The following is a 60948-nucleotide window of genomic DNA, read 5'->3' as shown; positions in this document are numbered from 1 at the left end:
CTTTTAGGTGTAAATGGCCTGAAGGAAACCAAATTAGATAACACAAATCAGATTGATCATTTCAAAGGTTATTTCCCTGTGAATGTGAAAGCAGAGTGCCCTTTTTTTGTTTTGTTGACTCTACCTGGCCTGTGTGAGAATGTGGCCATTATCTCCTTCCTGATTTCTTGAAGGTTGGATGAATAATTCATTTTCAGCTTGTGGTGTAGAGTTTCGGCATGAGAAACTCCACTTGGCTTTGGTCTGTGGACCCTAGCGATGAAGTTCAGTACATTCCTGAAAACTTGCAGCCTGCAGTCAGTCTCAGGATCCAATCAGGCCTTAATCTTGTTTTTCTCACCCCTGTTCTTCTCTATTTTTGAACCAGAGGTAGCCATACTTCAAAGACGGAGGAAAATAGGAAATTGCAATTCATAGAAACACCCTTTCTCCTGGTATGCATTAAAGCATTTATTGGTCTTTTCATTAAGCTTTATGAAGGAATGAGAGACATTCAAGGAAAAGAAAAGCTTTAGCACTGGAAAAAGGAAATAGAACCCAAAGGAGGCCAGAGGAAATCACTAAGTTGACCATTGTGTGAAAGGGAGGCAGCAGAACCTGGGATGGTTCATTGGTGACTTTCTAGAGGGAACCAGGTAGAGGAGCTCGACCTATAGCTCCTGACAAAACCCAGGCCCCCATCCCTGCCATCTGCCTATCAGGGAGTCTTTTTCTTCAGTGCTCCCTTGTGTTTTTCCACCAGGGAGCCAATCCACTCCACAGTTTTCTCTTTGGCTTCTTCCCAGGTGTTTAAGGGCTTATAACCCAGATCTCGCTGAGCTTTCTTGTAGGAGAAGGTAAACACACTATTTGATGTTGTCAGTAAATAGCGGTTCAAGGGAGGTTGATATTTGTAAACGGGACTCAGAAGGAAGCTCACTGTCTCCAACAGGAAGGCAAGCCAGTACCTCAGAGAGAGAGGAAGTCTCAGCCTGGAGTCAGGGCGGAGGCCCCATTCTTTGGACAAGTTGTAATGGAAATCATCATAGCTTTGGTGGGGTGTGTCATCTGTGATGTAGTAGAACTGTCCTTGGATGCTCATGGCCTTCTTGGGGTCCCTCAGAGCCCTGCAGGCCAGAATGTGTGCCCAGGCCACGTTGCCCACATAGACGGGGTTAGCTACAGAGAACTTTCCATTATTTTCCAGGACTCCATTGTTCCCGAGGGCTATATTCACAATTCCAGAAAGAAAAGGGCTTCCTTCCCCATAGATGTACATGGGCCTTAAGGAACAAGTCCACAAGGTGCCCCCATTTTTCAGAGTGCTCCCATTAGCTGCCAGCACAGCCTTCTCAGCCAGCTTCTTGCTGTAGGGGTATGAAGCCATCCATGTAGTTTCATGATGCTCTTCCTCGTGGCCATTCTGGACAATCTCCTTGTAGGAGTTGGGTCCAGCTACCGATATTGAGCTGGTGTAGATGAAGAATGGCACACTAGCTTGGATGCAGGCATCCAACAGGAGCTGGGTACCTGTCCATGGGGAGTAAATTGTCAGTGTCAGAAAATAAGTCACTATGGCCATTGATTCATATGAACCTCTATCTGTTATCACAATAGAGTGGTTTACTCCTGATCCAACTGTATTTTTCCCTGTCCTAAATTCACAGCTGCAATACTAAGGCCTTGGGGAAAATTGCAGAAAAGATTCTGACATTTGTGATATATAATGAATGATTTCTTGCCTTTCAGGTTTATAGATCTGTCTTTTCCTATATGTGTGTATCTATTCATGTTTTGCATGTGTGTGTGTGTGTGTGTGTGTGTGTATTTTGATTTCAGAAATGAGCATAGGATTTCCAGTTAATATTTTGCCATGTGGCTATTAACATATTGCCATTTGTACTGCGATTATTATTCTGTGGTAGAGTGCTTGTTCAGCATGCTCTGGGCCCTGGGTTTGATTCCAAGAACTTCCAAGAAAATTGGTCAATCAGTCAGCCAATCTTTTTCAAGCATATCATTTCATTAAAGACAAGACCTTGAAATCTAAAAACTCCAGAGCTCATACTGTCAAGGATGGTTGGAATTTCACAGTATATAAGCTCATGCATGGTTGTTTATAGAGGACATGCACTGTTAAATAGATATTTCTGTGCTGCCATTTTTCACAGTTGCTGAGGATTAAAAAAAAAAAAACTTGGTAACCAGGACATTGTTTGGGTCACTGAACAACGATTATTGAGTTGTGGGGAGGTACTAGTGACCCAGCTTCTATTCCTGACAGTGTGTTCCCTCAAAACCCACTCCAAAGTTTTCTATCACTTGCCTAGTTATGAGCAGTAGCGGTGATAATCATTCCCTTCACTTAGCTTTCTTGAGTGTCAGACTGGACTTTACTATTGAGCTTCTTTGAAACCAAAAGGAAAAATGAGCCTTCTGCTGGGAAGACCTATAATGTTGGCATTGTGTGAAATCCCTGTAGCAGAATAGACCTACAGGTCCTGGAGGTGATGCAGAGTTTCTTGCCTAAGAAGAAATAATGTATTTGTGTAGTGTTTCATTTATTCTCCCCTTTAAGGTGTAATTTGATTTTCTGGAGAAAGAGCCAAACTTGTTACAAAAATCAATACATATATTAGAGAAAATGTTAACCAGCAGGAAACATCGACATTATATTTTTTATTTGTGCCTCCAGCACTTCCTTTTTCATCTCACAGCTATTGTTGAAATAGAAGCAGAGAGTAGATAAGAGTACTAATGAAACTCTGGTTAAGTCATGGATTGTCCTACCTTGTGGGTGGTCAGCATATGGCTATGTAGGAAATAGCCAGTGGCATTCTTCTAATGATTTGGGGGCTCAAAAGTACCTTTTGGTAGCTTTGGGAAAGGAGTCTCTGAGTCACTAAATGTGGACTTCAAGGCATGGAAGACAAAGAAGCCAGGGCTTGGTTTTCACTGGTGTGGTAATTACTGTCCTCTGAGGCTCAGCATAGCAGGTTTCCCTAAGCTAATGTGCCTAATTTGAAGAATTAAAAGGCAGAAATTTAGAACGTGTCACCTAGCATTTGGTAATGAGGATCTGTGGAAGAGTTACCTTGTACCTGAGTAGGACCTGCTTCACAACGGTGGGCTCAATAAGCTCAAGAAGTAGTATTATGGACAAAGGAAAATGATAATTGCTTAAATATATCACGGGTTGGGGAGTGCTGGGCCATTCTGTCTAAGCAGACCTTTGTGGGCCAGCTTTGCCAGTATTCTGGAGAAGAATCCTTCCCTGAGGTGGCTAGGAGGGATCAGCATGTTCTCAACAGTCCTGATTGAAGAGCTGAAGCATGAAGGAGGAGGCACTTTCAAGGTCTCTTCTGGCCCAGGCAGGCAGGGGCTGGGTGGATGAATCTCAGGAATTTGGTGTAAGTGACTTCAAGACCATGAAATAGAGAATGATGCTTTCCTGTTTGCTCCATGGTGAGAAACAAAGAAAGCAGATAGGCAGCTTCTCAGCAAGGTGGGTGAACAAAATAAAGGAGTGAGTGCTTTACTGGAACTTAATACTGGCCATTCAAAGCAGATCAGGAACTCAGGAGGTTGGATATAATAAAATAAGGAGGAAATCCCCCGGCACCATCCAGAATGGTCCCTTTGAGAACAAAGTGGAAGGATCAGGGAATGAAGGGAAGCTACATTTTTAGGTGTCCTGAAGCATGTCTGGGAAGAGAGTTTAGAGATCAAAGACACTGCCCAACTAAACTGAAAGGCATGATGAACAATAACCTTGTATGGGAAAAAAGCCACATCTCTCCTGGCTATGTGTGGAAGGCAGAAGAAGGATACATTTTGCAGCCACAGCTCAGAGGCCTGCAGCAGAGGGAACCAATTCCTGGCAAACTGGAGTTTGGCCCAAAACACGGGCTAGAAAATACACATTGTATGAGACAGTGTGTACCTAAGTGACCAGGAGAAAATCAAACATGAAGAGAGGTTTTCCACAATCAGGGGACAACTGGTTGTGGAAACCCACCAGGCTATTCCCCTCTACCTCCAATCTGGTTGCTTGTAGGACCATCTAGGAGAGATGCACCTGGCCAGGAACTCAAAAGGGCAGGGATGAAAGAGATTGAGATTATAGACTGAATCTGAGATTAGGAAACACGTGGCCTGCAGGCGAGGTAGTGGAAACCAGAGGAGATCCCTGGGGTGCAGTCTTCCAGCATGGACCCCCAATTGCTGGGCCCTGGAGGTGTTCTGATTTAAAATCTTCAGACCAATTGGCATTCGGCTAAGAACGTGGAACATACCTAAGCCTAAACCCTGCGTTCAGGAGTTCTGCCTAGGGAATTAACTCTCTTACTCCAGCAACCTCCATCCTGAAGGTAAAGCAGGTATAACATCCAGACGATCTTACATAACACTGCAGAGGCAGAAAGCTGAGAGTCATTTGAACTCCAACAAAAAAAATTCTTTAACTTTTCATTGAGATTTTTTTCTTCTTTTCTCTGTTCAATTGTGATCTTAATAGTTAATGAACACATACTCATATTTGTTCTTTATCTCATTTCTAGAATTTTTGAAATCAGTAATTTTTCATGGATCAGTATTTTGAGGACTAAAATGTTTGGTTAGTATATTTCAGTTTTCTTTTGAATTCTTTATTTTATTTTTAATTTAAAAAATTTTACCTAAAAAAAAATATATATATATCACTTATGTGTTTCTCTTGATTCTCTCTCTCTCCTTTTTCTTCTGCTAATAGCCTATCTCTGTTGTTCTTTCTTTCACTTTTCCTTTAAGTTTTTTACTTCTATCTTCTCTCCTCCACCCTCGCAATCATCACATTCTATATTACCTCGGTTCTCTCCCTATTTACCTTTCAAAATTGTAAACCCTTTTACAAATTACAGTTTTTACTGTAGGCAATAACTAATCATATCATTTCTGTTGATTGTGACAATTGACATTTTGGACATCATAGGAGGAACTATTTGGTTTAATGCTGTATATAGTTTGCATTAGTCGTTGTCATTATTTGTCTCCCCCTAAATGGAGAGATACTTGAAACCTTCAGGGACACACTAAGTCCACAGGGTAGAATCACTACTGCCTCAGATCCACAGTGCTAGATGGGTAGACACACAAACATGGAAAAGCTAGGAACGAATAACCCAAACAAACCAAGATGTTTCAATAACAGAATCCATAAACAACACAGTGGAAGAAATGTCAGAAAGGAGTGCAAAATGTATAATTCAATCCATATATGAGGGAAAGAATGTTGTAAGGAGCTAAATCAAAGAAAAACACAGGAAATGAAAGATCGCTTCAATAAAGAGATAGAGATTCTGAAAAAAAAATCAAGCAGAAACCCTTGAAATGAAGGAATCACTAAACCAAATAATAGATTCATTGGAAAACATTACTAACAGACTAGACCACTTGGAAGACAGAGTTTCAGGCAATGAAGACAAAATACATAATCTTAAAAACAAAGTGTGCCATGGAGAAAAGACATTAAGAGACCGGGAACAGAACCTTCATGAAATATGTAATAACCTGAAAAGATGAAATTTAAGATTTATAGGCTTGGAGATACAAACCAAAGGAATGCACAGTCTTTTCAATGAAATAATATCATAAAATTTCCTAAACCTAAACAATGAAATGGAAAAATCAATTTAGGAGGCTTATGTTATGCCTAACATACAGAATATGGGTAGAATTTTAAAGGCTGCCAGAGACAAATGACAGGTTGCTTTTACAGGAAAATCAATCCAAATCTCAACTGATTTCTCAACTCAAGGCACTCAAAACTAGGAGGTCTTGGAATAGTATGTACCAAGCTCTGAAAGAAAATGGATGCCAGCCAAGAATACTATACCCAGCAAAAAATTAAGCTTCAGAGTTGATGATGAAATAAAAACCTTCCATGATAAATAAAAGTTAAAAGAATTCACAACAAGAAAGTGGGCAATAAAAAAACATACTCAATAAGATATTACATGAAGAAGAATGAAAAATAAATGTGAAAGCCAGCAAAGGGAGGAACTATACTAGAAGAACAGTCAATCAAAGGGGAAAGTAATTCAAAGAAAAATCAGAAATAAATAAAAATCAAAGGGTATAAAAATAATTTCTCAATAATAACATTGAATGTAAATAGCCTGAATTCATCAATCAAAACACAGAGACTGACTGATTGTATTAAAAAATGAGATCCAACAATATGCTGTCTCAAAGAGACTCACCCTTATAGGCAAAGACAGCCAGAGACTGAAGGTAAAAGGATGGAAAAAAAAAAAAAACATATCATTCACATGGATCTCGTAAACAAGCAGGGGCTTCTGTCCTCATATCAAATGAAATGGTCTTCAAGCCAAAGTCAATTAAAAAGGACAAAGAAGGACATTTTATACTGCTTAATAATCATAAATATTTATTCCCCACACAATGGAGCATCTATGTACATCAAACAAACCCTTCTCAATTTCAAGAGTCCAACAGACCACAACACAATAATACTAGGTGACTATAACACGCTTCTCTCACCACTGGATATATCCTCCAAACAAAAATTACATAAATAAAATATAGAATTAAAAAACCCAATTAATTTAGACCTAATGGACATATATAGAATCCATCAATGATTGAATACACTTTCTTCTTAGCAGTATGTGGATCCTTCTCTAAAATAGATCATATGGCTTAGCAAATACCCCCAAAATGGAAATAATGTCTTGAATTTTATCAGATCATAACAGAATGAAATTAGAAATCAATGATAGAATTAAGAATAGAAGCTACTCTAACACCTGGAGACTAAATAATATGCTATTGAATGACCACTGTATAGCAGAAGAAATAAGGGAAGAAATTTAAAAAATGCTTAAAGGTAAATGAGAATAGTGATATACCAAAATCTCTCTGACACTATGAAGGCATTGCATTGAGCTTATTCATTAAAGGAATAGAAAGTCAAGAAATAAATTACCTAACATCATGCCTCAAAGCCCTAGAAAAAGAAGAGCAAACCAACATCAAAAGCAATAGAAGACATGAAATGGAAAGGGAGGGAACCTGTCTAAATCATTCCATGAAGCTAGTATCACCCTGATACCAAAATCAGACAAAGACACATGAAGGAAAAAAAAACTTCAAACTAATATACCTGATGAACATAGATGCAAACATTCTTAATAAAATACTGGAAAATCACATACAAAAACATATTAAAAAGATAGTGCTCCATGATAAAGTGGGGTTCATTTCAGGGATGCAAAGTTGGTTCAAGATATGGAAATCAGTAAACATAATTTATCATATCAATAATTTTAAAGATAAGAATCACATGATTTTATCAATAGATACAGGAAAAGTATTTGACAAAATATAGCATCCATTCATGTTCAAACAGGTTCCCACTAGGGATAATGGGAACATATCTCAACATTGTAAAAGTTATACATGTTAAACCCAAGGCCAACATCATTCTAAATTGAGAAAAATGGAAAGCATTCCCTCTAAAAACTGGAACAAAAAAAGGATGCCCTCTTTCACTACTTGTTAGTCCTTGAAACCAAGCCAGAACAATTAGATGAAAGAAATTAAAGGGAGAGAAATGGGAAAAGAAGAACTCAGACTATCTCTATTTGATTATGACATGATTCAATATTTAGAAGATCCAAAAACTCCACCAAAAAAACTTCTAGAACTCATAATTGAATTCAGAACAGTAGCAGGATATAAAATTAACACCCATAAATAAATTGCATTCCTTTATATCAGTGATGAATCAACTGAAAGAGAAATTAGGAAAAGTATCACATTCACAATAACCTCAAAAACTAAAATATTCAGAAATCAATCTAACAAAAGAGGTGAAAGACCTCTACAATGAAATCTACAGAACACTAAGGAAGGAAAATGAAGAAGACCTTAGAAGATGGAAAGATCTCCCATGTTCTTGAAGAGGTGAATTAATACTGTCAAAATGGTCATATTACCAAAAACATTATACAGACTTTAAGGCAATTCCTATTACAATTCCAATGATGTTCTACATAGAAATAGAAAAGGCAATAATGAAGTTCATTTGGAAAAATAAGAGGCCCAGAATAGCCAGAGCAATCCTTAGCGAGAAAAGTGAAGCAGGATGCATCACAATACCAGTTCTTAAATTATACTACAGACCTATCGTAACCAAAATGGCATGGTATTCGCACCAAAAGAGACATGAAGACCAATGGTACAGAGTAGAAGACACAGAAACAAACCTATATAAATACAGCCATTTCATACTATACAGGCACCATAAACATACATTAGAGAAAAGATCATCTCTCATCAAAAGGTTCTAGGAAAATTGGAGATTCATATGTAGCAAAATGAAATTAAGACCCTATCTCCCACCCGGCACAAAACTCAAGTTAATGTGGATCAAGCAGCTGGGCATTAGACCAGAGACACTGCACCTACTAGAAGAAAAAGTAGGCCCAAATATCTGTCATGTCAGCTTTGGAACCAAATTCCTCAACAAGACTCCTAAAGTACAAGAAGTAAAATCAAGAGTCAATAAATGGCATGGTATCAAACTAAAAAATTCTTTACAACAAAGAAAATGATCAAGAACCTGAAGAGAGAGCTTACAGAATAGGAGAAAGTCTTTGCCACTTGCACCTCAGGTAAAGCAATAATCTCCAAGATATATAAAGAACTCAAAAAATGTAACACACACACACACACACACACACACACACGCACGCACACACACACACCCCAAAAGGAAACCAACAACAAATAACCCAGTCAATAAATGGGCAAAAGAACTGAAAAGGTGCTTCACAGAAGAAGAAATATGATCTGTCAACAAATATATATAAAAAAACAACATCTGTAACAATTCAAGAAATACAAATTAAAAGTACATTGATATTTCATCTCACCCCAGTTAGAGTGGCAATTATCAAGGTCATAAGCTTGGTTCAGTTTGTCTTTGAACCAAACATAAATGAACAGTAGCACCTCACTGTAAGCTGTATGAAGGGGAGGCAAGTCTGATCTCCAGATAACTGATGAAGTTTAATATCAGTAGAGCCAAAATATTGTTTTCAGATCCTAACTCCAGATCTATTATGTGAATCATGTCAAGCTGGAGCTTCAGATTTGATTTACAGCTTGCCCATCAGGTATATTATTTATGTGTTAGTGGTAGCATGCAAATTGGAAGAAACTGTGTGGGAGTTTTTTGGTTTTGAATTCTGTGAGTGCCCTTAGGCCAGCCAGTCATTGAGTTCTCTCCTAACTACAAAGGGTTTTAGCTGCTCTTCCAATCATGTTGTGAGGACCAGCAAACATTTTATGATTTTTGTTAAGATTGCAAAACATTTATAATGGAGACCTTCCTGGTTAAATCTATGATAGTGTCCATTTAAATAGTGCAATTAAGAATATTCTGAAATAAATACAACACAAAATTGAAATGTGCCAGTATGTCAGCTTTCTACTGTACTTTTGGCAAAGGTTATGCTTCTCTAAATAGACGTGCTATTTAATAAGCCATATATGCTTCTCCATATGGCCCTTCAGAAACCCGGAATTTTACATATGATTGATTTTAGAAAGATTTTGAAGCTGGGGTTTGATCATTTAATTAAGATAAAAACATATGTACTATGTTTGAAATATTCAAAATAAAATTTCATGTACATTTATTAAAATAAAGTATTGTATTGCCATGTGGCTTATTAAAAATTGAAAAAAGAAAAGAATACAAATAACAATAAATGTTGGTGAGAACATGGGGAAAAAGATACACTCATCCAGGAATTACTTACCTATAAAGAAGAATGAAATTATGGCATTTGCAGATAAATGGATGTAACCGGAGAATATTATGCTAAGTGAAATAAGCCAATCCCCCCAAACCAAAAGCCGAATGTTCTCTCTGATTTGTGGATGCTAACACACAGTAAGTGGGGAGGGAAAAATATAAGTTTCAATGGATTAGACAAAGGGGAATGAAGGGATGGAAGGGGAGGGGGGACTGAAATAGAAAAGACAGTAGAATGGATTGGGTATAACTTTCCTAGCTTCATATATAAACATAAGACTAGTAAATTTCCACATCATGTCCACATCATAAGAATGGGAAATTTTATTCCATTTATGTGTAATATGTCAAAATACACTCTACTGTTATGCATATCTAAAAAGAACAAATTAAAAAAAAGAATTTGGAGTGAGAATCAAGTGAGTTTGGAATAAAGGAACAGTAGAAAGAGGTTCATGGCAGATGGACCACAAAGGTGTGAGATTACCTGGGGGGCCTTGCTCTACCTCAGCCCTGGATTCCTCACGTAAAACCCTCAGAATAACATCCCTGAGCTTTTGTCAGCTGGGATGGGTGAGCAAAGACAACTGGCCCAGAGAACCGCAGGTTTCCACGACGGGGGCTTCTCTACTCCTCCTGATCCTGCTTTGCTACCCTCAGCTTCAGCTGTTCAATGTCATCCCAGGTCACTCTACCTTTCAGATTGACATTTATGACGGTCTGTCTCTGAATGATACCCGTGGTATCAATAATGGCAGCTGTATGAATGACGGCTGAGATGCCCTGGCAGGCTGTCCTCAGGCACTCGGCATCCAGAATATCTCCTTCCAACAATGTAATCTTGGTCTTTGTCTGCAACCCTGTGGGGACACAAGGCAGGTGATTAGGAAGCTTTTGGGATGGGCCTGGACATTTCCTAATAAAGCAGACTGTTACCTATATCTTGAAGGACCGTCATAGAGGGGAGGGAGAGTATTAGTGAGGGACACCTTCCATGGAAAAAGCAAGTAAAGACATGTACAGAAATCAGAACATGCAGCATTTTCTCAGGAAGAAAAAAAAATGATGTTTTTAATCACTTTCCAGTTTGGAAAGTGAAACTGTGGAGAGAGCTTAGAAGGATGCCTGGAACACAACAATTGTTCAAATAGATTCATGGGAAGTTTATCACGTTCATTGAGAAGAGTGGGGGAGGTTGTGAAGATCTGGATTTGAGGGGAAAGTTAAAATTTAAATTTATAGGAATGAAGAATCACATATGGACTTGAAATTGATGGAGAAGCAGACAACAGTGTGTGGCACAGGAAGCCAACCTTGGCCTCAGCATGTCAAAGGCACAGCTCTGCAGTTTAAGAGAGAGAGAGCAGGGTAAGCAACAGGTTAACAGGTATGTCTCTGCTCCAGACCCCATGAGGAGGATCCAAGTCTCAACAGTGGGAGGAGGGGAGGGAGACCCACAAGGTGTGAGTATCAAGCCTTCCCCTGACAGGTCCTGTTTTTCACTGGGTCTGGGCTGAGCAGAAAAGAGGAGATCACCTCATCCCATGTGTTTCCTGCTTGTGTGATAGAGGACCATGGAGCCATTATCAGTGAGTTTAGGATGGGTTCCTATGATGGATTTAATGGAACGTATCTTATCACATATAATCAAAAGTAGACATCAACCCTGAAAATGAATTAGTCTCCAAGGGACTTCCCTTGTAGCCATTTAGTGTTGGGCACTGGATACAACATCAGTGTCTTCAGACTTGCCTTAAATCTTCAGGAATGACACTGTCACCTCAACTTAGCCCATGAAGCCCGCACTGTGCTGCCTGCTGTCTGTGTCAATATCCTACACACTTGGCTGTGCTTTATAATTTGCACACAAATTCTAGTTTGCTTCCTTCCTTTCCTCACTATCTTGCAGAATGTCCTTGTCTCCTATAGGTGAGGAGAGCGAGGCTCAGAGAAGTAAGGGACAGCTCTAACTAAGCACATACTTTTAGCAAAGATTCCACTCTGATTCTACCTCCAAGCCTTGGTCACTTTTCTATGCAGCCCAAGGACAGAACCAGTTGCTTTTCTGAAGGAGAGTATGGAGAAGTGAACTGAAATTGGCCACAATGTCTTAAAATAGCAGGAGGGACAATCTGAGGAGAAAACTCAGGTTTAATGGTGGCCCTTCCTTGGATACAAGTAGAACTGCTCGTTTCCTTAATCCTCTGCTGCATTTCTGTGTCCTCTGGGACCCTTACTCTTGCAGGCAACTCCAGGAAGGCCCCTGTAGTAGAGGGTGAAGGGGTGGGGAATGGGAAGGAGGAAGGTTTGTCATGAGAGTGGCATTGTGCTGGCTAAGTCCCTGGCACCTGCTCCTTACTCTGAGTCTCCTTTGCGGCTGCCTTCAAAAGGACTGGTGGTGGAACTCAGAGCCCAAAGACAAAGGGACTTTCACCTATCCATGCTCAGAGACCCTGAGAATGAGAAGAGGACACACTGGGTGCCTTAGTTCCTGCCTTGCCCAATACATTAAAAACTTGGCCTGTTTTTGTGTACACAGAATAAGCAGTTGCTTTTCTGGTGGGATCTGCATTGGAGGGAGTCCCAGAGAAAAGTAATTTGACTCAGTATGTTTTAAGAGCTCAGTTGCTATAGCTAGAGCCCCTGGTCTAAAGCACTGATTGCTTATTCTAGCTGTGGAGCCTCAGACAAATTAATTAACCTACCTGTGCATATCTTCTTGTGTGCAGAAATGGAATGTAACAATGTTTCCTATAGCCTAGGGCTATCATGGGGAAATAATGACTTGATGCTGTCAAGGTGTCACAAAGTGCCTGGCAATGGATGGACACTGCCAGGTTTCTGTACTGGTACCATGCTGCTGGCTCCTGCCTATCCTTCACACCTTCTGAACTATGACCATTAAGAGGCTATTCCTTAGGGTAAGTATTGCCCTTTCCTCTCATTAGGTGTTAATTTGAAAATATTGCTGGGACATAATACATAGAGTTACTGTTGGTGACACATTCATATTTGTTCATTACAGACCACAATGAATCAGTTAGGGGAGGACATGGGACATTGTGAGTGGACAAAGAGGAGCAGAGAAGAACAAAGGGATGGCTAGGGTCCCAAAGAACTATTGAAGACCCACTTTTTGCAGGACAGTATCCTCTGGGCAGTTTGTTTCTGCAGGTAGACCTCTAGAATCCCTGGGATGGGGAAGGAGGCAGGTGACTCATTTGGAGCAAGGAGAGCCAGAGAGACTCTGAGGACCCACTGTGTCAAGATCCATACCCAGTGCCAGGCTGGGCCTCAGAGGTGGGGCTTTAGTCTGGCTTCTGCTCCCCAGGGATCAGATAACCTCAGGCCAGTTGCTTCTCCTCGCTGCACCTCGAGGTCCATTCTGCCCAGGTGGATAATTTCTCTTTCCTGCCTTTCCACAGGGTTGTTTGAGGATCTGGGGATGGAGCAGGTGGGAAAATGCACCATTCATGTTGTGGTTATATTTTTACCAGGAGCAGCCAATTTAGAATAGAAACATGGGCTGCTCAATCAAATCTGCAGTCCTTTACTTTGTGGGTTGAAGAACATAAGGAGACGGTGAGAAAGATGTAGTTAAGTCCAGGTGATGCACATTTGCTCATGTTGGCTCCCACTTTGCGTCTGTCCTTCAGTTAACCTTCTGCAAGTGCTCATTACTTAATTTTCTCTGTCTATATCTATGTCTTTCTCTATCTTACTCAGATATTCAAATGCAGCATTACTTTCAACTCATTATCTATCATCTCTACAAAAAATGCTAAGTGATTTGCCACATTTACCTCCCCCCACCATGCCACCCAAATAGAGCAAAACAGAACAAAATGAACAAACAAATAAAGAGATGCAGGACGATGTTGTGAGGCAGGCTCCAACTGCTGAAGGCTGTGGGTGAGTAATCCTCGTTGATGTTACACACCAATTGCCACACCAACACCTTCAGTACAGTGAAGAGTAGTGAGCACAGGAAAGAACTGATGTGACATTCTCTAGATGGAAGGGGCAGAGTCCTAGAGGCTTGGTGGCTATCTACTGCCACCCTGTCCAGTTCTGAATACACAAGGATCCAATCTCCTGACAGCATTGCTATCCCAGATTCCTCCTTATGAGTTTAGGCATGTAGCCTTATGGAGTCACACACTCAAGCCTTGAGCTCACTTATTAGAATATACATGGGTATATATATATATTGCTATATCATGCTGACTTTAATTCTCTGGGATATAGACTGAGGAGTGACAGAGCTCGGTCAATGGTGTTTCCATTTCTAGTCTTTTGTGGAACCTCCATTCTTAATTCCACAGTGTATTAATTTAAAATTCCACCAACACTGAAACATGTTTTCTTTTTCTCCAGATTCTCCCAGCATTTATTGTTGTTTGTATTCTTGATGGCTGACATTCTAATGGGACTGAGATGAAATCTCAGTGTAGTTTTTTTTGTTGTTGTTGGTGATGGAGGTTCTAGGGATTGAACACAGGGGCACTGGACCACTGAGCCATATCCTCAGCCCTATTTCATGTTTTATTTAGACACAGGGTCTCACTGAGTTGCTTACTGCCTCTCTTTTCCTGAGGCTGTCAATCCTCCTGCCTCAGGTTGAGTCACTGGGATTAGAGGCATGTGCCACTGCATGTGGCTCAGTGTAGGTTTGATTTGCGTTTCCCTAATTGCTAAACATGTTGAATATTTTTCATATGTTTGCTGGCCATTTCTATTTCTTCTTTTGAGAAGTGTCTGTTTAGTTGATTTGCCCATTTATTAGTTGCATAATTGATTTCTTGGTGTTATTTTTTAAAATACTATATATATTTTAGATATTAATCCTTGGTCAGAAGAGTAATTAGCAAATATTTTCTCCCATTCTGTAGGTTCCTCTTCACATTCTAAATTGTTTCCGTTGCTCTGCAGAAGCTTTTTAAGTTGATGCCATTACATTTATTAATTCTTGGCATTATTTCCTGAGCTTTAGGGGTACTATTGGGAAAGTCATTATCTGCAATTATTCTGTGTTAGAGTGTTGACCCTATCTTTTCCTTTAGGGTTTGTATAGTTTCTGGTCTAATTCTGAGGTTTTATCCATTTGGATGTGAGTTTTGTGCCAAGTGATGTTTTAGAATCTGGTCTCATTCTTCTGCATATGGATAACCAGTTTTCCCAGAACCATTTGTTTAAAACTCTCTCTTTTCACCAAACTGTATTTTCATCAAGGATCAAATGACTGTATCATCGTGGGCTGAAAATTACATTATTTGCTCTGTACCATTGATCAATGTGTCTGTTTTTTGCCAGTACCATGGGGTTATTATACTCTGTGGTACAGTTTGAAGTCAGGTATTATGATACGTCCAGAATTGCTTATTGCTTAGAGTTGTTTTGGTTATTTTGGGTCTTTTATTTTTCCAATTGAATTTCAGATCTGTTTTTCTTTGTTCTGTGAAGAATGTCATTGATATTCTGATGAGGATTGCATTGAATATGTATATTGCTTTTGGTAGTAAGGCCAGTTTAGCAGTATTAATTCTGCCTCTCCATGATCATGGGAGGTCTTTCCACCTTCTTGTACTTACATTCAATTTCTTTCTTCAGGGTTTCTTAATTATCATTTCATTTTACCCCCTTAGTTAGATTTATTCCTAAGAATTTTTTGAGGCTATTGTGAATGGAATCATTTTCCTGATTTCTTTCTCAGTAGATTCAGTATTGGTGTCTAGGTAAGTTATTTATTTTTTAAGTTGATCCTGTTACTTTTCTGAATTTATTTACTAGCTCTAACAGTCTTCTGATGGAACTTTTAGACTCTTCTAAGTACAGGATCTTATTATCTGCAAACAGTGAATTGGACTTCTTCCTTTCCTATTTTAATCCCTTTGACCTTATTCCCTTGCCTAGTCATCCTGGCTGGATTTCCTAGTATTATATCAAAAAGAAATGGCGAAAGTAGACACCCCTGTCTTGTTCCAGATTTTAAAGGAAAAGGTTTCAGATTTTTCCACATTCACTTGGATATTGAATTTGGATTTGTCATATATATATGACTATATATCTATATATGTATCTATCTCCTAGTTTCTCCGGCCCCTTATGACCTCTATGACTCACTTCATGCTGGCACAGAACTCATTTGTTAAAACTCTTAGGTACCACCTAATATGAACCTTTTCATTCATATCTGCTCTCTGCCTTTGCATAGCATCCTGAAACCTGTGGCCAACTTAACCCTTTGGTACTTTTTGTCTCTCTCCGTGTGTGTGTGTGTGTGTGTGTGTGTGTGTGTGTGTGTGTGTGTGATGTATGATATGCACCTTGAGTGTTGGAAATATTAGAGATTAAAATTAAGATTGAAATGGATAAAAGAACTTGTGATTGCCTTGGTCCTGACACCAAGTTAACCAAGTGAATATTCAGTGAATTACAACTGGTGAAAGTGGTGTAGCTTGTGAACTTAGTGAAAAACAATGAATTATTGTATATAATATTATTCAGTATATTTTGAAATTTTGGGAAGAAACAAATGTGTCCAATCTCTTTTAATGGCACAGCTACGACTTGACATATTAATTTTTTTTGACCAGTCAATGTCCATTTTATTCACTACACTTCTCAGTAACTGGGTCAAGATTTATACTCTACTGGGATGAGACCCTTGACTCTTCTTTTCAATTTTCTACTTTCTCTCCCAACAATGTTTTTGATAAGACCCCAAAATTCTGAGATGTTCTAAATTCAGAGGTAGGCCAAAGAATGGAAGAGAGCAAAAGATTTTTTGAAGTTATTGCAAAAACAGCTTAGGACAAAACAATCAAGGAACTTCTCCATAATCCTAAGTGTATATTGAAACCCTTGACTTGGAAGGGCAGGAGGATGACTATCAAGGGGTCATTGGGAGCCACTTTCACCCAGAACACTCAACAAGTACTTCTTACAGATTATCCTCCTATCTCCAAATGTCTCCTGCTAATCATTGTCCTCATCTATGGCCAGTGGAGATCACAGCACTTTTCTTTCCAAAATTCATCCAATGCTCTTAGCTTTGGTGAGGCAGATATGTCCCACCTATAACTTTTTCTAATGCTGGTCGCTGTAGGACCCACCCGGGACCTGCCTCCTGCTTCTCCTCATTAACATTTGTATAGAATGGCTCAATACGCCCTTTTATTTCAGACTTCCCTTAGCCTCAAGAGTTTTTCTTTAACAATTTCTACATCCAACTTAACTCTCAGAAACCTTTTAAAATAGTTTACCCTCCCTGGGATGAATCCTATAATTCTACTTCCATTTTCACTACTTTTTTTTCTTAATTAGCCTCTTGTTTATGTTACCAATGGTAAGAGCTATAAGGGGAAACCGAGATACCCACATAGAAAAGTTTTCTCAGAAGTACCGTTACACAGGGTGCCCAAGAAGAAGGGTCCCCATTAACCAGAGCATCCACCATGACATGGGAGGTGCACTTGACGAACAGGTGAATATCCCAGTCATATTGAATCTAGCTCCACACACGTGCGTAGGAGGCATTAAAGCTGCTTCACATGGGCTGCTCCAGGCAGCATTTGTGGGGATGTGGCAAGTCCATCTCAGCATGAAAGCCATTGTACAGTGGCTTTGTATAGTTCCCCTGGCCAAATGTTCCCTTGGGATAACCTAGTGTCGGTCTGCATCAGGAAGAGCCGTCTGAGATGGTTCCATCTGGAGCTGTGTATCCTGCATCAACTCAAACATTCTCTTCCATTCTGTAGCCCTTAAAACAAACACACTGCTCCTAAGGCTGTTACTCTCACCATCCATTTGATGAAAGTAGATGAAACTATTTCTTCAAACCAAACCTTCTGATTTCCATAGAATGTTACTGTCCTTCCCCATATGGGTGGCCAGCTGGTGCCCAGAGTCCTAGAGGTGCTCTCTGTTATTCCAGCAGCTTTTCCCAGGAGGTCACTCTAGGCTGGTGGGCTGAGTTCAGGCAGACTGAATTCTGAGCTTGGTCTAGCCTCAGTCAGACTCAGGCTCTCTTCCATTTTCACTTTAGGTATCCTGGCTAACAATGGCCAAGGGACTGGAAAATTTTACTGTTTCCTGATTAAATGCATGTCCATGTGCATCCAAGGGAGAAACTCCCCAGGTGTTATTTCCATCTCCAAATTTCAGTGGTAACTTGTGTCCTCAATAAATGTTTGCAAGCACAGCTGCTCCTCCAGACCATGGGTGACCAAGATGCCAGCCAGGGACAGAAGTATTCACATCTCTCACTGTTTTATCATTGGCCTTCCCGCATAATAAGTTTTTGTGAGCCAGGGCCATTCTAGCAAATTCCACTTCATTCATCAAGAATGTTCCCTCACCCTTTAGAAGCCAGTTGAAAATATCAGGTTGACAGAACTTTGCTTCTGACCAAGTAGCTAGGAAAGAGTTTGATTTATTTGCTTATGTTAACCAAATATCCCAGGTATATTTTCTGGTGAAAGAGGATGGGAAATTCCAATGTGATTTCTGAAGCTTCCCTGGAATAAAGTAGCAAAGATGAAACAGAAACGTATAACATATTATCTTGCTAGGAAAGGGAAATTCACTGCATGGGGGTATATCAGAAGAGTACAATTTCCCACTCCTCCAATATCATTCAGAAGCTGATAAACCCCTTTATCTACAAGGGAGGTGCAAAATGGGGTGTTGGACAATTTGGGGGTAGCTAGCCATTAATTTTCAGGGAAACACACTGTGCTTGAGACAAAGTGTACTTTCCTCTAGAATGAACAATGATTTGTAAATCATTCTGTATGGGACATGAATAGAGGACTATGGAATAGAACAAGTCTGGGCAGATGTGTTGATAGACTTGAGTCTTCCTGTGATATGAGTTTAGTTTTAAAATCTCAGTGAAGGAGGTAATTTCTTCCTCCCTGGGTTCCAGACTTTAAGTAGCATGGAGAAAAGCTTTTGTTCAACTACTCTTCCTGTTGCAGGGGTGGGGTGAGTGGAGGGGAACCTGGGATTTTCAGTGTAATAGACCGGAGAAAACACAAGTGTTGCTATGTAATGATATAGATAGTTGTTTTGGTTTGGGGCCAAAAGGGAAAAGCATGTTCTGGCACTTTGTACTCTTTATGTTACAATTTGTGTATATAACCAGCATTTTGAGAAGCTTGATTTTGAAGTAAGAGCCTGGAAATCCTTTACCAATTTATATGATATTATAACAATGACACATATGTAGAGATGCATAGGGCAGAGCATTTGGGAAGGAAAAATACAGCCACCCTCTCAGAACCCCATTGTGTTCATCCATCAGGAAGCTGTTTGAACCTTGTTCTTTTGCTTTATTAAGGGTACTTCACTGCATAGCTATGGTTGGTACCTTGTTCTTTTGCTTTATTAAGGGTACTTCACTGCATAGCTATGATTGGCACTTGGAAAACATTGTGTCAATATGATGGGAAAAAAGGGGATTGGCACAACACTGTCAGACTGAGGAGAAACTAAGCAAGAACTATCTGTGTAGCTTTTTCAGCATTTCTTCCTTGAGTGTATAGAACAGGATTTTGGTAGAATCAAGAGGATTTTGTGATCCACTATGCTTTGTCTTGGAGAGTGATGAGTCAAAAACTGGCCCCAAACCAAAACAACTATATATATCATTATATAACAGCACTTGTGTTTTCTCTAGTCTATTACATTGAAAAATCCCAGGTTCCCCTCCACTTTCACCCCACCCCCATAACAGGAAGAGTAGTTGAACAAATATGGAAAGTTCTAACCTGTTAGAGTATAAACGGCAGCTGAAAGAGCCACTGTGTGCATCTCCTCATTCTCCAAGGCAGGACTGGGTCTTTATATCCTGTGCCCTCTGCCTGAGTCTAACAACCTTGAACTCTTGCTGCATGCTCATTGCCCACCCTCTCTTTGACAATATAGCCTTGGCTAATTGCAAATGTTTTAATATGAAAACACTGGCATTTACTTACTAAGATCTTTGTCTTCATTCCTTATCAATGTGTAAGTTGTTGGGGGAAAACTTCAGAGACAGGTGAGTATGGAGGAGGGAACCTAAGGTGCTGGGGAAAATATCAGACAGCCGGTGGGAATTGAGGAAGAGACCAAAGGGTACACCTTGAGGAAACAGCCTGAGAGCTGGTGCAGAGGGGAGGCTGAGTGTGCAGGTGGCACCTGAAGAGAAACAAGGGGAGTGCAGAAACTTGATGCCAAATGAGCAGGATTAATTGGGACTCTTTAGGGAGCACAGGTCCAGAGTGACCCTAGCACTAGGTAACCCTATCCTCAGAGGTGCCAGGGAGAGTGTCCAAGCTCTTCTCTCTGTGCTCACGTTTTCCCCTAGCACTTTAGCCAGTGGTGGAGCATCTGCCCCTGTTTTCCTTATTCCTTCCCCACAGGCTGCAGTCCCCAGGAGCAGGAAGGGGAAGGGAGAGTGCAGGCTGGCGCTGCCTGCCATTGCCCTGTTGGCTTTTCCTCCTCTGTGTGGTGCATTTCATGCAGGGCATGCTGGTGTGAGCGCAGGAGCTCTGACTGCCTGTAAGAGGCAGTTCTGTGCCAGTCTGAGGCAGGAATGGAGGACCCTGTTGTCCCAAGCATTTGATGGCCTTATGCTTATTGAGTGGAGGCCACCATCCAATCCAATATCCACTTCTCTTCCTCTGCTCACCCTTGTCTGCCTTTTGGAGACAATGCCTCCATTTGTGACTTTGCCTCAGTGTGTTCAATGACAGAAATCACTGGGCTAGAAGTGAGAGTGAAGGCCTTGTCCAGATGCCACCTCTCTGCTTTGCTTCCTGTGCTACTGACATAAACATGCTGAAGGCCATGCACCCCACAGAGCTGGGCAGTAACTGGCTTTTGTTTTTTTTGCATCTGAGGGTCCTGAGGGCATTCTCCTTACCACTCCCTGAGCTTTCCCCTGCTGGTGACCCTTTACCCTGGTGCCTGCTGCTGAACTAAGGGTGTTGTAGGTGGTTCCCGAGGGATTCTTTTCCACTTCTCCTTCAGTCCACAGTTTACAAGTATAGCTGTAGTGTGAGTGCCACTCCACAGAATTCATGATTTGCATATTCCCACACTTGTAACTTTCCCTGTCTCTGTCTCTCTGTAGCTTTCTGAGACCTAAATCACACCTTTATCTTCAATTCATTTTTATTCACTTCCACTGAAAATGCTAAATGTATCCCCACCTCCCAACAAAACAGAGCAGAACAGAACAGAAGAAACAAAGAAAGAACCCAATTGTGGGCAATTAGGAGAGGCAGGGTTGTACTTATGAATGTCTGGGTGATAATCCTCTGTTGATGTTACACACCAATTGCCACACCATCCCTTCACCATAATAAAGAGTTGTGAGCAAAGGTGAGAAGTGATGTAATATTCTCTAGATGGGAAGGAAGGAGACCCAGAGGCTCAGTGCCTACTACCACCCTGTCCAGTTGTGAATCACAAGGATCCAGTCTCCTGAAAGCAATGCCATCCCACATTCCTCCTGAGTGTAGACACAGGAGGAGCCTTATGGCTCAAAGTTTGCTTGAGGGTGAGAGAATGGAGTCACACTTTCAAGCCTTAAGGTCACTTACTAGAGAATTCCTCCCTGGTTTCCAGTTTGAAGACCTTGTCCAGAGCCCTAATCTCCTGCAGTTCCTCCTCCTTCACCAACAAGTGGATGATCCTCTGGCCTAGAAATCCTCCTGCTCCTGTCACCAGGCAGCTCCAACCAGTCATGGCCAATGCAGGAAGCAGAACTCAGCCAGTAGGAAGTGTGAAGACAGGGTGACCCTGCAGAGGGCTAAAGAGAAGTCCAATGAATACAGTACACAGAAAGCCCTTGTGGATGATGTAAGGGAAAACCCACTCCAACTCATTTCTCTCGCTGTTCTCTCACCACACACATCACTTTCATGATCCCATAATACATGGGAATTTCTCCCCACCATGCAGGGAATCAATTATGTAGAGGTCACCAGCTGAGCAGTCTCTACTCCAAGCCAGTTTTGACACTCTCTACCTGGCGATGGTTACAGACCTCATGGGGTATTGTTCCCATTTCCATGACCGTCCTCTTACAACTTAGACACCAATTGTATGCCCAGAGTTGTTGGACCTGGTTTTTTTTTAATGCAATTGTCTAAAATTCCTGGTTCTGGCAAGTTTCTTCTATTAAGCTTTTATTGAAGTGATTGAGCAGCTCATAGAACTCAGAAAAATATTTGCTTGCATTAGATGGTTATAAAAAATGAGATTACAAAGAATACAGAAGAAGAGATGGACTGGGTGAGGTATGGGAGAAAGTACGTGCAGCTTCCTGGTCTGTGCTAGACACACCACACTCCAGGCATCTCCACGTGTACAGCTCTCTGAACTCTGTCCTTTTGGTGTTTCATGGAGAAATCATTGTGTAAACATGGTTTAACCATGACCAATGTACCAAAACATGATTGGACAGAAAGAGAATGACCGAGAGCAAGCAAACTTGGCAGCCCAGTCTGTTTAGATTACTCAGCATTTCTTCCTGGAGGGTATGGGTTTGGACTCCTCTGGAATGAAGAGGTTTTCATGACCTCTCATGTCCTGCCTTGGCCAGATATAAGAGCCAGGGAATTTAGCAATCACCACAATATGGGTTGTACTATCAAAAATTTTTATGGTGTGTAAAGGAATAAAACCTATTTTGATATAATTATACAAATGTGAAATATATCTTATACTAATTAGGACCCCAGTCTTGTGGATGTACACTGGTGAGATTCACTGTGGTGTTGTCATATATGTACACAGGAAAATTATTTTTGCTATATATATTGAGAAGGAGGATAACTGAGTCAAATGGTGGTTCTATTTTAGTTTCTTGAGGAATCTTCATACTTTCTTTCCAGTGGTGCAACAATTTGAAGTCTCATCAACAATGTATGAGCGTACCCTTTAACCCCATCCCAGCCAACACTTATTGTTACTTGTATTCTTGATAATTGCATTTCTAACTGGAGTAAGATGATATCTCAGTGTTGAAATGAACTCCAATATCATATATATCTAAAAAGACCCAATTTTATATATATATATATATATATATATATATATATATATATATATATATATATATATGACTAGTAAGAAGTATTGTTATGTTTGAATTCTTGACCTGGGTAGTATCTGAATAGTCATGTGACTGATAATGTGACTAATAATACTTCATGGAGATTTACATTCATATTAATGTGTCTTTCTCCATGTGTGTGTATTATATGTTGAAAAAAAGTTTAAATTATATAGTAATAATTTATTTATGATTTTTCATCACTGTTCAGAAGATGTCTGTAGTTTCCTCTTGCTTTTATTCTTTTTTTTTTGAGAATTAACATGTTTATTACATTAAAAGAACATTGAAGAGTGGATCCAAGATGGTGGACCAGAGAGGCAAGCATTCTGGGTTGTTCCATGACCTGGGACTCAAATAGAGACAATACTGCTTGTCTTTGAGCAATATTCCTGCCCCGTGCATGAATCATGGCCACCGGCCATTCGGGGCTCAAGGTCTCAGTATCAGAGTAGTCTCCCAACTACTCGCCCACACAGGACTACCGGGTGCCTGAGCGGGACCATTGGCATCAGCACCCGCTCAGCAGAAATCATGGACACTGCTCCCACACAGGACACTTGGCAGCTTCCCACTGCAGGAACTCTGGCCTGGGCGGCCCCTGTGTGGACCCCCATCTACCAAGGTGGGCCTTCCCTGGTCACCGCCATCTTGGGACTCTGCAGCAGCAGAAATAGTTCCCTACTGGCAGGAGCCTGCCTGCACCAGAGAATCTCAATAAGCTCTGAAGTCAGCATGCCACAGAGCTCATCTCTGAACTCATCCAATGCCATTGTCCGATGGCTCCCCTCACTGGACCTGACACCCCATCAGTGAAAGCAACCACCTCCATCTTGGGTCACCTTCATCACTATCTTTATTGGGGGCAACTTCCCATTCGGAACTCTGGATGGCCAGGTACCCAGTTTCTTTTTTCTTTCTTTCTTCCTTTTTTTTTTTTTTTTTTTACTATTTTTTTAAAAAAATAAATAACAGTGGAATGCATTACAATTCTTATTACACATATACAGCACAATTTTTCATATCTCTGGCTGTATATGAACTATCTTGACACCAATTCGTGTCTTCATACAAGTACTTTGGATAATGATGTCCATCACATTCCACCATCCTTGCTAACCCCCTGCCCCCACCCCTCTGTCCTATGTAGAGTTTTTCTATTCCTCCCATGCTTCCCCTTCCGACTCCACAATAAATCAGCCCCCTTATATCAGAGAAAATATTTGGCATTTGTTTTTCTATACCCAAAGGACTTAAAAACAACATACTACAGGGACACAGCCACATCAATGTTTATAGCAGCACAATTCACAATAGCTAAACTGTGGAACCAAGCTAGATGCCCTTCAGTAGATAACTGGATAAAAAAAAATGTGACATATACACTCAATGGAATTTTACTCAGCAATAAAAGAGAATAAAATCATGGCATTTGTAGGTAAATGGATGGCATTGGAGAAGGTAATGCTAAGTGAAGTTAGCCAATTCCAGGTACCCAGTTTCTAACTACCCCCTCTCCCTAGCAGTTGGTAACCCAACATGGTGAGTGCCTAACACAAAACAGCTCTCAGTGGGGCAGGTGTGCAACATCCAAAGCACCACGCTCAAGAGCCCTGGAGAGAAAGGTCCCTCATTAGAAAGTAGTAAGGGAGAGGGTGAATGTGATACAGTTTAGAGACTGACGCAAAGACCAGGAACTGGGAGGTCTTCAGGTGAAATAAGGAGATAAGACAATGTGCTCACATCACACGAATGGGCCTGAAAAAATATCCTTGAGGTGTAGTGTCTCTTTGGGGATTGGCAGGTCCCATACCCCAATTCCAGGTGCCCTCCAACCAGGACCAACCTTCCTACCCTGGTTACCTTCACCATCCTGAGGGTGGAGATACCAGCTAACAATAGAGGACTCCACCTATTGGATGAGAAGGTAAGCAGGAAAGATAGTGATCTACAAACAAAATAATCCCTGTTTCTTCATTCAAGATTTTTTGTTTCTTCTTCCTCTCTAATCTCCTGCTCTCACATCCCCAACATACATGAAGCCAAGTACTTTGCAGGAATTAGCATTTTGAACACTAAGACATCTGAATAGTATAATACAGTTGTGTTGCATATTCTTGTTTGTTTGTTTTTTCTTTTTTCCACCAATTTTTACTATTTTAACATTTTTAATTTTTCTTAATATATATGTGTGTTTATTTTATGTATTCTACTGTCTTTCCACTCACTTATCTACCCCAAATTACTTCCTCTCTCTTCTCCTGCTACTAGTCTTCCTATTTGGTTTTCTTTTCACACTTCCTAAGATATAATAACTCTGTATCCTCTCTTCTTATTTTCTCAGCATATCATCCTTCTCCTCACCCCCAGTTATTTGTCCACCATCAGAAACTGTGAACCCTTTTACAAACCTACTGAGTATATTGTAAATAATAATTGAATTCATCCTTTCTGTATATTGTGACCAAACTGTAAATGTCTTAATAGCAAATATTCATTTTTAGTTGTATATTGTTTATATTGGGATCTGTTAGCATTGTCCTTCACCTCAAAGGAGAGGTATTGGAACCCTACAGTGGCACTATAAGCCCATTGGGTAAAAATGGTAAGGTCTTGAATCCACAGTGCTAGAAGGGAAGAACATGAAAAGGCAAGGGAAGAAAGTGTGCAAAACAAATCAAGATACCAAGGGGTTCAGGATGTACATAATAAAAATATTCTGTGAATTAAAGGATGATACAAGGGAGCAAATACAGGCAGCAAAAGATCATTTTGAGAAAGATCTATATAAACAAATATAGGAAGAAAAATATTACTTCAAAAGGGAGATAGAGGTTGTAAAAACAAACAAACAAACAAAAAACAGAAATCCTTGAAATGAAAGAAACAATAAACCAAAGTAAAAGTTCAATTGAAAGCATCACCAATAGATTAGACCACTTGGAAGACAGGATCTCAGACAATGAAGACAAAATATATAATCTTGAAAAGAATGTAGATGACACAGTGAAAATGGTAAGAAACCATGAGCAGAAAATTCAAGACATATGGGATAAGCATGAAAAGAGAAAATTTAAGAGTTATTGGGATGAGTTATTGAAAGAGTTCCAAACCAAAGGAATGAAAAATCTATTCAATGAAATATCAGAAAAATGTATGAACATAAAGAATGAATTAGAGAACCAAATTCAAGAGGATTACAGATGCCAAAGGTACAGTATCACAACAGATCCACACCAAGGCACATTATAATGAAAATGCCTAATATACAGAATGATATTAAAAGCCACCAGAGAAAGGAATCAGATTACATATAGGGGGAAACCAATTAGGATATCTGCAGATTTTTCAACCCAGACCCTGAAAGCTAGAAGATCCTAAAGCAACATATATCGAGCTCTGAAAGAAAATGGGTGCCAACCATGAATCTTATATTCAGCAAAATTAAGCTTTAGATTTAATGGTTAAGTAAAAACCTTCCATGATAAACAAAAGTTAATATAATTTACAACTAGAAAGCCTGCACAACAGAACATTCTCGGCAAAATATTCCATAAAGAAGAATTAAAAAACAACAATGAAAATCCACAAATGGAAGTATTTACACTAAAGGAAAAACTAATCGAAGGAGAAACCAAGTCAAGGTAAATACCAAAAATAAACAAAAATGGCTGGGAATACAAATCATGACTCAAAAAACCCCTGAATGTTAATAGTCTAAAACTCACCAATAAAAAGACATAGACTGGCAGATTGGATTAAAAAAGACTCAACAATATGCTGCCTCCAAGTGACTCATCTCATAGGAAAAGACATCCACAGACTGAACATGAAAGGTTGGGAAAAATTATGCCACTCACATCGTCTGCAGAAGCAAGCATGTGTTTCCATCCTCATATCAAATAAAGTAGACTTTGAGCAAAAGTTAATCAAAAGGGATAAAAAAGGATATTTCATATGGCTTAAGAGGGTTATTCATCAACAAGACATAATAATAATAAATTAATATGCCCCAAACAATGGAGAGTCTACATTCATCAAACAAACTCTTCTCAAGTTCAAAAGTCAAATAGACCACAACACAATAATTCTGGGTGATTTTAACACATCTCTCTCACCATTGGATAGATCTTTCAAACAAAAGCTGAACAAAGAAACTATAGAACTCAATAATACAATCAATAACTTACATTAAACTGACATATATAGAACATTTCATCCTTCAATGAATGAATACAACTCAATAATACAATCAATAACTTACATTAAACTGACATATATAGAACATTTCATCCTTCAATGAATGAATACACTTTCTTCTCAGCAGCACATGGATTCTTCTCTAAAATAGACCATGCATTATGCCACAAACTCTTAGCAAATACAAAAAACTAGAGATACTACCTGGCATTCTATCAGATCATAATGAAATAAAATTAGAAATCAGTGAAAAAAAATATAAAAGCTACTCCAACATACGGAGACTAAATAATATGCTACTGAATAAACAATGGATTGCAAAAGACATCAAGAAGCAGATTAAAAAATCTGAGAGGTGAATGAGAACACAGATACAACATATTGAAATCTCTGGGACACTAGGAAGGCAGTTCTAAGAGGAAAGTTAATTGCATGAAGTTCATTTCTTAAAAGAAGAAAAAGCCAATAAATAGATGACAACATTATGTCTCAAAAGCCTAGAAAAGAAAAACAAATCAACACCAAAAGCAGCAGAAGAATAATTTAAAAACAATAGAAGACAGGAAATAAGTAAAATCAGAGCTGAAATCAATGAAATTGAAACAATAGAAAAAATTGACAGAATAAAAAGTTGATCTATGAAAAAAATAAATAAAATTGTCAAACCTTTAGCCATACTAACAAAGAGAGGGAGAGAGAAAACTCAAATAACTAACATATTTTTCATCAGAAAGGAAATATCACAACAGACACTACAGAAACACAGAAGATAATTAGAAATTATTTTGAAAACCTGTACTCCAATAAAATAGAAAATATCAAAGGCATCGACAAATTCTAAAGTCAGATGATTTACACAAATTGAATCAGGACAATATATACAATTTAAACAGGTAAGTTTCAAGCAATGAAATAGAAGATGCCATGAGAAGCCTACCTGTTTCGAGTCGCTAAGCTCCAAAGACTAACTTCCCCATTTCCTGAGAATGGTGAGCCCTGCTGGTTCACATGATCCTTACCCACCAATCAGACTAGCCCTGCTGGCTCACATGATCCTTACCCACCAATCAGACTAGCCCTGCTGGCTCACATGATCCTTACCCACCAATCAGAAAGCACCCCATGCCAACTGTCAAACCCTTTGACCATTAAACTGTCATAACTGTCAAACCACCCCCGGCTCTATAAATATACAGAGCTGTTCCTCAATAAACGGGCATTTTCTCTGACGACGAGCCTTGTTCGTTCTTTCACTACCAACCAAGAAAAACCCAGAATCGGATGGATACCCAGCTGAGTTCTATAAAACCTATAAAGAAGAACTAATACCAATACTCTTCAAATTATTTTGTGAAGTAGAAATAGAGGGAGCACTTCTAATGTCATTTCATGAGGCCAATATCACCCTAATTCCAAACCAGGCAAAGACACATCAAAGAAAGAAAACTTCAGACCAATCTCTCTAATGGACATAGATGCAAAAACTCTCAATAAAATTCTGACAAATACAATTCAAAAACATATCAAAAACAGTGCAATATGATCAAGTGGGATTAATCCCAGGGATGCAAGTTTGATTCAACATATGAAAATCAAAAAATGTAATTCATCACATCAATAAACTTAAAAACAAGAACCATATGATAATCTCAATAGACATAGAAAAACCATTTGACAAAATATAGCATCCCTTCATGTTCAAATAATTCTCAACATTGTAAAAGCTATCTATGCTATGCCCCAGCCCAACATCATTCTAAATGGAGAAAAATTGAAAGCATTTCCTCTAAAAACTGGAACAAGATGGGGATGCCCTCTTTCACCACTTCTATTTAACATAGTTCTTGAAACACTGGCCAGAGCAATTAGGAAAAAAAAGAGAAATACAGATAGCAAAAGAAGAACTCAAATTATCAATATTTGCCAACAATATGATTCTATACCTAGAAGACCCAAAACATTCTACCAGAAAACTTCTAGAACTAGTAAATGAATTCAGCAAAGTAGCAGGATACAAAATCAACACCCATAAGTCAGAGGATTTATGTATATAAGTGACAAATTCTCTGAAAGAGAAACTAGAAAAGCTACCCCTTTTAAAATAGCCTCAAAAAAAATACTTGGGAATTCAACTTAACAAAAGAGGTGAAAGACCTCTACATTGAAAACTACAGAATGCTAAAGAAAGAAATTAAAGAAGACCTTAGAAGATGAAAATATCTCCCTAATTCTTGGATAGGCAGAATTAATATTGTAAAAATGACCATACTACCGAAAGCAGTATACACATTTAATGCAATTCCAATTGAAATCCCAATAACATTACTCATAGAAAAGAAAAAGTAGTCATAAAATTCATCTGGAAAAATAAGAGACCCAGAATAGCCAAAGCAATCCTTAGGAGGAAGAGTGAAGAAGGTGGCATCACTATACCAGACTTTAGACTATACTACAGAACAATAATAACAAAAACAGCATGGTATTGGCACCAAAATAGACCTGTAGACCAATGGTGCAGAATAGAGGACACAGGGACTAACCCACATAATTACAGTTATCTTTTATTAGACAAAGGTGCCAAAAATATACATTGGAGAAAAGATAGCCTTTTCAACAAAAGGTACTTAGAAAATGGGAAATCCATATGCAACAAAATTAAATTAAACCCCTATCTCTCACCATGCACAAAACTCAATTCAAAGTGGATCAAGGACTTAGGAATGAAACCAGTGACTTTGCATCTAATAGAAGAAAAAGTAGGCCCTAATCTACTGCTTTCTTGTTAAGACTCCTATAGTGCAAGAATTAAAATCAAGAATCAATAAATGGGGATGGACTCATATTAAAAAGCTTCTCCTCAGCAAAAGAAACAATCAGTGAGGTGAATAGAGAGACTACAGCTTGGGAAGAAATCTTTACCACATGCAGATAGAGCACTAATCTCTAAGGTACATAAAGAACACAAAAAGCTGAACACCAAAAAATCAAATAACCCAATCAATAAATGGGCCAAGGACATGAACAGACACTTCTCAGAAGGTGATATATATAATCAATCAATAAGTATATGAAAAAATTTGACCATCTCTAGCAATTAGAGAAATGCAAATCAAAACTACAGTAAGATTTCATCTCACTCCTGTCAGGGGCTAGGGTTGTGGCTCAGAAGTAGAGTACTCACCTAGCACATGCAAAGTCCTGGGTTTGATCCTCAGCACCACATAAAAATAAAGATATTGTGCCCAACTACAACTAAAAACTAAATATTAAAAAAAGAATACAAACAACAATAAGTGTTGGACAGGATGTGGGGAAAAAGGCACACTGATACATTGCTGATGGGACTATAAACTGGTGCAGCCAATATGGAAAGCAACATGGAGATTCCTTGGAAAACTGGAATGGAACCCCCTTTGACCCAGCTATACCACTCCTCAGTTTATACTCAGTTTATACTCAGTTTATACTTTAAAAACAACATACTACAGGAACACAGCCACATCAATGTTTATAGCAGCACAATTCACAATAGCTAAACTGTGGAACCAACCTACATGCCCTTCAATGGATGAATGGATAAAGAAAATGTGGCCTATATACACAATGGAATATTACTCAGCATTAAAAGAGAATAAAGTCATGTCATTTTCAGGTAAATGGATATAGAGTTGGAGAATATAATGCTAAGTAAAGTTAGCCAATCCCAAAAAACAAAATGCCAAATTTTTTCTCTGATATAAGGAGGCTGGTTCATAGTGGGGTTGGCAGGGGGAGCATGGGAGTGTTAGATGAATTCTAAATAGGGCAAAAGGGTGGGAGGGCAGAGGAGGGGTCATGGGGGTATGGAAAACAGTGGAATGAGGTGGACATCATTACCCTAAGTACATGTATGAAGACACGAATGGTGTGAATATACTTTGTATACAAGCAGAGATATGAAAAATGGTGCTCTATATGTGTAATATGAATTTTAATGCATTCTACTGTCATATACAACAAATTATAATAAAATTTTTTTAAAAACCCAATGTGTTAGTGAAGGGTCAGAGAGATCATCCCAAATGTGAGGGTCAACTTTCTGTTGAGGGAGCCCTAAGACCAACAGACTACTCCAGCAGTATTATGGACCTTGGGTTTGAATGGAGGACAAAGTGAGGTATAAGAGTGGAAAAGTGTAGAGTTTTGAATCAGAATGGTGACAGTGTGCTGTAACCCACAAGCAGACCTCAGTAGGCACTGAAAAATATTTCCGTCATTAAAAATAGTATTTTTAATGAAAACATCAAGATTTGCCTTTTCACTTATGACTTAAAGAACATTAGTCCAGTGGTATGGTTTTTACAAAACATTGCATAAGTAAAGCTGAAATCACGAATTGAATTTTAAGTTTTTCATTAAAGAATGCTGATTTATTATTCCTGGTACTTTAGCTGACTTAAACAATATTTATATTTTATATAAGCTGCAATTTTTCTTCTTAGCTCTATTGTTAGCAATTGTTTCTCTCTTTTATTAATGCTAGATCATAGGTGAATCAGTATATCAAGATGCTTATGAAACAGTTTTATCATTCACAAGAACTATAAAATCTTAATTGAAACATAAATTTTTCAGTGCTTTAAGATTATATAGTACTAGTGACAAAGGTTATCAGAAACAGAACAGAATAACAAAAAAGTCTCATATACAGTTGAATACTCGATAATATAATATTAACTTATTTAATATTTTTCATATCTTTGTTAAATTTCCATCTTTATTTTATTAAATCATCAGCTATTTGGACATTGAAAAAAAAGAACATGGAGATTTCCCTTATTAGTCTCAATTCAGCAAATTGAAATCACTTGCTTTTTAAAGATTAAAAAAAAATGAGGTGGGGAAGAAACTACTAATATAAATTAATATGTATATGTACATATATGTATGCATATTAAAATATATATGCACACTTACACACAAAGAGATGCATATGTGTGTGGTTGTCATATCGGCATGCTCCTTTTTTGGCAGGAGTTGCACAGTCTTACCACCATCCTTCTCCTCTGTCCCCCCAGTCCACCAGGACTACAGAGCACTATCAAGCGGGGATGTTCCTTGCGCCTCACTGCTGCTGAGTGTGAGCACAGACTTGAGAAGGGGTGTATGGTAGCCTTTTATGCCTTTACCTCTTCCACTTTAAACAATCAGGGTTTCAATTGTCCCATCCACTCTCCTAGAAAATTATTACTGAGAACCGTCTCTCTTTGTCCACTGCAGACCAGAGTTGCTTGTTCTGCAGAACTAACATTTGTCTAAGCTTGAGCAAGAGCTTCTGCTGTGGTCAGTAACCCTCTGAACATTTGTCTCTGGCACTGGGTAAGCAAACTACAATCCAGAGTTAGTGTCTACTCCTGTCAGGGGCCATGTGTGGCCTTCAGGTCTACCAGCATCAGTATCACTGGCCAGAATGTTCAAGATCTTCCCTCCATGAATTCTGTACCCATCTACTGCCTTTATCCCTTTTGCAGGAAGACAGAGAAATTCCTACTGGCAAGATCCCTGAAAGGATGGGAGAAGAATATGTCCTGATTAAGCCCCATCTCTTTCTGCAGTACCATTGGAAAAAAAGAACATGGAGATTTCCCTTATTAGTCTCAATACAACAAATTGAAATCACTTGCTTTTTAAAGATTAAAAAAAATGTCCATATCCACTATTTTGTGGACCTAAATGGTGATGTTAATTGGTCACATGGCAACATGGGTTGCCAGTTCTAACAACCTTCCCTACCTGGAAGGAGGTTTTTACGACGGGCATCATGTCCTACTTGAAAGCACTCCTGATATCCACAGGGTTGCTCCCCACATGGTGGTCCTTTTAGTGCATTGTTTCCTCTGACCTTCTGCCTGACCATGGGAGCATGACTTTTGGCCACTTCCCATGATTCAGTAAATGTCCAGACACAGGGAATTTTGTCATGGTTTGAGTGTTATTTGTGCAGTTCAGCCCAATGAGCTGACTTTTTATTTTTATCTTCTCCAATCAGAGCTGCTTCCAGGAAACATGATGATGTCATTTCAACTTGGACCTGCCACCCCCAAGCAGCTTTCTGTTGGTCAGCTGAGAGCTGTTTCTAGGTCTGGGTCCAAGTGTAGATCGACTTCAGAAGCTCTTTACATAGTCCCAATCCTAGGGAAATGGGTTGTGTGCTCATGACTACCTCCTCCTTGCCTCCCTCAAGTAGCATGGTCCTGTGTAAACCATTCCTATTTGATTGAGGTCTCTTTGGGAGGTACCATGCCCACTAGAGTGTTTCCCTGATGTCACCTAAGACATTAGGGTATTTCTGGTTTCAGGATGAGTTTATAAAATCTGTTCACAAGGGTGGCTTGAATTAATTATCTGATAGTGGAAAAGAAAAGTGAAAATGGTTAGAATCAAAATGAGCTCACCGTGGTCAACCCTTACAAACTATCAAGAAAGGTGGGAGTCATGAAGGAGGTGCTTTTATGCATATTTCCTCAAACCCATGATAAAAGTCTCTGCCAGAAGCAACCTTGCAGGAATGCCATGGTCACCAGAGTTCAAAAAGTACTTCAGCAAGGACATATTCTAGGAACTTTATTTCCATTTTCAACTATCCTCACCATAATTTTTAATCTTTGTGGCCAGAGATTATTCTTTCAAAATATTTGATGTCATCCTTCTCAGATTTCTCTTTAAAAAAGAACAATCTCCCATTGCAACAGCATCTTTTAATTGGCCCACAGTTTTCTAGGGCACACATATTCTCATTGTCCTGCACTGCTATTACAATGATGAGTCTCATTAACTTTTGGAGAATTTATCTTTAATTATTTTTGTGATTCATTGACAGTATCAAGAAAGTACATTCCATTTCAGAGAATTTACTGAGTAACAATCTCAGTATTCCCTGGGAGGTGCTCAGAGGTCTTTGTCATCAGCCCTAATTTATGTCCCACTTGGCGATCTTACCCTCCAAGCACAGCAGAGGTTACTCTACATGCTATGGGTTGAAGTAATCTGACAATTCCCTGTTTAGCATTAATAGTGCAATAAGGATGTAGTTCCGTGCTTTCTGTTTTATAGTATTGGTTAAGAAAGCCATCCCACAATCAGATCCTTCCCCATAACACAATCAAGTGGAAAGAGAGGAAAAGATTGACGTTAAGTTGTATCAGGGCAGCTCCCTTGGGAGTTGTTGTTGGGTTACTTACTTTTACTCCCCTTCCCTGATTTTTTCAAAGACAACATACCCATCTTTTGGCCAGCACCACAACATTATAAAGAGAGCCCCACATAAATGGTTAAATGATTACTGCCAACCAGGCAGTGACATACACCCTATAATCCCAGCTACTCAGGAGGCTGAGACAGGAGGATCACAAGTTTGAGGCCAGGTTCAGCAACTTAATGAGACCCTGTCTCAAAATGAAAAAAATAAAAAGGGCTGGGGATGTGGCTCAGTGGTAAGGTGGCCCTCTGTTCAAACCGTGGTACCAATAAATAAATAAAAGATAACTGCCAGATAATCATTCTTGAAAGTTACAGAACCCAGGTTATCTGGTGACATTTGCAATGCCTCTACTTAGTTCTTAGTCCTGTGTATCGCCTAACACAAAGCATAAAAGTGGCTTGAAGTTTACCTTGTTAAGATATAGCATTTATGTATTGAGAAAATACAGGTAGGCATGGAAAGTCAAAGCAGGGATCCTAGTAAGGAGTTGCTTTGGTTATTTTGGGTCTTTTATTTTTCCAATTGAATTTTGGATCTGTTTTTCCTTGTTCTGTGAAGAATGTGATTGGTATTCTGATGAGGATTGCATTGAATGTGTATATTGCTTTTGGTAGTAAGGCCAGTTTAGCAGTATTAATTCTGCCTATCCATGATCATGGGAGGTCTTTCCACCTTCTTGTACTTACATTCAATTTCTTTCTTCAGGGTTTCTTAATTATCATTTCATTTTACCTCCTTAGTTAGATTTATTCCTAGGAATTTTTTGAGGCTATTGTGAATGGAATCATTTTCCTGATTTCTTTCTCAGTAGATTCAGTATTGGTGTCTAGGTAAGTTATTTACTTTTTACGTTGATCCTGTTACTTTTCTGAATGTATTTATTAGCTCTAACAGTCTTCTGATGGAACTTTTAGACTCTTCTAAGTACAGGATCTTATTATCTGCAAACAGTGAATTGGACTTCTTCCTTTCCTATTTTAATCCCTTTGACTTTCTTCCTTTGCCTAGTCATCCTGGCTGGATTTTCTAGTATTATATCAAACAAGACACCCCTGTCTTGTTCCAGATTTTAAAGGAAGTTCTCAGAATCTTCACCTTCACTTGGATATTGACTTTGGGTTTGTCATATACATAGCCTAGTTTCTCCGGCCTCTTATGACCTCTATGACTCACTACATGCTGGCACCCGAAACTGACACTTTGAAACAGTCAGCCATCCTGGGTCTTTTACTGTAACTCTGCTGAACTTGTTCCTTGGAACTCTTACATGCCCACCTAACGTGAATCTTTTCATTTATATCTGCTCTCTGCCTTTGCATAGCATCCTGAAACCCTGTGGCCAACTTAACCCCTTGGTACTTTCTGTCTCTCTCAGTGTGTGTGTGTGTGTGTGTGTGTGTGTGTGTGTGTGTGTGTAAGTGTGATGTATGATATGCAACTTGAGTGTTGGAAATATTATAGATTAAAATTAAGATTGAAATGGACAAAAGAACTTGTGATTGCCTTGGTCCTTACACCAAGTGACTCAGGAGGATTTTCAGTGAATTACAACTGGTGAAAGTGGTGTATGTAGCTTTAGCTTTTGAACTTAGTGAAAAACAATGAGTTATTAATTTTAATATTAGTCAATACATTTTGACATTTTGTGAGGAAACCAAGGTGTCTAGTACCTTTTAATCACACAGCTACAACTTGGCAATATTAAATTTTTTTAACCTGTCAATGTCCATTTTATTCACTCTCTGTCTCAGTAACTGGGTCAAGATTTACACTCTACTGGGAAGAGAACTTTGAGTCTCCTTTTCAATTTTCTACTTTCACTCGCAACAATGTTTTTGATAATACCCAAAATTCGGGGATGTTCTAAATTCAGTGATAGGCCAGAGAATAGAAGAAAAGAAAAGATTTTTTTTTTAAAAAAGTTATTGCAATAACAGCTTAGGGCAAAATAACCAAGGAACTTCCCCATAATCCTAAGCAGGTGTTGAAGCCCTTGACTCGGAAGGGCACTAGGACAACTATCAAGGGGTCATAGGGAGCTACTTTCCACCCAGAAGACTCACCAAGTACTTATTACAGATTATCCCCCTATCCCCAAGCCTCCCCTGCCCAGCATTGTCCTGCTCATCTATGGCCAGTGGAGGTCACAGCACTTTCCTTTCCCAAGGTTTATCCAATGCTCTTAGCTCTGGTGTGGCAGACATATCCCATCCTATAACTTGTTCTAATGCTGGTAGCTATGGGACCTGCCCAGGACCTGGTTTCTGCTTCACCTGACTTCACCTGGAATGGGTCAATAAGCCCTTTTATTTCAGACTTCCTTTGGCTTCAGGGTTTTGCTTTATCAGTTTCTACATCCATTTTAATTCTCAAAAATCTTTTAAAATAGTCCAACTTTCCTGGGATGAATCCTGTAATTATAACTCCATTTTTACTACCTTTTTTCTTAATTAGCCTCTTGTTTATGTTAGCAATGGTAAGAGCTATAAAGGGAAACTGAGACACCCAAATAGAAAAGTTTTCTCATAGGTACAGTTACACAGGGTACCCAAGAAGAAGGGTCCCCACTAAATCAGAGCCTCTAACACGACATGGGGGATGAGCTTAATAAACAGCTGAATATCCCAGTCATATTGAATCTAGCTCCACACACGTGCATAGGAAGCGTTAAAGCTGCTTCATGTAGGCTGCTCCAGGCAGCATTTGTGGGGATGTGGCAAGTCCATCTCAGCATGAAAGCCATTGTACAGTGACTTTATATAGTTCCCCTGGCCAAATGTTCCCTTGGGATAACCTAGTGTGGGTCTGCATCAGGAAAAGCCACCTGAGTGGTTCCGTCTGGAGCTGTGTATCTTGCATCAACTCAAACATTCTCTTCCTCTCTGTAGCACTTAAAACAAACACACTGCTCTGCAGAGTTCAAGTGAAAGTAAAGGATGTTATTCTCATCATCCATTTGAAGAAAGTAAATGAAACTATTCTTCAAACCAAACCCTCTGATTTCCATAGAATGTTGGAACTGTGCTTCCCAACAGTAATGGCATGGTGCCCAGAGTCCTAAAAGTACTCTCTGTTAGTCCAGCAATTTTTCCCAGGGAATCACTCTGAGGCTGGTGGGCTGAGTTCAGGCAGACTGAATTCTGAGCTTGGTCTAACCTCAGTCAGACTCAGGCTCTCTTCCATTTTCACTTTAGGCATCCTGGATATCAAAGACCAAGGGACTTGAAATGTTACTGTTTCCTAATTAAATGCATTTCCACGTGCATCCAAAGGAGAAACTCCTCAGGTGTTAGTCCTGTCTGTAAATATCAGTGGTTAATGGTATCCTCGGTAAATTGTTGCAAGCATAGCTAATCTTGAACACCATGAGAGGACTTCCTTGGGAAGTCTCCTCATCCCTCACACTTTTATCATTGGCCTTTCCACATAATAACTTTTTGTGAGCCAGGGCCATGCTAGCACATTCCACTTCACTCACCAAAAATGCCCATTCACCCTTTAGAAGCCAGTTGGAAGTCTCAGATTGACCGACCTGTGCTTCTAATCAACTAGCTTAGAAGGGGTTTGATTAATTTGCTTAAGTGATTCAAACATCCCAGGCATACATCGATATTTTCTGGTGCAAGAGGATGGGAAATTTCCCTTCAGTTTCTGAAGTTTCCCTGGAACAAAATCATAAAGATGAAATAGAAAGGTATAAAATATATTCATTCTGGGAAAAGGAAATTTACTGCATGGGGGTATATCAGAGGAGGACAATTTCCCACTACTCCAGTATCATTCAGAAGCTTATAAACCCCCTTTCCTAAGAGGGAGGTGCAAAATAGGGTATGTAGACAATTTGGGGGTAGTTAGCTATTAATTTGCAGGGAAACTCCCTGTGCTTGGGACAAAGTACACTTGCCCCTGGAATGAACAATGATTGGTAAATCATTCTCTATGGGATGCAAATAGAGGACTATGGAAAAGGACAAGTCTGGGAAGATGTGTTGACAGACTTGAGTCTTCCTGTGATATGAGTTTAGTTAATGAAATCTCAGTGAGGTAATTGCTTCCTCCCTGGGATCAGGAATTTAAGCAGCAAGGAGAAATCAGAGGGAAGCTTGTTCTGGCATTTGGCGCTCTTTATGTTCCAATTATATAGCTAACCAGCATTTTGAGGTTCTCGATTTTGGGGTGAGAATCCCTGAAATCTTTCCTCAGTTTACTCTACAGGATGTTACAACAATGAATAGAGGTGTACAGACTAATTTGGCAAAACATTTGGGAAAGAGACAGCCACTTTTCAGAACCTCCTTGTGTTCCTCCATCAGGAAGCTGTTTGAACCTTGTTCATTTGCTTTCTTAAGGGGACCTCACTGCATACTATGATGGGCACTTGGAAAATCATGAGGCAATATGATTGGACACAGGGGCTTGGAACAATGCTGACAGACTCAGGAGAGAAACTCAGCAAGAACTGTCTGTGGAGCTATTTCAGCATTCCTTCCTTTAGGGTATAGGACAGGACCCTGGTAGAATGAAGAGATATTTATGACTCACTATGCTGTGCCTTAGAGAGTGACATGAGTCAAAATCTGGCCCCAAATCACAACAACAAAATATATCATTATATAATTAAACTTTTGCTTTCTCCAATCTATCTTGGTGAACATCCCATGTTCACATCTGCTCCCCACCCCTGCAACATGAAGAGTAGTTCAAAAGAACATAGAGAGTTCTAACCTGTTATAGCGCAGAGTGCAGCTGAACAACAAGCCTCAGTGCTGGTCTCCTCATTCTTCAAGGCAGGACTGGGGCTTTAAATGCTATGCCCTCTGCTGGAGTCTAACGACCTTGAACTCTTGCTGCAAGCTCATTGCCCATCCTCTCTTTGACAGTTTAGTCCTGGCTAATTGAAAATGTGTTTTTAAACACTGGTCTTTGTTTAAAAAGATGTTATTCCTTATCAATGTGTGGACTGTTGGGGGAAAAGTTCAGTGGCAAGTTAGGATGGAGGATGGAACCGTTTCACAACTAATCTACACAATGTATTCCTGTCACACACAGTGGTGCACACCTATAATCCCAGCTACTCTGGAGTGCTAGACAGGGGCATGGAGAGTTTGAGGTCAATCTGGACAATGTGGTGAAATGCTGTCTTTTTGGAGCGGGGGACCAAGAATACAATTCAGGGGCACTCAACCACTGAGCCACTGCACCTCCCTATTTTTTTTTTCTATTCTACTTAGAGACAGGTCTCACTGAGTTGCTTAGCCCCTTGTTTTTTGCTGAGTCTGGTTATGAGCTCTCCATCCTCCTAGCTTCGCCTCCCAAGCCACTGGGATCACAGGCATGTGCTTCCATGCCTGGTGAGATGCTGTATCAAAGAAAGAAAAAATATTCTATCTTCCTAAATCTTCCTGTCAATGAATCACATGAAAGTGTTTCTTTACTTCCTCAGGCACAAAAATGTAAATTAATGATTACCAATTATACCAGAAGGAACTTGTCAATTAGACTAGATTATGTTCAAGTCATTTCTCAGCTGGTCTCTCTGTCCAGCTCATGGAAACTTGCATCAGGAATTCCTCAGACGAAGTGATCAAGACATAGACAAGAAAAGCAGGAAAAACACATCTTATTTTGTGTTAATAATCACAGCTAGGTCCAGCTTTGTGTATTCACAAGCCCCCTTTCTACCCAGCAGGATCATGGGAAGGCTGGCTTATCATCTGGAAAAGGAGGGAGGTCTTACTCAAGCCTCACTGTTCAGTGGCTTGAAGTGTGAAGCAGACCAGCTCTTGGTTGCACAGGCACCTCATGACATCACTGGGATTTATGTAGATAGTGATCTGAAGGTAGAAAACAGGGATTCTGGTCCTCAGAGCTATACCTGAAGAGTTTACCAGCCTGCATATGCAGGTGGAGCCTCTAACCAGGGACCAATGAGAGAAACTGCGTCTGGTCACCCTGGAATTCCTTGGCTGTATTAGTTGAGGCTAGAGATATCTCAATTTCAGAGTGGCTTTTGAACATTTACTTATAAAATGTGGATATTGAGTAAATAGATTGGGTGGTCAAGCATATGCAATTTTATTTAAGCTATACTAGCAATTTTAGTGGCAAAACTGGTCGAGAAGGAGCTCAGTGGTAGAACACTTGCCTTACACATATGAGGCCCTGGGTTTGATCCACAGCACCACAAAAAAAATAAATAAATAAAATAAAAGTTTCCATCTACAACTAAAAAAAATATTACCTAAAAAAATGGTTGGGATGGCTATAGTATCAGTTATGTATCTCCTTTCCTTCTTTGGGATGATATAAATTAAAAGCCATCAGACTAAAGTCCTTTCCAGTGTCCAGAAGCACAGAGACAAGCATTTTAAGGCCCTAGGCTTTGCTGTCAATGGCTCCTGGGGACCACTTCCACACAGCTTCCCCAACTGGAAAAAGAATGGCCAGGGCCAGGCTAAGTGTCTGTCTTAACTGTTCACCACACAAGACAGGAAGGTGCAAAGAAGAATGCCAAAGTCCAGTCTCTGCTCTATTGCACACATTTTTGGTAAACTTTAGAAATAGTTCAAATGTTTAAACTCAATATAGTTGATAGGAAAATTTACACTTGACACTTTCCCACTAGGACTTGAGCAGTATATCATCCACTTGGACACTCTACCTGACACCACTGAGGTCAGCTTTACCTAGTGCTGGGGTCAGTCTGCACCTGTGCTCTCTGAAGAATCCCAGTTAATCCTGCTCAGTTGACATCAAGCTTCTGCACTCCCTTTGTCTCTCCTCAGGTGCCACCTGCACACTCAGTCTCCCCTCTGCACCAGCTCTCAGGCTGTTTCCTCAAGGTGTGCTCCTTGGTCTCTTCCCCAAATCCCACCTGCTCTCTGATGGTTCCCCCAACACCTTAGGCTCAGCTCTTCTCTCTGTGCTCATGTTTTCCCCTAGCACTTTAGCCAGTGGCAGAGCATCTGCCCCTGTTTTCCTTATTCCTTCCCCACAGGCTGCAGTCCCCAGGAGCAGGCAGGGGAAGGGAGAGTGCAGGCTGGTGCTGCCTGCCATTGCCCTGTTGGCTTTTCCTCCTCTGTGTGCTGCATTTCATGCAGGGCATGCTGGTGTGAGCGCAGGAGCTCTGACTGCCTGTAAGAGGCAGTTCTGTGCCAGTCTGAGGCAGGAATGGAGGACCCTGTTGTCCCAAGCATTTGATGGCCTTATGCTTATTGAGTGGAGGCCACCGTCCAATCCAATATCCACTTCTCTTCCTCTGCTCACCCTTGTCTGCCTTTTGGAGACAATTCCTCCATTTGTGACTTTGCCTCAGTGTGTTCGATGACAGAAAACACTGGGCTAGAAGTGAGAGTGAAGGCCTTGTCCAGATGCCACCTCTCTGCTTTGCTTCCTGTGCTACTGACATAAACATGCTGAAGGCCATGCACCTCACAGAGCTGGGCCGTAAATGGCTTTTTTTTTTTTTTTTTTTTTTTTGCATCTGAGGGTCCTGAGGACATTCTCCTTACCACTCCCTGACTTTTTCCCTGCTGGGGACCCTCTACCCTGATGCCTGCTGCAGACCTAAGGGTGTTGCCGGCAGTTCCCGGGGGATTCTTTTCCACTTCTCCTTCAGACCACATTTTATAAGTAGAGCTGTAGTGTGAGTGCCACTCCACAGAATTCATGCTTTTATCTCCCCCCCACTTTAGACATCCAGTGTTTCAATTGCCCCTTCCACTCTCTAGAAAATTATTATTGAGGAGCATCTCTCTCTGTCCACTACTGAACATCATGGACTATAAAGAGATTTCCTTGGTTTTCAGAACTAATATTTGTCTAAGCTTTAGAAAGAACTTCTACTCTGGCCTATACTCTTCTGAGCATTTATTTTTCTCTGGCACTCTGTAAGCATAGCCTAGTCCAGAGCCATTTCTACTCCTGTTGGGGCTCTTGTGTGGCCACCCTGACAGAATGTTCAGGATCTTCCCTCCATGGATTCTTTAGCCACCTGCTGCCCCTATCCCTTTTGCAGGAACACAGACAATTTCCTATGGTGTCATGACCCTGAAAAGGTGGGAGAGAAACTTGTCTTGATTAAGCCCCATCTCGATTGCTATAGAACCTTCATGCCAATTCATTTTGCAGACCTAGGTGACCACATTCAGTGACAAAATGGGGACATCACATTGTCAATTCCAACAACCTTCCCAACTTGGAAGCAATTTTTTTTTTTTGATGAACATCAAGTCCCACTTCATTATGCACTCCGGAAATGTGCACAGATTGCTCCCCAAGTGGTTGTTCTTGTGTGTACCAGGGTTCCACTGCACTTCTGCCTGACTTAGAGCATGACTTTGGTTATTTCCCACGACTCACAAAACCCCAGGACAAAGGGCGGTTTTCTCATGGTTTCATTTTTATACGTACAATTCAGCCTTTTATACATGCTTTTTATAACATGCTTCCATGGTAAAAATTTTCATCCATTCATCTTGGACCTATTAACTGCAAACCAAATGGGTCTCTGTTGGTTAGTTGAGAGCTGTTTCCACGTCTCCATCCACGTGCTGCTAGACTCCAGCAGCTCTTTAAATAGTTCCAATCCTCAGGAAATGTGTTGTGTGCTTGTGAATACCTCCTCCCTGCCTCCCTCAGTAGCATAGTCCTGTGTGAACCATTTCCATTTGATTCAGGTCTCCTTGGGCAGTATCATACAAATAGAGTGTTGCCCTAGTGTCACCCAAGACGCTGTGGTGTTTCAGGTTTCAAGATGAATTTATGAATTCTATTCATATGAATAACTTCAAATAATTTCTTATAGTGGGAGAGAAATGTGAAAATGGTCAGAATTAAGTGGGCTCAGTGGGGTCCACCCTCACAAACTATCAACAAAGCTGAGAATCATGAAGGAAGTACTTTTATTCATACTTACCTCAAACCATGACAAAAGTCTGTCCCAGAAGCAACCTTTCAGGAATGCCATAGCCACCTGAGTTCAAAAATTATCTCAATGTTTCATCTCCAATTATACTCACCATATTTTTAATCTTTGTGGCCAGAGATCATTCTTTCAAAATATTTGCTGCAATCCTTTTCGGTTTTCTCTTTAAAAATCTCATTGCAGCAACATATTTTAATTTTCCCATAGTTTTCTATGGCACACATATTCCCATTGTCCTGCTCTGCTCTTACAAAAGTGGGTATCATCATTTTGGGGAGAATCAACCTGTGATTTTTCTCCACCTTCAATGAATAGCATCACAGTAGTACACGTCCATCCAGTGAATGTCCTCTCATGCAAAGTCCTATTAGTTGGTTTTCTCTGGATGGTGCTCATAAGTCTTTGCATAAACCCCACTTTTGTCACACATAAGGCTGTCACACACTAGGGATTACTCTACATTCTCCAGGCTCAAGCAATGTTATAATTTTCCTTTCACCAATTGTAATTGCTATTGTTTGAAGGATGTGTACTCATGCTGTTATGTTTGTATAGGAGCCCACTCCAAAGCTCCTGTGTTAATGCAGAAAACTTCAGATGTGAAATTTTTAGATGAACACAGCTATTACCTAGTCAATTGATTCTAGTTTAATGAACTGGCTGGGTTTTAACTGTAGGCAGGTGGTGTGTGGCTGGAAGAGGTGGGTCACTGAGGATGTGCCTTGGAAGGGTTGTTCTTTCCTGCAGCAATTTCCCCTCTCTCTTATTCTGCTTTCTATCAGACATGAATTACGAGTGCTCCTCCATCAGGCCCTTCTACCATGATGTTCTGCCTTATCTTAGTCCCAGAGGAGTGGACTTGGTCCACTGTGGAAGAAAATATGTGGAACCAAGAGCCAAAACAATCTTTTGCTCCTCTTCATTTTTCTTGTCAGGTATTCTGGTCATAATTATGAAAAACTGCCTAACATATACGTTTTCTATTCTATGGTATTTGTAGGAGAATCACATCACCCCCCCCCCAATTAGATACAAAGTGTGTTCCTGTAACATAGTCAGGTGAAAGAGGGGCAGGGACTTCACATAAAGCCTGTTGAAAGATCACACCTCTCCTGTATGCTTTCATTTTCATCCCATCAACCCTTACTTTGCTAGCAGTGGCCTCTATTAGGACCTTATCCATGGGTTTTGGCCTTTCTCTTCTCCATAGGGAAGCATTCCTGTGCGAGATGTAGTCTTCCTTTGCATCAAATTTTAAGCTAATGAGAAACAGTTTATTTACATAAGCCATTTTATGTATTTCCTTTCTCAGAATTCTGTCAACCTTTAAATTTTACGTTCCAGAAATTTCTCCTTCCCCAAGACCTTTTTCCCCTCTCCTGTGCAAAAGAATTTGTGTCCCCAGCAGGAGCTCCAGCCAAGGGACCTTGGACTGTGGTCAATCTTTTTCTTGATGCCTCTGACTATTGCCCCAAGCAATATCAGATTAGATATTAGCTTTGTATTTGTGCATAACTGTGTTGAGCAACTGGCCTTGGGTCATTGATATTGTTTGAAGGATGAGGTAATAAAATCTTTGTTCAACCCCATCTATGTTCATGTGTTTCATTTTATTTCTTAGTAACCATCTATAATTTCCCACCTACTGTGAAGAGTTCTTAAGAGTGTTGGCTTACATTGTTTTTCTTCTTACTTTCACCACTACCAATGTTTTTAATAAGTATATTTTGATATGTCTTAAAATTAGCACAAAGCACAAGACTGGAAGAGAGCATATAAAAGAAGCTATTTGGCTAACAATTTGGGGATAAATCTACACAGAAAATACTGGTCCACATTCCTAAGTATATGTTGAATCCAGAGACTCAAAACACAAAAGAGACAGTGGGTTTTTTCTAGCTACCCAAGACTTGGATTTGGTAGGCATCACCTTTAAGGTAGAGAGGGGGGGGTGGGGGAGAGAAGTCAAAAGGAAAAGGAGAACAATTATCTATCAAATGTTCATCATGTTCTGATTTCAACCTGGATTAGACAAGAAGCAAAATGTATTTGCTAGTATAATCTAATTTCCAAATGTATCCATGGACAGTATAGCGTCTTCCTTCCCCCCAAATTTACACATAATGCTCCTACCTGTGGTGAGACAGATATCTTTCAATGGCTACCTTGACCTGTTGTGGCTGGTTGTGGGAACTTGCTCAGGATGTGGTTCTTTCTTGTCCAAGCTAGTGTTTGTATAAATAGGTAAAAAATATATTTAGTTTCAGACTTTCCTTGGCTTCAAATTTTGATTTAACATCTTCTTTATCCATATTATTTCTCAAAAAACTTTGAAAAATTTCTGCCTTCTTAGGATGAGTCCTGTGACAGTCCCTCTGCTTTCCACTATTTCTTAATGAGCCTCTTGTTTTTATTTACATGTGGAGGATGTGGGAAGAGAAGCTAATACAGCAACTTTCAAATGGCTTCTCTGACTGCAGCTTGATTTACCTTGAGTGAAGTTATAGGGCACCCTTCACTGGAACATTGACTGTGAACTTGGTGATGAGATTTTTGAACAGCAGGGTGTCCAGACCTTCTGGATCTAGTCCCACAGACTTGCATAGGAGGCATGCTGCTGCCTCTCTTTGGGGCTCTACTCTGCATTTATAGGGGAGTTGGGAGTCCCCTTTTCAGGGAAAAAGACCATACAATGGCTTTCATCCAATCCACAAGGCTGGCTGTTTCCTTGAGAATAACAAGTATCTGGGTCTATAAAATGTGTTCTTATGAATCCTTGGTAAATGGGAAACAGTTTAGGATTGATTTGTTTGGGGGGTCTTCACTAGAAGTCAAGGTTATCAAGAGTTAAAATTCTAATTAATGTATGTAAGTGTATATTCAAAGAATGCAAAGAATTTAGATGTGCTTTGATGAAAAACCTAAAAGAAAAGCATACAGTACAGTATTTCATTTAGAAAAAAAAACTAATCTTTCTAAATTCAGAAATTTTGTAGGAATTGTTCCAAAATGCAAACTTAAGGAAAAATCAGCAAATTGGTAAAAGACATAAAAAGGTTAAAAACAGGAGAACTTTTTCTTTGTTTTTGGTACTAAGGATTAAAGTAAGGGGCACTCAACCACTGAGCCACATTCTCAGCCCCACTTTGTATTTTATTGAGAGACAAGGTGTCACTGAGTTGCTTAGCACCTCAGCATTGTTGAGGCTGGCTTTGAACTTGAGATCCTCCTGCCTCAGCCTCCCCAGCCCCACTGAGATTACAGGAGTGCAACACCATGCGCAGCAGGAAAACATATTTTCAAGGAGTATTTTTAAATGAATAAGAATTTCATATGGTACAGTAACATTTTTGTCCTACAACCCAAGACACACATTTCTGGTATGGGATAAAAGAAGGTAAGACAAGAATTAAGGATGTGAACAATTGTACAGTGTCTTAGTCAGTTGTAAAAGTTTATAAGTGACAATGTTCTTAAAAAATTATGTGTAATTAAGTTGGCTACAATTTTTTAAAAAGCTATTTAAAGTGTTCTTTGAATTTACAATCAAATGTACCAATATCAAGCCACAAGCTAGTTCTCTGTGTTTAGAGAAGCATGGTTTACCTAAGAGATTGATTTGTTCCTTGGAATGTTTACAAAAGACTTATGTAGGAAGCAAAGGTTTTCCATTTCATTAAGATAATTTCTTGGGTTTTTCTCTGTTTTTTATAAAGTTTTGATTTCCTAGATAAACTGAATGTTACATTTAATTTTCATTAAAACATATATTTGTTTTAAAATCCATCACATGATCACTGTATGCCTCTGGTTAAGTCTGGTTTATAATTCTAATTGAATGAGCAATTATTACTTTATAATGATATATGGGATATATATTTTATAATAATATATGGGATATATGGTATGGATAAAAATGTTCAAAAGACGTTCTAAACCTTAGAAAATCCAGTGGTCCTTCCATAATACTGTCAATCATGAGTACTATGTTAAAATACTGTGTACTATGAAAGTAGCTAAATTGTTATGTTAGTTCCCAAATTCTCATCAAAATCCCAACCATAGCTGTCCTGAGTCTTTTGTGGTTCATAGGTCTGATCTTCTCAGAAGCATTTATAACCAGAATCCTAGAACAGACTTTAACAAGTACTCATAGATATAGCTTTCTGATAAAAATCAAACTTTTTCATAAACAAATGGATTATCCTTTAATTATCTTATTAAGATTTGGTATGACTGAAAAATCGTTTCTTGATTCAAAAATGCTATACAAACTAAATTTGTTTTGATCTTCTTGGTTTTGTTTCATATTTTTTTCAATTTACAAATAACTTGTTTAAGAAGATCTGTGTCAGCAACAGTTTTTAAATTAATTTTGTTTTTATTAGAAGTATTTTCCTTTTAAAAAGTTGTGTTAATGTATCCTTTTGGAATTCTGCAGAAGTGCCACACCTCATAAGGATCTGATGTTTTGAGAAGCAGGCCATTCCCTACAGAATATATAAGATTGAAAATAAAAACAACAACAAAAACAAAAACAAAACAAACCAAAAAAAACCCTTAACAATGGACTCAGGTAAGCTTGGCCTAAAAAACCACTCCTTTCCTCCTTGTCACCAAATATGCCAAAAGGGACTTTGACACTGAATCCCATTCAGTAATCACTATCCCTCCAGTGTGGGACAGATAGATGCATCCTAGCAATGAGGGACAATCAAACAGGATCAGTGATGAGCAATTGTCTTCAGGAAAACTGTCACAAAGACAAGGCAGCAATTGGGAAAAAAGAAAAGGGGCTCTACCAAGAACTAAGTAAAGCCAGGAATGTCAGGATTTTTAGCCCTCATTCCCTCCTGACCTGCAGGAGAGATGAGGAGAGCACGCCCCGACCAGGAGGAGCCAAGAAAGGAAAAGGCCACTGACCACCAGCAACCTGCCCTACCTGGCCAGAGGACAATCAGAGGCATCAGGGAGACCAGTCAAAGCAGGATCTCAGTTTATTGAGCAAACACACACAGCTAATAAAGGTCAGCAGGGTGGGGAGAGTTCACGTGTACACCCATTCTACAGTCAGTAAGGGGGAACACGAGCTGTCCATAAGGGCGGAAGGATTCCGAGCCTATCCTAGAGGTGGTCCGTTTTTTCATCACAACCCATAGCAACACCTTCTGGCTGGTCATCAGGTGCCATCTTTAGCCACATGTGGCCTCAGGACCCAGAAGCAGACAGCAGCCAGCAAGTTAGGTTTCCTCTTTTCTGATGCAACATGCCTCACATGTTACATCATGCCCTACACAGGAAGTTGTAAAGAAAGTTCTTGTGCATAAAAGTAGCTAAATTGTCATGTTAGTTCCTAAAACAAGTTATTTGTAAATTGAAGAAAAAAAAGGGAAATATGAAACAAAACCAAGAAGATTAAAACAAATTTAGTGTGTATAGAAGTTTTGAATAAAGAAACAATTTTTTAGAATTATCACAGAAGACTCTGCCAGAATCTTAAGTTTGTGCTGAGTCAACTGGATTCTACTCTAACAGGCCTACTCACTTCTTGGTTTTCTGGAACATCTGCTGAAAAAAATAATACCCAAAAGTGATGGCTCACACCAGATATCCCAGCGGCTTGGGAGGCTGAGACAGAAGGACCTCAAATTCAAAGCCAGCCTTGGCAATTCAGTCAGGCCCTAAGCAACTGAGTGAGACCCTGCCTCAAAATAATACATAAAAACGGCTGGGGTTGTAGAAAACCCATAATCTGTCAAGCACATCTAGTTTGTCCCAGGGATATTCTTTTCATAAAGGCTTAAACACCTAACTTTTATGTATGTCTTTTTCTACCTTTTGGCCACGAGATGAAAAGATGTGAGTGGGCTTACATTCTTGAGAATTTTGGTGTTTTTTTTTTTTAATGCAAAATGCAGGGGTTGAGGAAAATGGCCCAGAGGCTGAGAAGTAAGAAATATGTCTGTGTATCAAAGACAAAGATGCTCAAGTCACTGTAATTTACAGAAGGAATGATCTAGCCTATTTATTTCCAATCAAAAGGCTGCTTCCCCAGTTGCAAGGACCCCAATCCCACAGGTAGACAGTAAAGTGAGATAGGCCAGTGCTGCCTCATCCAGGTTCACTATGGGAATGTATGAGCCTCCCAGAAACCTTACATAATAAGTATCCTAATAGGGCAATTGGGGATAGAGCAATGTCTCATCCCAGTTTAGATTATACTGAAGAAACTTTTAAAAATGTCCTGTTTTTCTTTAATTTTTTTTCCCAGAAAGATATAAGGAAAGCTTTGAACATGTGCTTATAAGATTATGGGTTGGGCTGGGGATGTGGCTCAAGTGGTAGCGCGATCGCCCGACATGCATGCGGTGCTGGGTTCCATCCTCAGCACCACATACAAATAAAGATGTTGTCTCTGCCAAAAACTAAAAATAAATATTAAAAAATTCTCTCTCTCTCTCTCTCTCTCTCTCTCTCTCTCTCTCTCTCTCTCTCCTCCCTCCCTCTCTCTCTTTCTCTCCCTCTCTCTAAAAAAAAAAAGAAAAAAAAGATTATGGGCAATTCAGTGTCTTTTTCTGAGAACTAAACTCAGGTACATATTAAATAACTGGAATTATTTGAAGGCAGAGCACTAGAAGAAAAAGAAACTGCTCTTTTTTCTGTAACACACTTGGCTCCAATATAAGTTAGAGAGCAGAAAATAAGAAGGCTCCAAAGAAATGAATCCAGGCTTCAGAACAGGCCTAATTGCTCGCCTTACCTTAAGCAAAAGCCCCCTGTCCTCAAAGATGCCCCAAGGTGCCATACAAAATAAGGGAAAAATAACTCTAGTCCCAGAGGCTGCTGGTCACTGGAGCATTACAGAGACCATGGACACTGGAGCAAGGACCACCTCAGAGTCCACCCACACCTGAGTTATGCCCCCTATGCAAAGAGGGAAATCATAAGAGATAAGATAGTTGATGTGCCCTGAAAGGCTGAGGGTACCTGAGGTCTCTCAGTGCCCCCTTGATCAATTGGAATGACTTCAGAAGAGCCTTGGGTAATTTCGCCATGTTTGACGTGGCAAGGAAGGATGTTAACTGCCCTTTGGACATAGGAGTTTGATTTTCTCCATTGATTGAAACTCCTGGACCTCTTTCCAATCAAACTTGTCTTGTAACCAGAGTTGATGGGACTCCTCAGCCTAAAGGATTAATATACTAACAAGGTCCTCTGGCTCTTGAAAACTCCGCTCAGACACCAACATTTCAACTTGGTGAGTGTATCTTACTTAAAACTCACGGAAAGGATTTTCCCCTCACATCTGCTCCTTGCAAAGTGGGACGATCTGTATCTAGATACTTTAAGGAGGCCTTCAGGAGATGGAAAAGCACAGAAGAGCGTGCACAGCTTTAAAAAGTTTTTATGATGATTCCATCAGTAATTTTAGAAGGCTGGGACAGGGTGCTGGCATGATCCGAGCATGGTGGTGGCCGCAGGGGCATCCCGGATCTGGGAGCAGAATCTGGAATTGCTGAGATATCTCCAATGCGGAGCAGCCTCTTCCCTGCCCCCACCACAGCCTTCATGGGCATTTTCTTGGGAGTTGGGGCACAGGAGCCCTTCCCAAGAATGGTTTAAAGGTGCGGACAACCACAGCAGAGCGCACCCTGGGAGAAAGGCTAGTGCAGCACAGGAAAGCGTGTTATAGTTTACTTCAGCATGCAAACTTTCATCTGTTCGGCTTGCACTATACAGATGTCCCATTCACATCAGTACAATGACCGCCACCAGCCAAATATAAGTGACCAACAGGTTTTTTTCCTGCCTTATCATATTCTGACTGGATTTAGCAACCTGTATCTAAACCAGAGGCAGATGCCCCAAACCTTCCATGATCTAGCAACTACTACCCTGAGAAAAACTTTCTGTTGACTTGATCAAAACATATAAGCATATTAATGAAGTTTACTATGCAAAAAAGAAGCAGAGACACCAACAGGTCAGGGAGACAATTCTAGTCATAAGAAGGAGTGTAAGGTTTACAATAATGGTTATGATGATGATAACAATGATTATTGTAAAAAAACAGAGAAAAGTGGACGGATCGTTGCAAAATTGACTCCTTGATAGGCAAAGGTTCCTTTGGACAGGCTGTAAAGGCATATGATTGGGTGGAGCAAGAATGGGTTGCCATTATAATAATAAAGAACAAGAAAGCTTTTCTAAATCAAGCCTAGATAGTAGTGTAACTTCTGGAGCTCATGAACAAGTATGACACAGAAATGAAATACTACATAGTGCATTTGAAACACCACTTTATGTTTGGAAACTATCTCTGTTTAGTTTTTGAAATGCTGTCCTACAACCTCTATGACTTAAGGAACACCAATTTCCTAGTGGTGTCTTTGAACCTCACACGAAAATTTGCATGCACGACAGATGTGCACTACACTGCTTTTCCTTGAGACTCCAGAACTTAGTATCATTCACTGTGACCTAAAACCTGAGAATATCCTTCTTTGTAACCCCAAATGCAGTGCAATCAAGATTGTTGACTTTGGAAGTTCTTGTCAGTTGGGGTAGAGGATAATACCAGTATATTCAGAGTCATTTTTATGGGTCTTCAGAAGTGCTACTGGGAATGCCTTATGATCTTGCTATTGACATGTGGTCCCTTGGGTGTATTTTGGTTGAAATGCACCCTGGAGAACCTCTGTTCAGTGGTGCCAATGAGGTAGATCAGATGAATAAAGTAGTGGAAGTTCTGGGTATTCTACCTGCTCATATTCTTGACCAAGTACCCAAAGCAAGAAAGTTCTTTGAGAAGTTGCCAGATGGCCCTTGGCACTTAAAGACCAAAGATGGAAAATGAGAGTACAAACTGCCAACAACCCATAAACTTCATAATATTCTTGGAGTAGAAAGAGGAGGACCTGGTGGGTGGTATGCTGGGGAGTCAGGTCATATGGTAGCTGACTACTTGAAGTTCAAAGACCTCATTTTAAGGATGCTTGATTATGACCTCAAAACTCAAATTCAACCTCATTATGCCCCGTAGCACAGTTTTTTCAAGAAAACAGTTGATGGAGGTACAAATACAAGTAATAGTGTATCAACAAGCCCTGCGATGGGGCAGTTCCAGTCTTCTGGCATAACCTCCAGTACATTGTGGAGCTCAGTGGATCACAGGAGACGAGCAACAGTGGGAAAGACAGGTCAGACCTGACACACCAGCATGGGCACAGTGGCAGGCATTTCACGGCTGCCATCCAGGCCATGGACTGTGAGTCACACAGTCCCCAGGTGTGTTAGCAATTTCCAGGTCCTCTTGGCTGGTCAGACACTAAAGGTCCTACAAGTCACTGTTGAAACCCATCCCATTCAAGAAACAACCTTTCATGTAGCCCTTCAGCAGAATGCATTGCATCATCAGCATGGAAACATTTCCCATCACCACCATCACCACCATGGACAGCAAGCTTTGGGTAACTGGACCCAGCCAAGGTCTACAATTCTCCAACAAATAGCTCCTCTACTCAGGATTCTGTGGAAGTTGGTCACAGTCACCACTCTATGACATCCCTGTTTTCCTTGACATCTTCCTCTCTTCTGGTAATCAAGGCAATCAGGCCTACCAAAGCTGCCCAGTGGCTGCTAACACCTTGGAATTTGGACAGAATGGAGCTATGGACATAAATTTGTCTACTCCAGTCCCTGCAAAGAGACTGGCATAGCTGGACATCCAACTCACCAATTTTCTGCTAATATATATCCTGTATATTACATGACTGAGGGACATCTGCTGAAGAGGCAATAGGGCTGACGGAGAAGAGTCTCTGACAGGAGTGTGTGTACAACAGAGTCCTGTAGCTAGCTCATGACTACATTGAAACGTGTTTTTATAGAAGTGGTGTATTTTTTCCAAAAACAACGTGAAAAGCTGCTTGAATCAGAAGGAGATTAACACACTGAACTACTACAAGAGGACAAAACTGACTTTTTTAACTTGAAAAGATGCAAAAGGACAATGAAGTTTTTTAGAGCCATGTCCAAATCCATCTTCACTGATATCTCAGAGGTACCCTTTTTTTGCCTCCCCCATTTAACTTGCCACCTCTTCGTCATAGTGTTTTTTTTTTCTTTCTTGTCAACAAAAAAAGTTAATGTTCAGCTGTTGGTCTTGGTTATTTGCCAACTAATTTTGAAATAAAAAGGCACAGTACATAATTTGCACAGGGCCCATGAGGTTTTGTTTGTTTGTTTGCACCAACAGGTCCAAACTAGGAGCAGGAGAAAACCAGAACTCTCAGCATGACCTGAAGTGAACCGGCTGGTATTTAACACGTATTTCATTTTGAGATTATGCTGCCTTAATGTAACACACTAAATGTGTGCTCCCATTTTAAATTGACCAATTTTAGGGTGTTATACTTTTGAGTAATTAAATTGGGAGAATAAAGATAATTTATTACCTGTCCAGAATCAAAAGAAGCCTAGAAAAGAGGCAGTAACCTAACCTCTGCTGATAATCCTGTTCAAAACAGTTCAGCAGAACACCACGTTACTTTTTATTGGTTAATTCCATGTGGCTGACTAGGTCAATTTTTTCTGAATAAAACAGGTTTTTATATGTAATCAGTGACAAAAGAAAGGCTTAAAACTACGTAAATGTGAATGGAAACTTGGAAACCACAATTTGCTTGTTGTTGTTAATCAGGAAATCCATATTTATTTTGTATTTAAATGTCAAGACTTTGGATGAAAAAAAAAAGATATTTTAAGTGTATTCACAGTTGAATATCAGGGATGCACTGCGTGGACCCATGTGCCTACATTTAAATCTACTCCTCTTAAGAATTTACAGGATCAGGACCTTGCCTAAGCCACATTCCATATTCATGTCTCTATGGTCCTATTCAAGAGGAAGGAAGATCCTAAGTTTCCCTATGTATCATGTACCAGAAATCTTGCTCCTTTTTGTGGTGCTGGTTGTTTTTCTTTGGCCATGGGGATTACCCCACTCTATCAAAAACCAGTACCTGATCCATGAATCTGCTTAATAATCCTTGATCTTTTACTCCTCAAATTCTTGGCTTACTTACCCCTTGGAGCTACCACACACAAAAGCATATATCTAGAGTAATGACTAGATGCCTTCTTCATCTTCTGTTAGATTTTGCATCATTCACATTCCAACAATGTCTGCTTAAGATGATGGTCATGCTAGAAATACGACCCATGTCAACAATGGAGTTCGACCTTCCTGTGTCTCCTTTAGGTCAGGCAGGGTGAGACTTTCCATCCCTGACTAGGCAGGACCCACACCCATGTTAGCTTGAAGCCGTTCAGGAAGATAGATTTTCAACCTTCATCAACCTTGAGAATAAGAGGTCAAAATCAGGGCAGGAAGAAATAAGGTGGCATAGAAGTCATAAGGATAGGTAGAAGAGAAACAGACAGGGAAGGAAAGAAGGACCATCACTATCCATCTAGGATCTCCATGAAAACACTCACCTTTACCCCACCCCCACCCCAGGCCTGTTTCTCCTCCCAGGACCACCTTCTTAAAATTCAATAAAACTTAAGGGTATTGAAGTCCAGTTCATTTGTGCCTATGTACCTTGTTAGGTGACAGAATGAATTTTTAGACTAATATAAAAAGCCTAGAGAGAGCAATGGGGAAAGTCTAAGCACTACGAACTGCATGGTGTCAATCCAAAGATTCTGAAAGAACCAGATTCTTGGGACCCACGCATGCTCAGCGGTCATCAAAAGGATCAAGATTATGCTGACGCTACCCCACCTCCGCTCATGTCCATCCTTTACAAAGTTTCCTTTAAAGGTCTCATGAGCCCTTTTCCTCTAGAATTTTAAGCACATTCTCCTCTAAAGTTCTGCAGTCCCTCTCCCTTTGAGTGCATATTTTGCTCTATTGCTTGCTTTCCTGAATAAGTCTCTTCTTGTGCATCCTTTGTCAGGTCCTGTAATTTCTTTCCATGGCAAGTCAAGAATCTGCCGGGGCTTACATGAGCTGTAAAACCCCACACATCCATAAGGAATGAAGACAAAGATATTCAGAAAGGGTTTTACGGCCCATGTCTCACACAGGCGGTGGACATGGGGTTCCCCTCTGGTGGAATGGGCTGGCTGAGAAATAAAAGCAAAGAGAAATAAAATGGCAAAATAACCACAGAACACAGAAAGTAGTTTCAAAGGAGGGGCAGGACAGGGAAACTGACCAGACGGGTCCAGCTTTTGACACACAAAGAAGCCCACGTCTGCTTTATTTATATCGGGAAATATCGAAGACTTTATTTATTTATTTATATCGGGAAATATCAAAGACTTTCCATAGAAAGTTCTTCAACAAAATAGGATAATGGTGGAGGTTGGTAGGCAGCTCAGTTCCTAACAGGTTACGCCCATCCCTGGTGCTACTTCGAGGGAGATTTTTAGCTGATTGGAGGGGAAGATCACGTGCATTGGGTGGTCTGTCTCTGTGGGAGAGTCATGGGAAGTTCCCAGTGCCAGACCTATTCCCTCCCTAGCTGCATGCCTAGAAAAGGTCCTCATGCATTTCACAGATGGCTTCCTGCAGGGTTGGGGCAAAGTTCAGGGATAGGTAGTTGTCTAGAGGAGGAAATAACCTCTAATTTATAAAATTCTTGAATCCCAATGTATTCCCTCAGCTCTCAAAAAAAAAAATGTATTCCATCCATTCTTGGAAATATAACTTACTGGTTTCTGATGATACTGAAGGGAACCTGTCAGCTAGACTGGATTTTGTTCAAGTCATTCCTTAGATAGTCTCTGCCCATGATGTAAGCATTGTATCAGCAGTTCATCAGGAAGAAATGATCAAGACACAGACATGAGGAAGCATGAAAGGCATCTTATTTTCATTTAATAATCACAGTTATGTCTCCGACTTTCTTAGTTCACTGACCAGAGCAGATTTTCTCCCCTCACACTTTCTCTTCAGTGTAAAGAAAACAATAAGAGACACAGAGATAAGATGCATAAGCAGGAAAGATGGCAGAATGGCAGAATGGCCAAGCTACCAGCTTAATTTATATCAATAGGTTATAGTAGGTCACTGGCATCAGTATTACATTATTATTCATTGTCATTAGGTAGGTTATAGAGTTAGCAACATCATGCAGCTTATTCCTCAGTTACATACTATAGTTGCAATATGCAATGTTAGGAGCATTGTGTAGCTCTCAAGAAAGTTCATTGTTTAAAGTGACTGTTATGTGGCCAGGCTCAGGTGCAGCAGAGCTTGGTGAAACATTGTGGTTGTCTAACAAGAGAGTTTTGTTACTTTCAGGAGCTGTGTGCTTGAGATCAAAGTTGAGGCTGATAAGACTCTAGTACAGAGCCTAAAGCAGGGCACTGCTATAGCAGCCAGGCATCCTGTATTTTGCAGCCAGGCATGCTGTATCTTTGCACAGAAACTCCCTAGCCAACAAGCATGCCAGTCATAAATCTATCAGAGACTTCTATCCCAGTCACAGAATCCTTACACCTCAGCTGCCCTTTGCAAGCAGGATGTTTTGATGGTGGAAGATGGGAAGGAGAAGATGGAGAAGCTGGCACATTCTAACACTGTAAGAGTGAATGTGAAGGCTGATTTTGTTCGCAGATTACAATCAACTTTGACTTCTTTGTGGTGAATTACTCTGCCAACTAGAAGTGTGACTTTTGATGCGTGATAGAGGATTAGGTGGTAAGGACAGGAGGATGTCTTTGGAACCAAGATCTTATCTGCTATGCATGGGGGATTGTTAACCCAGCAGACTCAAGGTCAGTCAGAATCTCTCCTGGGGTCTTGTGTAACTGTAGAACATTGTGTTGAAAGTCCTGCAAATCAGGCAATGGACACTTTATCTGGCTTGTTGGGCAGTGTGTATTCTTGGAGATACTAGCAGAGACTAGGCTGGGAAAGATCTTGCTAGATGTGCCCTGAGCATATGTCTGAGTGAAAGTGATGGAAGCATCATGGGTAGTTTGCTGAGGTAATTCTGGGTGCTCCCTGGGTTGAAGTTTACAGATGCTATGGGCATCATGTTCATGACTTCAGACCCAGACTATTACTGGCCTTGGATAGACACTGTTTAATGATGCTGCAACCTTAGCCCAGTGCTGTATGGAGAGGAAACCTTGACCTTGTCTATATTGGGATGGGTGGGGAGAAAGGGCAGGCACAAGTGTGAGGTATTGGGGAAGGAGCACATGAGATCGCAAGTCAGAAGGATCTTGGTAGATTTGAGGAAAAATGACAGAGGCCAGGAATGGCAAGGTAGTTGCACCCAGGGCTCCTGTGAACCATTAAACTTAGGGTTAGGTTATGTGAATCTCCATTTACCCATGATGCCTGCATATGGGGTGGATTCCAATCTATAAGTTCCCTGGCACATGTCAAATACTACATAAAACTTCAAACATGATGACAAATCCAAAACCACAGAGGAAAGAGTTAGTTCCTAAGGGACCGGAGATACCTTAATAATATAAAACTTTATCTAGAATATAACTGCCTTAAATTAGTACTGCTGAAATAATACGTTGAGTATTTACAGTAACAGCTGGAAGTTCTTTCCAATGTACATATAAATAGAATTGTGGAAGCTTTTTAGGTTACCTGTTTTATGGCCTTATAGATTTCATGAACCCAGTGAAAACTGAATCTCCATTCCTCATTCCATCCTTTATCTCTAGATATAATCTATTCTTGTTTTCAAGGTAGAGTTTTAAGTGTCTATATTCTTAAGCCTCATTCAAGGAAATTTTGATGTTATATCTTTTATATCATTCAATTTTGGATGTTATATCTTTTTATCTTGTAGGTGAAACTCTAGACGATCTAATATTGGCATTAATCACCTGTGAAATCCTTCATATGTCCTTCAAATCAATCAAATCTGGAATTATCAACATTTCCTGTGCCAATAAAATCAGGTGTGGAATTGGTAGATTTCATGCAGACCTGCTTCTTCCTTGACAAACTGGAATTACAGTTGCCATTCAGATTGGGTTTAGAAAATGGGAAAGTAGAGATGTTTCTTGGCCTGCATCTCCAACAGAAGAGATGTGTGTGTGTGTGTGTGTGTGTGTGTGTGTGTGTGTGTGTGTGTGTGAGAGAGAGAGAGAGAGAGAGAGAGAGAGAGAGAGATCACAAGGTATTGCATTAATTGAATTGGGAGTGGCAGAGGTACTTTGTGAGTAGTTACTTGAAAATGTCACAATAGCTGTTTGGTTTGAATAAATTTGCATTTGAATAAATCTGGGTAGAAGCAGCAGCAGAGGCAGCAGCCCCGGCCCCAGGCTGGCCACCATTGCTCTATGTCTGTTCCATAGGTGTACCGTGTGTGGCTGGATGTTAGATGTGAGGAGATAGGATAGCTCTGGCTCCCGGACTGAGCAGGTAAGGTGGGCAGGTACAGGATATCTTGCTGACATGACCAGTGATGGTAGCTTAGTATGGCTGGAGCACGCAAAGGTGACAGGAGGAGATGTGGCAGATGCTGTAATACAATCCAGCCGCTCTTGGTGGCATTGAGCTTCTCCTCAAAAGTCTCTGTTTCTCAAGCCCTGCGGACACTGCTTCACACTCTTCCCTTCCTAAGTGTAGGCGTGTCAGCCTGTTCTTGGGCAGCAGAGTGGTGAGATGGTGGTTACAGCCCCGCTTTACTACTGATAATTTGGGTGAATTTAGGCAAGTCACTTCATCTCACAGGCCTCAATTTTCTCATTGGTGGTAGGAAGGAGACCAGAGCTGCAGGCAATGGAATTCCACAAAGACTTTTTGATCTGCCCATCAGGAGAGAAGGCTCCCTCCCCATTTGCCTAGGATGTAACCAGGGACAGTTGTTTCCTTTGTGACCTGCCAAGACTCCTTTGGACTTTTGGTTCTCTGGTTCATGCCTATGTAATTTAAGTCCCTGGACTTGTCTCAGTTGGGCCCCTGTCCTTAGGGAAATTGAGAAGGGCAAGAGGGAGAGATGGAGGGAACAGAAAGAGGCTAAGAATATACAGGGATAAAGTAATATATGATGGGACAGGAGGCAGAGGGGAGAAGGAAGAAGATGGAGGGAAATGCAGTTAAATCTGGAACTGGGAGAGAGTGTGATTCCACTTTGCGGGGCGTATAAGCTACATAGAGGTAAATTTTTAGAGAGGATTTGGACCTACTCCCTTTAATTTCCCAGGAATTCATGGTTTTTCTTTATTATGGGGGTTGAAAGTTTGAAAAGGGGATATGAAGATCCAGAAGGGCCAACACACACATGTTCAGGTGTGTTCTAGAAAGTTCGGGGACTCTGACATTGGAGGTGGAGACTAGAAGCCTCTATGTCTCATCTTTTTTGCTCAGGGCCATTTGTGAAGGCATCAAGGCCTCCCAGGTGCCCTCAAGGATTCTCTTGGTTCTAGAAATCCTCTTGCACTGGGCTGGGAAGGAAGGAGGTAACTCAAGAGACCCACGACTCTACCAGAGGGAAGTAAGCCTGTGCTCCATAGCTCTGCTGTCCCAGACAAATTGCCAATTGCAGGATTCGGTGGTGGCAAGATGAGAGCTTTCAAGGGAGTCTCCCTGATGAACGGGCTTAGCCATGAACCAGTGTGACGGTGAGCAAAGTTGCCTCAATTGTGACACAGGAACTGGGATCCCTGCCTTCTAGTGAATCTGCTGAGGCTGAAATGTCAGCCATCTAGTACATGCCTGAAACATTGTAGGTTAAATTAATCTCAAGTCCCCCTCCAGGCCCCAAACCAATCTGCCAACAGTTTATTCTCCTTTTCTAAACAAGAAGAGGCCATAACTGCAAATACTAGGAAAAATTTTAAAAAATACTAGTATTTTTTAAAAATACTTTTTAAAAAAAAAGTGTGTATCAACAGAGAGACACCTCTTGCAGATTAGTTTTTAAACATTTATTGGTCTTTTCATTGAGTTTGTGAAAGAACAGGAGTTTTCCAAAGAAAAGGAAGACTTTAGCCTAGGAGCAAGATAATGGAACCAAGAGACAAAACTCTAAGTTATAAGATGTCCCAAACAGTCCCAAACTGGCAACAGAAACTGATAACAGCAGGTTAAGCAAAGCAGCTTAATTTCCTCAGAAATTAAGGCAGAAAGCTTTTGGTTGGACCAGTAACTGGGAAGTTTTCTGAGGAAGAGACTAACTTGGCCATTGTGTGAAAGGGAGGCTATTGGACTTGGGCTTCTCAGCTTCTGGAAGAAACCAGGAGTAAGCACCTGACAGACAGCTCCTGACAGCGCCCATGTCCGTATCCCTGTCATCGCCACGTCACTTAGACTTGGTCTTCATGGTTTCCCTGTGCTCCTCTATCAGGGAAGTGACCCACCCCATGGTTTTCTGTTTTGCTTCTTCCCAGCTATATAAGGGCCTATACCCCAGATCTTGTTGAGCCTTCTTGTAGGAGAAGGTGAATACACTATTTGACAATGTCAGCAGGTGGCGAGTAAACGGGGGTCGATACTGGTGAATGGGACTCAGCAAGAAGCTCACTATCTCTAGCAGGAAGGCAAGCCAGTACATCAGAAAGAGAGGAGGGCCCTGCCTGGAATCAAGACAGACGCCACCTGCTTTGCTCATGGTGGAATTCAATTTATCATAGCTTTGGTGGGGTGTGTCATCTGAGATGTAGTAGAACTGTCCTTGGAT

The 60948-nt window shown here is 40.3% G+C and overlaps 2 protein-coding genes and 1 pseudogene across 2 annotated transcripts in view; 1 reads left to right on the top strand and 2 right to left on the bottom strand.

Moving 5' to 3' along the window:
- Positions 1–547: 547 nt before the first annotated feature.
- Hsd3b1 (hydroxy-delta-5-steroid dehydrogenase, 3 beta- and steroid delta-isomerase 1) lies at positions 548–39120 on the bottom strand. Its single transcript, XM_026413710.2, has 4 exons — positions 39076–39120; positions 21394–21602; positions 10498–10662; positions 548–1509 (listed from the first exon to the last, which is right to left on the bottom strand). The coding sequence occupies exons 2-4, from the start codon at positions 21536–21538 to the stop codon at positions 698–700; spliced, it is 1122 nt and encodes a 373-aa protein (XP_026269495.1). The 5' UTR covers positions 21539–21602; positions 39076–39120; the 3' UTR covers positions 548–697.
- An 11621-nt stretch (positions 39121–50741) lies between these two features.
- On the top strand, positions 50742–52487 carry LOC113200306 (dual specificity tyrosine-phosphorylation-regulated kinase 1A pseudogene; annotated as a pseudogene).
- A 7724-nt stretch (positions 52488–60211) lies between these two features.
- The window catches only part of LOC113200313 (3 beta-hydroxysteroid dehydrogenase/Delta 5-->4-isomerase type 1-like), a 6599-nt gene continuing 5862 nt past the window's right edge, over positions 60212–60948 (bottom strand). Inside the window, exon 4 of the mRNA XM_026413711.2 lies at positions 60212–60948. This exon is cut by the window's right edge and continues 434 nt beyond it. Within this exon, the coding sequence (XP_026269496.2) occupies positions 60571–60948 (378 nt within the window). The 3' untranslated portion in view covers positions 60212–60570.

Source organism: Urocitellus parryii, chromosome 11 (genome assembly GCF_045843805.1).
Source record: "Urocitellus parryii isolate mUroPar1 chromosome 11, mUroPar1.hap1, whole genome shotgun sequence".
In the NCBI taxonomy this organism is placed as follows: Eukaryota; Metazoa; Chordata; class Mammalia; order Rodentia; family Sciuridae; genus Urocitellus; species Urocitellus parryii.
The sequence above is the reverse complement of the archived record's forward strand: the minus strand, read 5'-3'. Positions and strand labels throughout refer to the sequence as shown.

Excerpts from the sequence above, each read along its gene's own strand:
- Hsd3b1 (XM_026413710.2), bottom strand. The coding sequence starts at position 21,538 with ATGACTGGTTGGAGCTGCCTGGTGACAGGAGCAGGAGGATTTCTAGGC. Across the intron at positions 10,663-21,393 it reads AACCAGGGAGGAATTCTCTA|GGTTGCAGACAAAGACCAAG; the intron begins GTAAGTGACCTT and ends GTGTCCCCACAG. Across the intron at positions 1,510-10,497 it reads CATAAATGTCAATCTGAAAG|GTACCCAGCTCCTGTTGGAT; the intron begins GTAGAGTGACCT and ends CCCCATGGACAG.